The sequence below is a fragment of the Artemia franciscana genome, chromosome 14 (genome assembly GCF_032884065.1).
Source record: "Artemia franciscana chromosome 14, ASM3288406v1, whole genome shotgun sequence".
Lineage (NCBI taxonomy): Eukaryota > Metazoa > Arthropoda > Branchiopoda > Anostraca > Artemiidae > Artemia > Artemia franciscana.
In genome coordinates, this window is record NC_088876.1 from 2,232,121 (window position 1) to 2,304,209 (window position 72,089).

At 34.5% G+C, this 72,089-nt stretch overlaps 2 protein-coding genes across 2 annotated transcripts in view; both read left to right on the top strand.

Annotated features, from left to right (window-relative positions):
- Window positions 1–5,588: 5,588 nt before the first annotated feature.
- LOC136035175 (eukaryotic translation initiation factor 3 subunit G-like) lies at window positions 5,589–51,597 on the top strand. The gene is made up of 8 exons (XM_065716748.1): window positions 5,589–5,716; window positions 22,032–22,072; window positions 30,718–30,950; window positions 34,666–34,833; window positions 40,624–40,753; window positions 44,985–45,106; window positions 48,357–48,481; window positions 51,517–51,597. Exons 1-8 carry the CDS (start codon window positions 5,700–5,702, stop codon window positions 51,530–51,532), a joined length of 852 nt encoding a protein of 283 aa, XP_065572820.1. The 5' UTR covers window positions 5,589–5,699; the 3' UTR covers window positions 51,533–51,597.
- Window positions 51,598–61,644: 10,047 nt separating this feature from the next.
- Window positions 61,645–72,089, top strand: part of LOC136035865 (enhancer of mRNA-decapping protein 3-like) — a 36,885-nt gene continuing 26,440 nt past the window's right edge. The window contains exons 1-2 of the mRNA XM_065717823.1: window positions 61,645–61,685; window positions 66,098–66,246. Of these exons, the coding sequence (XP_065573895.1) occupies window positions 61,645–61,685; window positions 66,098–66,246 (190 nt within the window). The remainder of the gene's footprint in view (window positions 61,686–66,097; window positions 66,247–72,089) is intronic.

Below are 72,089 nucleotides of genomic sequence, written 5' to 3' on the forward strand. Positions count from 1 at the left end.
CTGTGAGAAAAACGCAGAATATGTGATATTTGAGTGTATATTACTTTCAGGGAATAGGAAACTAATCACTTCAAAATCAAAATCATCCGTTTTATTATAGATTTTAAAACTTAATTTATTATTATCACAAATATTAACATTTAAATCTAAGAAATGTTCTTCATGACCAGCGCCATGACTAGGTTCAAGAGTAAGCTCTGATGGATATATATTTTTAGAAATATCAATGAAATCCTTACAATTTAAGACCAAAATACCATCTAAATATCTTTTATTATTTGACAAAACATGTTTTAAATTATTTGGATTATTCTTATCCATCATACATTTATATTCTAGTTGACTTAAAAACAAGTCAGCTATAAATGGGCTGGCATTCCCCCCCATGGGAATTCCCGCGATTTGCTTGTACAAATCACCACCAAATCTTATATAAGTATTGTATAAAACAAATTCTATTAACTCAAAAATCATATCCAAGCTGTAACATCTCAAGTTAACTGTGGTATTAAAGCAATTTGTCCATATAGCTTTTTTATTACAAGCGTCTATTTTTAAGAACCTTTTACTAGATAAGAGGAAAGATTTCTTGATAACAGTTTTTAAATTATCTAACACTACATTAAGTGATAAATTGGTATACATTGTCGCGAAATCGAAAGACTCAATTCTTTTAGCTGAAACCATTGTTAAAGACTCTATCACCTGCAGTGAATTATTAACACTCCAATATGGATTAAAATTCGAAAACTTTTTAATACCAGAACAATAGGTTTTAAGTTTATTTACAATTTCCTTTAAAATTAAAGAGAGGTCAGTAGCAGCAATGCGGGTTGGACATTTAGCTGCTCCAGCAATAAACCGTGGTTTAGGGGGATTCTTATGAAATTTTACAGTCCAATATAGGAAAGTGAACTTTTTATCATTGTCATTTATTTTAACATTAAAATTTTTAAAAAGTATTTCTTCAGTCTTTTCAATTAAATTATCATCCTCTAAATTTACCTTTTTGTAAACATTAGTTGTGCATAACTCCCTTTTTAAGATATCACAATACAGCTTCTGACAAATTATGGCAAAATTATTATTAGCTTTATCCACTGGCACAATTACAAATTCATTCTGTAGATTAGCAATTGCTTGTTTAATCTTCGCATTATAAAATAATGATTTAGTGTTACTATTTTTTAAATTAGAATATATTTTATTTCTTATTCTACTAATAATTAAATTCTTCCAACTTTGAAAACTCTCTTTACTTTTATTCTCTTTCTTACACCACTTATCAATAAATAAATCAAAATCATCTTCCAAGCCATTAAGAAAACTCGATGGTTTCAGAATGATGAGAAAGACGGAAATTAGCCCCTTTATTCATTATAATTTGAAGATCATCTTGCTTTATTACTGACAAGTCCCCTGTTATAACACGTTTGTAAGTAGGATTTACAAATGGGCCAAGTTGCTTACAATTACAAACCGGTTTCCAATTTATATCACTATCTAATCTTTTAAGTATTAAATTTTAATTAAAAATAATTTGCCCAATAGTTTTTTAAAATTTATAAGTTAAAACTGGACTATCATTACAATTCAAATTACTAGGAAGGGCCTGTTTCACATGCCGCTGATTTAAGATTTCTGGTAAATCAATATCTTCAATCTGCTTACAAGTAAAATTAATAGGTAAATATAAACTGTTATCCTTATTACTAATCTTATCAAACTTTTTCTTTTTTGAAATAAATTTCGTTTTAGTTAGAATGCAAATTGTATCAAATATTACTTTAAAATTATATTCAAGAGCTGTATTATTCTTAACAATCCAGAAAAGTTTGATTAAATTCCTCTTGGATAAATCATTTAGACATTTTATTACAGAAATCATACCCCTAGATTCAAGTAGCTGGCGTAGATCTATAGAAAGCATATGTAAATCTAATTCATTTTTTCTATTATTTTTCCTATGTCCTCTCGATCGTTTTTTACGTTTAGTAGGACAAGTAAAAGAAGGATAGTACATAAAACCATCAATACATTTAACAACGACCTGAGACATGTCACCATATTTTGCTAAACGATCATTTAGCCCAAAAGGATAAGCTGTACCAAGAGTATGGATCCAGAAAGACTCCTGTTTACGTAGTCTATTATTCTTCTCTTCTTTATTTAAATTTTCTAACTCTAAATTTTCTAAAATTGTGACAGTTATATCTGATATGGAACATTTATCATTATTACAATGTTGAATTAGATAGTTATTGGTTTTTTCATTATTAACTGTTGTCTTGTGTCCAGAAAATCTTTTATATATATTGTTAGTTGTTTCCCCCACATATTGTAGGCAGCATTCATTACATTCTAATAGGTAAATTACATTGGTTGCTCTACAATTAACATTACCACGTAACTTGCATGCAAAATTTTTATTATACAATGTACTCTTAACAAAAGTCCGTGGGATAAAATGATCTTGGCAAAGAAAACAACGACTCTTACACTTACTAACTTTCAAAAAAACGTTCCGAGTTCCGAGGCTAATATTTGTGTTTTGTTGCATTAAAAGTTATTGAAAATAAATCCAAAACAAACCAACATCCAAATCAAAATCCAACAATCAAAGTCCAAAAAACATGCCAAGGTCAATAGGTCAATAGGTCAATAAATACATAAAAAAAAAAGAAAAAAAAAAAACATGAAAGAACATGAAATTTGCATAAGTGCCATCTCATCAATAATTAACAATATCAGGTTAAAAACCTGGAATTTGTCCTCATTAGCCTAAGTATTGATGAGATTATTTTTAATTATCCTTGTTTAACCCTCGCTAGCTTGGGTCTATAAGATCAACAAGTTGTGTTTTCTGGATGTGGTCGATCGAGAGTGTGCAGTTAACTAGCACCAGTTTGGTACGCATCTGTCAAGGGCGCTAGCCTCAGAAAAAGAGATCCCATAGCTAGGGCTGGGTTAGCGGGATTACCTGTAAGAAATAACGTGAGCACAAAATAATTGCTGCTCAGTAGAACAATTTTTCCGTTTCAGTTTTTTAGTACTGTCGAAGAGCGAAAAAGAATCGTCCACAAGTAACATAGCTTAGATTGATGAATAGACTTGATAAATAATAGAAAGAGCTATTTCACAGAAGCATATCTTCTGTCCAGTAAACGAATTTTATTAATCTTTTATTAGAAATATTTTAGTGATAACAGAAAAAAAATGAGAGAAAATCTTTTTTTCCCCCTTGTATTCAGCACAATCCTTTCATTAATTGTAAATATCTTATTTTAGCAGCTAATTCGACTTCATTTTAGGTGTTTTTTGTGTTATTTTACAGTATTCTACTTAGAATGCAAATTTGGCAATGTTTCTCTTTTAGCCTGTGATTTTCTTTTATTCCTCACCGTCTCTGTTTTTGTTTTCGTCATCAATCACGTAAAGTTCATTTTGATTCTTGTACTTAGACCTTTTTTCTTTTTCATTTCCGTTGAATTTTTTCTTGACCATTTTTATGCTTGATTGGTATTTCTTCTACTTTTGTTGTGCTGTAGTAGTTGTTTCTTTGTTTTGCTTCTACTTTTTGAAAATGTGAAGTGAATTTGGCTTCATTAGGGCTCGTGATAGCCTTTTTGAAAATAAATATTTTTATTTTATCTTATCAAATTTTAAGTCGTCTACAAACAAAAATGTTTACCTGCACGTGAAAAATGAAATGTGGCAAAGGTGTTCAAGTGGTAAAATATTCTTCTGGGATTAGGATATTGAGAGACGTGTACATCTCTTCCCAGTGCGGGAGTACTGTAACTGACACGATCAAATAATATTGAAATAAAGATAAAATAGTTTGATAATGTACTTTTGACATTTGCAGGAACAGAACATGCAGATCATGTAAAGAATACATAAAGCACTTTTGAAATAAGATATTGACGTAAAAGTTCAGAATTGCGGTTGCGAAGCAAAATATATAAACCACAAATAATAGCTAAATGGTGATTTGAGCATTTGCTCTTTTTAAGTTTACTTTTATTTGGTATTTTGGGACAGACCATATTGCATTGATTTTAAGTGTTACTTATTAATGTTTGTTGGTCCACAAATCATTGGTTGAGTCATATTCTTGTTTTATTCCGTAAGCAATTATATTTTAAAAAGAGATAACCCTGATTTATTTCGTCCAAGAATCGGCAGGAGCTTCGCTTCGATGCAACTACCGTAGTTTATCTTTCGCTAGTTCGTGTTTACGAAATCAGCAAGTTACGAGTTCATGATATGGTCGTTCGAGAGTTTGCAATTATCTACCACCAATTAGGTGCACATCCGTCCAGGGTCCTGGCTTCTGAGAGAGAGTTGTAGATAAAATTAGGTCAATGGGATCACCAGTAAAAATAACGTGGGAATGAACAACTTATAACAATTATGAATTTCTATGTTTTACAATTGGCGATTTGACAAAAAAATTTTATTAGGAGGTTTCACAAAACTTTTTATTCCACTAATAATTCGAAATCTTGTTTAAAGAACTTGTCTTAATTGTGGAATTCATCTAAAGTAAGTCAGTTGAATACTATACATCAAAGTGGTTTCAGGCCATTAAAATAGCATATCTTATTGAACGTGGAAATCAAGTAGATACTAGAAAATGACTTGACAATCCTTCCCCAATGTCTTTAGAGCTTCCTGAAGAAGTAAAAGTACACTAATTTTTTTTTCTTAAAAGTTTCAAACGAGTTCCAAGAAAAGACTGTAAAACTGAAGTAGAGAAAATAAAAATCATGATAAAAGACCTTGAAACCGAATAGAAAGAATTGGTCAGCCGTAAAGAAAGAATTTTAGAAATATGGGATTCAGGACTATTCTAATTTGTGGTAGAATTTCCACAGACGTCAAAATATCAAGGGTTAGTCAGTATTTTGTTTTTTACCCGAATGCCTAATTATTGTATTTGCACTGCCCTATACTTTAACTGGAAGAGAATGACAATTTTCTACGCTGAATATTATCGAACCAAAAAAAAACACCTTCGAGTGTTAAAACAGCTGCTTATCCTTTTTACCCCAAAAAGTAAATATTTTTAAGGAGTGTAGGAAATAAAAGCAGTTGATTTGGAATGAGCCTGTAGTGGAGAAAGAAAACAAGTTCTTAGTTGAAGATAATATATAAATCTTTAAAAATTGTTCAGCTTCAAGGATATTTTATTTCCTTGTAACGTTGAGTTTCACATGTCAATTGCTTCCAGTTAGTATTCTATAGTATTTAAATTTAATAGTATGTGTTACTTACTTCTTGGAAACAATCCATAGAAATCTATTTTACAAGAAAAAATAGAGTGACGATTATGCGCATTATTTATATTGTGCTTAAAGTTTCAATCATTATTAGAAGAAACAAAATTGATACTAGTAACCGAACTTTTGAGTGAAAAAAATACATTTACAAACAAAAAAACTTATTTTGCGTTACTAAGAGTTTTTCTAAATTATCTGAATGCCAAACCTTGCCTTTTTCGACAGATTCGCCCTTGATGTAGTAAGTCATTACACATACGTTTTTGGCAATCCATCTTTTCCGAATGTTTCCGAAATCAAACGGATGTTACATTTTTGCAATCGTTGCTTTCGAAACAGTGTTCAATTGAAGAAGTTCAAGATTTCCACATTTTGAAGCCTCCCGATTTGAATTTTCTCATCTATAAGCAGAAAATGCCTGTTCCTGAAGAGTAAGTACTGGTTTATCATAATATTTCATATCTTCAATTTAAAATTTATGTCTTAAAATGCTATAGTCATGTGAAGTTCTAGTTGAGCCAAGTTCCTGGCATAGGCTAGGCCTGGATGGCCTCACTTCACTCCTATTGTGATATAGGCCTAACCCATACCAATTGCAATTTTCAGGCTATTTTTGCTTATAAACCTAGAATTACTGCTATTCAGAATATATGTGTGACGAATTTTACTTTGAGTTTATTTTCTTAGTAGCCTAGCTGTTTGAAACATTAGACAGCACTTGATCTTCATTGTGTTTTCCTTGCTAGAGGATAGAACTAATAGGTTGGGTGCTTGTTTTTGCAACAAATAGATAATACCAGGAGCAAAAAGAATATTTGGGAGTTAAAACTATAGACAAACTGCAAATGCACTTTCAATTAGGCTATATTTTTCTTTGTTTGACATATTTTTACCACGTGTCACCCTTAGTCTCTTAACTGCTCTATTTGGGTAAGGTTTATATTAGCAGACTATTCAGGTAGAAAAGAAATAACCAACTCCATTGTTAGAATTGCAGGTCTATGTTCCTATTACCTGAACAATTGTGTAGGGTCATGAAACTATTGTTAATAAATGCATTTTGACTTTTTGAACATCTTTTCTTGCTTGAAAAATTACTGCAAACTCACCATTATGGAGTTATTATATATATGCACATTAGGTGGAGGGGGGGGGGGTTAAGCTTAGCATACATTAAATACAGCAATGGTTAATTACATATTTAATATATGCTATGCTTTATCCCCACCCCCTTGATATGCAAATATATAGCCCAAATTTGTCTCTAAACTATTAAAGATTTGCGATTTCAAATATCTGATCAACAAAAATGGAAATGATTGTAATTCTATATAGGCTATGTAAATACAGGATGTTTGGGCTGGAATAACTCCATAATGGTGAGCTTGTGGTAGTTTTGCAAGAGAGAAAAGATGTTCCAAAAGTCAAAATGTATCTATTAACAATAGTTTCATGACCCTAAACAATTGTTCAGGTAATAGGAACATTGACCAAATTGCATCCTGAATTCAAATTTAACATAGCTTACATTTGCATCAGAAGTGAATAGACATCCACCATATGGCATATAGGGGGTAAAGTTCATTTGTAATACAAATATTTAAATTCAGAATGTAATTCTGGGCACATATCTGCATGTTAGGGGTGTGGGGGTATAGGCCTATAGGCTGTGATCAGTAAGTGTAAGTTTATTGCTTAGCTACCTGAATAGTCTGTCAATATAAACCTTACTCTCTATTTATCAGTAGTGAACTTTTCAAGGAAGAGCAGTGGCATAAATTAGGGGATTGCAATTGCCCCTCATTCCATCCTATTTTGTATATTTTCATCAAAAACGTCTTTATTGATTTTTTCATTGAAAGAAAAACAAAGCATTCCCTCTAGTCTCTATAAGTTGATGCCATTGAGGAAGAAATGTGGTCTCTAGATCCAAAGTGTCTACTTTACAAGAATTATTAAAACAAATGAAGTCATACATTGAAGTGCTAATTGACTAGCAATTAAACAATACATAATTTAAGCATACAAAATTATCCATTTGGCTTTTGTGACTGATTTAGTGGAAAAACATCATAAGCAGGTGTAATCCATGGTAAGCTGATTCAGAGTAAAAATCTGAAAATAACAGAGTCCTCAGGCATGTTAGGGAACTCAACAATTACATGATGTACTTTTGTACACAGTAATGTAGTTTGAAGTCTCACCTTTCAATTTTGCCCAAACATTAACTATAGAATACTAATGCAACAAAATTGACTTGATCAGTTTATGTATTACTGATAAGGCAAGCTAATATAGGTTATGAAACTGAACAACATCATAATATATTTCAGAAATGTACACTGTTACAAACCAAAGTGATTGAACTGCATCTTTCATAAGACACATGACAATATAGTGAGTGTAGGAGAAACCAGACCCACTACTGAACCAGTTCGTTTGGTGTCAAATTGTAGTTTTAGTTAATTTTTGTAGTGATAATTGTTCAAAACATAGACAGCAATCAGTCTTCAGGATCTTTTCCTTGCTTGAGGATAGAATTAATATGACCAATTAAAATATTATCTGGTACAGAATATTAAACTAAACCTACTTGGAACACAGGTTGTAAATGACTACTTGCAAAGCTGCTACTAGGTTGTAAAGCTACTACTAGCTGAACAATTGAAAAGAAAAATTAGAACATATGCTATCTTTGTTGATATTAATCTAAAAATTTTTTTCCACAAAACAAGTTTTTCAAAGAAAAATTAAAGTTCCTTTAAGCCAAGAACAAGCAGAAATAAAGTCAAATAATCTTCCAAGCATAAAACTACCACAAATCACTATCAATAAGTAATTGAAACTCAAAACAAACAGAAATTACAATACATAGGTGAGTCAAACTCAATGTAAGCAAAAATTAATATGAGTAGGGCTGATAACCCCCATGCCTTCTCAAGACCAGAACATAAATTGTGCTCTACTGAAAAAAAAATTACCATGGATTGCCAGTTTAATTGGCATACAATGATATTTATTTCTTAAAGTTTTGATTTTTTTTTGAAAGTAAGAAAAGTGAAAACATTTAAAATGTAATTTGTTTTCAATAAAGCACATATTATGTTCTCATCTTGAGAAGGCATGGGGGTCATCGGCCCTACTCATGTTAATTTTTGCCTGTTTTGAGTTTGAATCAGCTATTTATTCTGTTTGTTTTTAGGTTCATTTATTTATTGATAGTGATAGTTTTATGCTTGGAAGATTAAAATTTTGTTTTTGCTCATTCTTGGCTTAATAGAGCTCTTTACATTTCTTTGAAAAACTTTTTTTATGGAAAAATGTTTTTAAATTAATTTCTTTTCATTTTTTATTGGCATAGTCTTTTTTGTGGAATAAATAATATTTTACATCTTTTCAGTTTTTTCTATAAGAATCCATAGTATGGGCTGCTATTTGTATGTTGGAGAAAATTTCTCAACAATTTTCAATCCAAGCACAAGTAGTGTTTTTTAATTTAATTTTAAAGCTCCAGAATTTGACCTGAAAAATAAAACTTAATATCATTCCCAGAAGATTCTATTTATGCTCTTTGACAACCTGGATCTACTTACACTCTTTTTTTTTTATTTAAATTGTAAGAGCAGAAATAGTAATTGTAGTTTCACAAAAGTTTCAACTTAATACCCTTAGTCATTCCCAATATATTGCTGAGGTGTCTTATTGGCAACCATAAAAACACTGCCTTTTGATTTATTTTAAAGCAGCATTTTTTTTTAAAGCATAACAGGCCAATTGATAATTATGAGGGATTGACATGCCTAATATCTCTAAAGACATAGTTGTTGGACTGTTCTTCTATGCTGAGGAAAATGGCTGTCTCAAAATGTTGACCTCTTTTTACTCTTAAAAAGGACACCAGAACTTTTAATTTTGAATTGAATTAGCTCCTTTAAAAGTTTCAATGATATTTCTAGCTATTATATAGAGGTTCTGTCTATGATATTGCTTATAAGCCCTTTTGAAAACCCACATACATACAGTTGTTTTGTTTAATTGAAACTCCTAAACATTCCCTATTAGTTTCATCTTAATACCCTTAGTATCATCAGTTACAGTAATTGAAGTGGTGTCATTAAAAGTTTACATATTGTGCCTTCTGGCTAGTTCAAAGTTCCCCAAAACTTAGCCTTAAAAAGTCTAAATTAATAATATAAATTTCTCTTCAGATATTACTTTGTTACCTTTTAGAAAGTCCAAATTCTCATAGTTTGTTTTGAGTTAGTTCAACATCCAACTAAATATTTCTTAAGCTTCACCTTAAACCCTTAGCTTGTGAAGTATTAATACTCATAGCAGCATTAGTAGGAGTATGCCCATAGCACCTTGGCTTCTTTAATATTTCCTTCAACTCATGCTGAATATTTCAGTGTAATACATACCATCAACTGTTTCAGAAGCATTTCTAATGTATCTTCTTGACAACCTGTGTGGGCATAGTATGCTTTGAGTTAATTTCATATGGTCTCTATAATTCCCTGATTTTTTTGCCTTAGTATTCTTAGTTTTAGTAGTAGTAGTAGTGGTAAAATTAATTATTGTAGCCTAAGCCTCAGTGGCAGTACTAGTAATAGAAGTTAATAATAGTGACAGTAGCAGTAATATGAGTAGAAGAAGTTGCATTAGGATGCAAATATTTTCTTTTGGTTAGTTCAACATACCTCACAACAAGCCCTTTTAGTTTCAACTTCACATACCAAATTGTTCCTAAAATGTTGCTGTTACACTCTTTTGACAACCTGCATACAGAGGGCATGCTCTGATTTGGTTCATCTTTCCCCTTGAAAATTTCACCTTCATACCCTTAGGCATTGTTGTAATAGTAGTCTTGGTAGTAGGATTGATATTACTAGCAATAGAATGGAATAGTGGTAGTACTACTAGCAGAAGTAGTATTAACCTATTGCCTTTTGGTCAGTAGAACATCCCTCTCATTAAGTCCTGGAAGTTTCAACTTATACAGTTAGCCATTGCTATCATATTGATAGATAGATAGATAGATAATTTTATTCACCCACTCGATACAAAACCACAAATGGCACGAATGGAGTACAAAGAAGAAAAGAAAAAAAAAACAAAAAAAAAAAAAAACAAACACTTAACTGCACAAACAAAAACAAACGTTACGATACACCGCCAATAAATAAAAACATTATTACAAAAACTCACTAAGGACGAATTGCAATTGCCAGACTACTAGGCCCAAGCGACCCCAAAAATTCAGAACGACGTTTCGTCACAGCAGCAATCGGATCTGTGATACCGAACCTTGCAGACATCTTGGAATTTTTAACCCACGGTGGGGTATTTAAAAGAAACTTTGCATATTTGTAAAAAAGTGATCGAAGGTTTCTTTTATCACTAACACTAAATATATGCCAAAACGGTGATAAAGCCAGAAAGTGTGGGATCACCAGTGCATTATATAGCCTAGCTCGAATTTGTCGATTATATTTCGCTTTAGTTGAAGATAGCGCCCCGTAAGCCTTACGTGCCTTTTCTGCGAAATTACTTATTTGGCGAGCACGTGTAGATGCCATGTTATGACCTATAGGCATTCCTAAGTACATTATGGAGTCAGACAGTGGAACCTCTTGAGCACCAAATTTGACAGCAAGATCTATACAATCTGCATTTCTCCTATTGAAAGCAACAATCTCGCTTTTACTTGCATTAAAAGATAGGCCTATCTCTCTATAAGCATCATCTAGAATCTGAAAATTTTCTTCAATACGAGACAAACATCTACTTAAATTAAAAATATCATCTGCGTAATTAAGTAATGTTACATCCAAACCTCGGAAAATGCAGCTCATTTGCACTAACTTTTGGGCCTCGAGAACACTATTATTATACAACCGGGGTGACGAAATTGCACCCTGCCTAATGCCCTTTCTAACCGGAATAGCATTTGGTAATACAATCGGCCCGTTAGGAGACGGGACTTTAACTTGGACTCGAAGCTTCTTATACATATCCCGAAAAGGCAAAATAACCGATCGGTCCACACCACGTTTATGAGCAGACACTAATAACTGGGGATGTATCCCAGAATCAAAAGCACGTCTAACATCGTGACTCGCTAGAATAAGGGATTCATTCAGTTCATCAGCTTCTATTAATATATTAGCAAGAATATAATGGACGTGCTCGCGACCAACACCTTTTTTAAATCCGAACTGATTATCGGGGGTAGAACATTGAAAAGCAATATGATCTATAACTAGCAATTCCATAAGCTTACATAAAACCGGCGAAACAGTTATAGGGCGGTAAGATACGCATTCAGACGGATTTTTCCCTTTTTTCAAAATAGGTGTAATTACTCCAGTACCAAAAACGTCGGGAACGAGACCAGAATTAAAGATAATTTGGAATAGAAGCTCTAAATGACTCAGGAGACCAGCAGTACCATGTACAAGATGCAACCCACACAACTTGTCGACACCTTTCGATTGTTTCTTTTTTAATTTTGAAATTGCACGAATCAGATTAGGAACAGTTACTATGTAGCCAACACCAGAACTAGGCAATTCCATGAACTTATCAAGTTCGACTTCATATTTATCTTCAAGATCTTGTTCGGGTGGAGAGAACTCAGAAGTAAAGTGGGACACCCAATCTTGCTCAGAGATCACAGGTTCAACACTATTCTGATCACCATTATTTATGTTCATATACTAGGTAGTAGGATTGATATTACTAGCAATAGAATGGAATAGTGGTAGTACTACTAGCAGAAGTAGTATTAACCTATTGCCTTTTGGTCAGTAGAACATCCCTCTCATTAAGTCCTGGAAGTTTCAACTTATACAGTTAGCCATTGCTATCATATTGCTGATATGTGCTTTTGATAACATTTATGTTCATATACTTATTAAAATTTTCATCCCAATGCTCTTGGCCTTGCAAGTAGTTGCAGTAGAAGTAGTAATAGTAGTAAATGTAGCAGTAGTGTGCACATATTGCCTTTTGGTGAGATGATCTTCCCCTTTAGGTATTCTCAGAAAGGTCCAATTTAATACCCAAATCAGTTCTTGAGATATGTTATTTTGACAATGTGCATGAATGTTGTGTCTTTGGATTTAGTTCAAATTTTCCCTTAATACTGTAAATGGAGTATTGTGGTAGTAGTAGTGGTGGCAGGTGTAATAGTATTGATAGAATACAAATATTGCCTTTTTGATAATCTCACTAATTGAGATTATTTCATGAATTTCCAAACTAATATACTCAGTTATTTCTCCATTGCACCCTCTTGACAATCCATATACACATAACATGTTTTGATTTAGTTTAACACTCCCCTCAACACTTTCTGAAAGTCCTGTCTAAATGCTCTTTGTCTTCTTGGAAAGTAAAGTTCAAACATGCATACCTTCTCAGTAACATATAGTAGGTTTAAACAATGAACAAATAGGTTAACTTACAGACCTTGTCCTGAGGACTATGGGGAAGTTGGCATTCCCAAAGACTTAATTACTAGACCTTTCAACAAGACAGAACAAAATTGCTTTTAAAATTTTTATCAGATATGTTTTGGGGAATGATCCACCCTTTGACCACTCTGAATCTTAAAAAAGGGCACTAGAACATCTGACTTCCAATCAAATGAGCCCATTCTGGAAGTTTTGCAATAAACCTTTCTTTAAATACCTTAAATGTCCCAGGTCATAACTTATAACCCTTGCCCTTAGGGCTGTGGGGTGATTGTCACCTTCAAAGACATAATTCCAGGCCTTTCAATTACATTGAACAAAATGGCTATCTAAAAATTTAGATTGGATGGGTTTGGGGAAACGGTGGGCATGGGAGGGGGGTTAGTTGCCCTCTAATCAATTTTGCATATTAAAAAGGGCATTAGCCCTTTAAATTTCTAATCAAATGAGCTCTTTTCGAAGTTTCCAAGACAACAAATGGCAGTCTCAAAATTTCTATCAGGTGCATTTTGGGAAATATAAAGTGTGTGGGGGGGGCTTTCACTCTGATCACTCTGAATCTTAAAAAGAGCACTAGAACTTTAAATTGCCAATCCAATGACCCCCCTCCCTCCAAGGATTATACAATCATCCTTTCTATACATACCTTATATGCCCCCAGGTATAACTTATAACCCTTGCCCTGAGGTCTGTAAGGGGGTTGTCATCTTCAAACACATAGTTTCTGGACCTTTCAACTACGTTGAACAAAATGGCTATCTCAAAATTTGATTGAATGTGTCTGAGGAAATGGTGTGTGTGGGAAGAGGGTTAGTTGCCCTGCAATCACTTTTGATTATTAAAAAAAGCTCTAGCCCTTTCAATTTCCAATCGATAGTGCTCTTTTAAAAGTTTCTATGACAACAAATGGCAATCTCAGAATCTCTATAAGATGCGTTTCAGGAAAATACTATTTGAAAATAAAAGGTTTGTGTGGGGGGAGGTATCTGCCCTTTGATCACTCTGAATCTTAAAGAGGGCACTAGAACATCTGATTTCCAATCAAATGAGTCCATTCTGGTGTTTTTGCAATAACCCTTTCTACATATGTACCTTAAATGCCCCATGGTATAACTTATATCCCTTGCCCTGAAGGCTGAGGGGAGGGGGGGTGTCATCCTCAAAGACATAATTTCTGGATCTTTCAATTACGTTGAACAAAATGGCTATCTCGAAATTTGATTGGATGTGTTTGAGGAAATGGTGTGCATGGGAGGAGGGTTAGTTGCCCTGCAATCACATTTGACTACTAAAAAGAGTACTAGCCCTTTCAATTTCCACTCGATTGATCTCTTTTTGAAGTTTCTAGGACAACAAATGGCAATCTCAAAATTTTTATAAGATGTATTTCAGGAAAATACGAGTTGAAAATAGTTGCTGAATAGAGTTAAGGGGGGGGGGGTATCCACCTTTTGATCACTCTGAATCTTAAAAAGTGCACTAGAACATCTGATTTCCAGTCAAATGAGCTCATTCTGGAGTTTTTGCGCCTCTTTCTATGTAGCCTATACTTTAAATGCCCAAGGATATAACTTATAACCCTTGCCCTGAGGGCTGTGGGGGGGGGTTGTCATCCTCAAAGACATAATTTTTAGACCTTTTAATTATGTTGAATAAAATGGCTATCTCAAAGTTTTGACTGGATGTTATTTGCCCCCAGGGCATAACTCACAACACTTGCCCTGAGGGAGGGGGGGGGGGGGAGATTGTGAAAATGTGACGTGCGTAGGGGAGGGTATCCACCCTGCGATCACTCTTAATCTCAAAAGGGCACTAAAACTTCTGATTAGCAATCCAATGAGTCCCCTCTGAAGTTTATATAATCAGCCTTTCTATATAAACGTTAAATGTCCCCAAAGCATAACTTACAACTCTTGCCGTGAGGGCTGTCGGGGGGGGGGCAGCCCTCATCCTCAAAGACATAATTTCTGGATTTTTCCACTACGTTGCATAAAATCTCTATATCGAAATTTTGGTTGAATGTGTTTGAGGAAATGGTGGGCATGGGAGGGGGTTAAGTTACTCTTCAATCACTTTCGATTATTAAAAAGGGCACTAGCCCTTTCAATTTCCAATCGAATGATCCCTTTTCGATGTTTCTACAACAGCTCCTTCAAAACGAAGTGCCCTGGTAAAAAAAAAAAAAATGATAAAAATAATACACTGTGCCCACATTGCTTTTTACTTATTTTGCTGCCTATGATCTCTGAATTGTCTTGTATTTTTGAGTTTAGACTGGATATCATCAAGTAAAAATTTCTGATAAACAATCTCAGCTTTACAAGAAATATTCCTTGGAGGGTCGAAGCATCAGTACTAAACCAGATGAGATAATTATTTCAAAAATTTCAGTGTCACAAAGTCTGAAGGCCCAAATTTGAATTTTTGGTACTTGTATGATAAATCCCCTACCTCTCAAGTTGTTCATTCATTGATGCATTTTAGAGCCATTTTTTGTTAGTTTCTTTCAGCTTTGTGCGAGACAAGACAAAGAAAAGTGACAGAATAGATGAAAAATATGTAACTTGGGATATATATTTGCACACAAGGGGGGGGGGTAAAGTATTTGGACTGTATGAAGTTAGAAAACAATTCTTACTACATAATTTGCAGAATGATTGTTCCTAACACATTAGGCATGCAGACCCGCTATATTTAACCCCCCTCCTCCCCAAATATGCAAATATATACCCCAAGTTTGTTTGTAAAGTTAAAAAATTTGATTTGTTTGTAAAGTTAAAAAAATAAAATTAGGATTAAGTGTCAGAGAAACATATTAGAAGAATATTTGGTAGGGGTATATCATACAAGTACCAAATCTTACATTAAAAATATAGAAAACACACAACTGGCAAATAGTGCCAAAACAAAATGAGAAAAATCAGAATGAATAACCATTCTTCAGTCAATGATTAACCTGGGAATTGTCAATTAAAGAGATAAAAACTGGTGAAAAAAAATTAAAAAATATAAAAAAGTTTAAAGGGACAAACTTCAGAACCAACAATAGCAGAGAAATACAGAAACCTGGGCAGCACCACTATCCAATAAAAAAAGAAAAACTAGTTGTATATTTTGTTTTATTTTCTCTGTAATGAAAAGGACAAAGGTTTTTATATCTGAACCAGCTAATGGAGGACAAGATAGGAATTGATCAGAAACAAATAAAGGTAGCCAGAATGTGGATATTAAGGTACATTTTGGGAAAATGCTTTCTGTGCTTTCCATTCTAGTTCTAGTCAATTGAATAATGAACAATTCTGCTTTTTTTTTCTCCTGAAACAGCTCATTGTGCGTCAATCTTTTTTTTGCATTTAAATTTGCTTTAAAGTGCTTTAATTTCATGTTAATAATGGCAAAATTTGCTGCGAATAAAGTAGATTCTAGAAGTTTTTTTCCTTTTTCTATTGGAATTGAGGAATTCGATAACCCTCTAAACATAGCCCTTTTCTAAGCCTTCACAAGAGACTCACTGCTGAATTTTCAGTTTCTCTATTGGGAATACAGAGACTAATTTGACATGTTTATCCTAATAAGAGCCTATTCACCTTACATTTAAGAAGGACCCCTTTCCCCTCCGAAAAAATTCTGCGCATATGCTTGAGAAGCATGTCTGAATAGCAAAATTGTGTTTGTTGGCTATACTTCAGTTTTTTGTTGCATTTGTTGCAAAATGGAGGCACAACAAAGCTCCCCTATACTCAACTGTTTCCAACCTAGCTCTTTTTAGAAACAGAGAGTATTAAATATTACCTTCTTTGAAAACTATTCACAGGGCCCTTTTTTGGATATATTCTATTGTTTTTTCTGATACTTTGAGGGAGACTCCAGACTGGACAAGCATATTCAACATGCAGGCAGACAAAGGAAGTATAGATCCTTAAGAAATGGGAATTGTGGACACTAAGCTGATTTAGGATCTTAACAAGGAAGATAGATACATTAGCTCTATAGATGATATCTTAGAGATGGATATCTCCCTTTAGATTATAGGAAATTGTGAAACCAAGTAATTCAAAGGATGACACAAGAACTTCTAAATATAATTGTTGAACCGCTTTAACTTGTGTATAAAAATTGTAACTGTCATTAAGGATTGGAAGTTGTACATTTAGATGGTCATTACCAATTTATTCGGAATTAACAGTAACAACAGAGTTAATCAATGATATGCTCTGTGTGCACGTTATCCACAACAGACTTGCATCCAACTCTACTGGGAGGCAATTCTGAGTGAAAAGGGTTCGAGTACTATTTGAATTAAGATGCATATCAATGCCCATATCACCAGCAATGATTCAACCAAAATTCTTAGGATTGAGTTTTTTAAGAGTGATCTAATTCTACAGTAAATGCAGTGAATGATACAATGTAATTTGCAATCTTTTGGTTGAAGGGTGACAAGGTTAATGAATATAAGATGGCTTGGGAGTGAATTCCCTACCCAAAATTCGTCTAGGGTATTACACAACAAGAAATAATTGTGTTTTAAAGTATACTTTTTCATGTTCTTGACCTCCCTCAAAAATTTGCTTATCCTTTTTTCCCCTCTCCCTCCAAGTGGGTCTGGTCTTTTGACAAATATGTGCCAATATGATTGCAATTTTTTGTAGTTCATTGATAGAAAAAACAACACTTTTTGTGTTGCATGTGTTTCTGAAGAGCCTATTTACTATTTTACATACATATATATATATATATATATATATATATATATATATATATATATATATATATATATATATATATATATATATATATATATATATATATATATATATATATATAAGTTGTCTGTGTGTGTGTGGGTCTGTCGGGTGACGTCATGTTTGTGTGTTGACTGACGCCATGAAGTCAGTTGTCGTCATTTTTGTTATGACGGTGACGTCATTAAAGGTATTTAAGACATGCGTTCACGGAGAAATCTATTAATGTTTAACTGTAAAATGACTGATGAACTTACAATGGCAACAGCCGAGTAAGATGCTCAAAGAGTCTATGCCAAAAAACTTGCTGCTGATAGAGAAAGTAAGAAAAGAAAGCGTGACGAGGAATAAAAAAAAAACAGCAAGAAAACAGGCTTGAGGCTGATAGAGAAAGAAAGAACAGAAAGCGTGCCGAGGAACTACCAGAGCAACGCGAAACCAGACTTGCTGCTTTAAGAGAAAGTAAAAAAAGAAGGCGTGCCGAGGAACTACCAGAGCAACATGAAACCAGACTTGCTGATAAAAGAGAAAGTGAAAAAAGAAGGCATGCCGAGGAACTACCAGAGCAACATGAAACCAGACTTGCTGCTAAAAGAGAAAGTGAAAAAAGAAGGCGTGCCGAGGAATCACAAGAACAGCAAGAAATCAGGCTCGCTGCTGATAGAGAAAGTAAGAAAAGAAAGCGTGCCGAGGAATCAGAGCAACCTGAAAGTTATCGCCTGGCATTCAGGTACAGCCCAGTCGATGATTATAGCTTCAGTAGATGTGTTCAAATCGGAACTATGTCTAAAATGTGTCCCTATTGCAAGGCCTTGAAATTCAATGGTGAAACAATGGGAATATGTTGCGCCTCAGGAAAAGTTAAACTTCCTCTATTGGCTGCACCACCAGAGCCATTGAAGACTTTCCTTACTGGAACTACGTCAGAATCTAAGTGTTTTTTATCACAAATCAGAAAATATAACTCATGTTTCCAAATGACGTCGTCTCGAGCCCAAATCGAAAATCCAGATCAATTTATGTCTACTTTCAAAGTAAAAGGGCAAATTTATCATAGAGCAGGGTCCCTTCTACCATTCTCAGGCGAGAATCATAAATTTTTACAATTGTACTTCATCAGTAATAGAAATTCTGAATTGAATGCTCGTTGCGAAATTTCTCCCAACGTTGAAAGGACAATCGTTTCCCAATTGCAACATCTTTTCGACGAAAATAATAATTTAGTGCGTCTGTTCAAAACAGCCATCGATTTGATGCCTACTGATACGCATAAAATTGTTATTTTCGCTGACAAAACGCCTCCTGGCCAACATATGCGTAGATACAATGCTCCAACTATCGACGAAGTGATAATCGTTATGGTCGGTGATCAGTTTTTACCTCGAGATATTATTCTTCATAAGCGAAACGCTCAGTTGTTAAGAATTGCTGAAACTCATCGATGCTACGATGCCCTGCAATATCCTATCATTTTTTGGGATGGAGCCGACGGCTATCACTTTAATATTAAATTGATGAATCCAGCCACTAACAAAGAAATGAATAAGAAATGCAATGCAATGCATTATTATTCCTATAGACTAATGATTCGGCAGGATGAAGAAAATTATATTTTAAAATGCCGTTAATTGTTTCACCATTACGTCGTTGATATGTATGCTAAAATTGAATCAGAACGTTTGCTATATATCCGCCTGAATCAGAACAAGCTCCGCTCTGAACAATACATTCATTTGCGAGATGCAGTTGTAAATGATGGTAATACCACAAACGTTGGAAGATTAACAATTTTACCTTCGTCATAAGCTGGCAGTCCCCGCCATATGCATGAATATGCTCAAGGTGCTATTGCGTATGTTCGTCTCTGTGGTCGTCCAGATGTATTTATTACATTTACATGTAATCAATCTTGGGACGATATACAGCAGCTTTTACTTCAAGGACAATTGGCGGTTCATAGACATGACATTACGGCCCGTGTCTTCCGTCAAAAGTTGAAATCACTGATAAACTACATAGTAAAACTTGAAGTGTTTGGGTCAATGCGATGCTGGATGTACTCAGCAGAATGGCAAAAACGAGGTTTGCCACACGCACATATACTAATCTGGCTACATAAAAAAATTACTTCGAACGAAATTGATGATGTGATTTCCGCTGAAATACCTGATGAAAATGTCGATAAGGGGTTACATGATATTATTGTAAAAGATATGATACATGGACCTTGCAATGCACTGAACGAAAATTCACCATGCATGGCCAAAGGAAGGTGCACAAAGCAATATCCTCGACTTTTAGTATCCAACACAATTACTGGCAATGATGGTTACCCCCAATATAGAAGAAGATCTACTGAAGATGGCGGTAAAACAGCAATAATAAAGAAGCGTAACGGTACCACCATCGAAGTAGATAACCATTGGGTTGTTCCATATTCCCCATTATTATCTAAAACATTTAATGCACACATAAACGTTGAATACTGTAACTCCGCAAAGGCAATCAAATATATATGTAAATACGTCAACAAAGGCAGTGACATGGCAGTTTTTGGCTTGCAGCCTGAAATCAAAGATATCGACGAAATCGTACAATATCAGGCTGGAAGATACATAAGCAGTAATGAAGCTGTTTGGCGAATTCTTTCATTTCCTATACATGAACGTAGTCCAGCTGTTGTTCACTTAGCGGTACATTTACAGAATGGTCGACGTGTTTCTTTCTCGGAAACCAACGTGCAACAAAGAGCCCTGAATCCACCGGATACAAAGTTAACAGCTTTCTTTTCGTTTTGCAAAAATGATTCTTTTGCAAAAAAACTGCTGTATACTGAAGTGCCTTCGTATTACACGTGGAATACTAAAAATGAAGTATTTGAACGTCGAAAACAGGGTAAGTTAGTCGACGGCCAACCTACCATCTTCAAAGATACCACGATAGGAAGACTCTACACCGTTCACCCTAATCAACATGAATGCTTCTTTCTACGCCTGCTTTTGGTGAATGTACCCGGTCCGACATCCTTTGAGTATTTGAGAACTGTAAACTGTACGTACTATACATGACACTTACCGTAGTGCATGCCAAGCTCTGAATTTATTGGAGAATGACCAACACTGGGATAACTGCATCAATGACGCGTGCGAAACGTAAACTCCAAGTCAAATTCGTACATTGTTTGGCATCATTTTAACAACTTGCTCTCCATCAACTCCTACAGAGTTATGGGAAAAATATAAGTAAAAAATGTCCGAAGATATACTCCATCGAAAACGGTTAGAGACGTCAGATATGACTTTTGATTTTACATCAGAAATTTATAACTACACTTTAGTTATTATACCTGCTGATTTCTGTAATTTAGTGACGTCCAAAAATGAATTGATTGAAAAAGTATTTCCGAATCTTCTAAACAATTATAAAAATAATAAATGGCTAAGTGAAAGAGCGATTCTTGCACCCAAAAATATAGACGTCCACGAAATCAACAATATTGTTTTGACCAAGATTCGAGACCAGGCAGTCCTTTACAAGTCAGTCGACACAGTTTTGGAACCAAATGAAGCGGTTAATTATCCATCTGAATTTTTAAATTCCATAGATCTTTCAGGGTTTCCACCACACGTGCTACAACTAAAAATAGGCGTACCAATAATTCTTTTAAGAAATATCAACCCACCAAAGCTTTGCAATGGCACGCGACTTGCCGTAAAAAAACAATGGAAAACCTAATAGAGGTCACAATCTTGACAGGGCCTTTCGAGGGTGAGGCTGTTCTTATTCCTCGCATTCCCATGATTCCAACGGATCTGCCTTTTCAATTTAAAAGATTGGAATTCCCAATTCGATTAGCATTTGCAATCACCATTAACAAAGCTCAAGGTCAATCATTAGAAAAATGTTGTATAGATCTTAATACTGAATGTTTTTCCCATGGACAATTGTACGTTGCATGTTCGAGGGTTGGTAAACCTGACAACCTATTTATATGCAGCGACAATTGGACAGCGAAGAATGTTGTATATTCGCAAGTTTTACGCAGTTAATTTGTAATCTATCTATCTATCTATATAAAAACGAGTTGTGTGTATGCATGTTTGTTTGTAAAAAGAGCGTTTGCATATGACGTCATTATTAGTACATAAGGCTTTGTATATGCACAGACAATGGGAAAGCCAAGAATGTTGTATATTCGCAAGTTTTATGTAGTTCAAAACACATATATAAATCTATCTATATTCATAGGTGGTACACAGGGACACAACTACAATGGCGCGTAACGACTTACGTGCGCGGGGGGGCTTGGGGGGGTTGCGAAGCGCCTCCACCAACTAGGGTGGGGTGGGTAGGGTAGGGTGGGCTGTTGGGGTGGCGCTTCGCGCCACCCCAACAGCTAGTATATATATATATATATATATATATATATATATATATATAATGAATGCATAGCCTTGCAAGTGCTCTGTGTTGCTGAATTTTAAATGTTTCGTATTATTTTCTAAACTGTCTTTTTTCTTCAGAGTCACTCCAAGCTGGGCAGAAGATATTGAGCAAGAAGAAGGTATGGTGAATTTATTACTAGAAAAGAAGCGGGATTTATTTTCAGTGTTTATTTATGTTTCAGTGTTATTTTCGGGATTTATTCTCTATGCATTCTTTAAAGCTTTATTGAAAGTATGATCAACATCATTTATCTTTACTCTGTTAAATCTTTTGTGTAAAGGACAGGGTGCTTAAATTATGGCAGTCTGTGGCATATATTCTGTGGCATATATATATATATATATATATATATATATATATATATATATATATATATATATATATATATATAAGATTAGTCTGTATCATATCATCTATATAAGTCTATATCTATATCAGTCTATATCTATATATATATATATATATATATATATATATATATATATATATATATATGTATATATATATATATATATATCAGTCATCAGTCTGTGCCATATATGTGCCATTATATTCAGGTGTATGAAGCATAGCCTAGTTTATGTTTATTTTAAGTTTGTGTATCAGCCTTAAATTTCATTAGAAAAAAAACTTGCTTTTTAAGATTTAATGTCTGTCCATTTTAATATTATATTCATCAATATCCTAACATATGAGGGGGGTTCTTTGCTTCCTCAGCCTTTTGATCTTTCTCCTGGAGTTTCACTTTGGCCTAACAATGCTTTAAAAAAGTAAAATCAATAGAAAAACAAATTGTACTGAACTATTTTCTTTTATGAGGGGTCTCAAATGCTAAATGTTATTAGATCACAGCATAGCCCCCCGCCCCCATGACGCTAAATACATTTAGGCATGCTGAATTTGAGCCCGATTTGTCAATGTGCTTAGGAATATATAGCATAAAAACAAGATTCTTGATAGTGTAGATATAGTACCTACAGTTATGTTTGACAGTCTTTTGATCCCTAATATTCGGTGTTTATCATGTTCCCTCTTCTGTTATTTAAAATAAATGATGTCCATAAACAGGTGTGGAAAAAGTTTCAAAGTTAACAGTATAAGAATTTCGAAGGCTGTCGACTTTTTAGCCGCACAACTTCTGTTTTGACTGCTTTTTTTGAGCAAAAAGCATTTTTAAATGTAAAATCCAGGTAAGATGTAAGATCCAGGTGACTGGATCTTAGTGAAATTTGATATTTAGAAGTAACTCATGTTTCGAGCTCTTATTTCAAATCCCGGCCAGATTTGTTGACATTGGGGGGAGTTGGAGGGCGAAACCGGAAATCGTGGAAAACGCTCAGAGTGGAAAGATTGGGATGAAACTTGGTGGATAGAATAAGCAAATATCGTAGATACGTTATTGATGTAACCGTACTGGATCCGTTCTCTTCGGGGGAGTTAGGGGGTGGGCATCAGTGCTCTGGCGAGTGTGGTGCTTCTAGACGTGCTAGGGCGATGAAAATTTGACACACGTGTCAGGGAGCTGCACAAATTGACCTGATAAAGTCGTTTTCCCCGATTTGACCAACTGGGGGGGGGGGTGAAGGGAGAGGAAAAAGGTTAAGTGATTAAAAGATTAAGGGAGTGATGCACTGTTGATAATATCATATATTTTCGACAAGAGAATAATATTAGTGGTGGAAGGGTCTTATTATGTCACCTTTATCGCATAGATTCCCTACTGAGCATTCCTTAAGTCACGAGAATAATTCCTGGTGTCAGGATACATAAGCAAAGACGATATAACAAACAATAACTTTATTCTGCTCATGTATATATTCTGTGGTTATGCTTTGTTTGACCTCCCTCTAAGTAAGGATATCACGACTTCGCAATATCACGACTTTTTCATCTTAATAAGATGTCCTCCTCTTACAGAATTGACAAGAAACATATTCAATTTATGCACTTAACATTTGCCTTCAGTCACAACTTTGTTCTTTTCATCTTGAAAAGATGTTGTTTTCGTATTGAGTGTATTTGAATTTATGGTAATCACGACTGACGTCACAAAAAGTTGGTCGATTCCAAAAGGCTAGTTTTTTATCATACTTGTTGGCTAATGTATTGAATACTTCAAGAAAGAATGTATTTTAACTATTTCGAAAGTGGGTTTCAAAAATAACAATTTTAAAAACCTGTATGGATTTTAGTGAGAATTATAGGGCTGTATGTCACATATCCTCCTTCCCGTCGTATAATGGTCTCCTCGTTCAGACTAATCTCCCATTTTTATAATAGTTTACTTTGAAATTCATTTTTGAAAGTCCGTATTCAACTTATTCAAAAATACTCAAGCATAATGTTCAGATTAAAGTTACATTAACAATTAAAACCATTTGTCAGTTTTATAATATTATGCAAATCACTACCGGCAGATTCTTGTTATAATTCATCACTAATTGGTATATACAAGAGACGACCTCTTAATTCTCTTGAACTGGAATATCCTCCAAGTTTTTATGGCTTAGATATCATTGGGAGCGGTGGTGTTAAATTGATGCATCACTTCTGCGTCAATCATCTCATGTTTGAGTTTAGTTCTTCACAGGTTTAAGAGCTTCTCATAGTTCAGCGTTAGCATTATTCTTATTGTTATTGAAATTAGAAATATCAGAAATATTTTTATTATAATATTGTACCAGGAATGTGGTGAAAATAATCCACACTGACTTTGATAAAAAGTCACTTTTGATAAAAAGGGTGTATAAAAAACTCACGTGATCGGCACTCTTTTATTTTCCCTATACTCTTTGGGTGTCAAAATAAGAGGAATGGTTAGTAATTTTAAAGATCTAAACCATGAAAATCAAATCACACGTGAGATTGCATCCTTACAATTGGCAATTCTAAGTATTGGATGTGCTGAGGGTTATCAAGATGAATACTTAAATAATTGTAGAAATGCAAGAAGAAAGCTGAAGCATGTAAAGGATCTTATTACAGAATTCAAAGAGTTATTTCCTGATGAAGAAATGATTGCTTCCTCGTTCCATGACTTATATATTTGTTCTCAAAATGCGTACAGAAAAGCTTGTAGAGTGGCTTTGGATCAAATGGATGTAAATGCCAGAGTTTCCCTTCTGAAGCCCGTTTCAGTGTCGACTGGTGCAAGGCGAAATAAGGACCATGATGACATGTTAGCAGAATCATCGCGAGCCTTTGAGCAGTTTCAGCATAGAATGTCAGAAATAATTCGTCAAAGAAGATGCACAAATGAAAGACTAGCTCAGTCTTCAGAAGTGGTAGTCAAAACCCATGACGAGCTTCGATCGTTGCGACATTATGTAGACGTTTCCAGGAAACTGCTAACTAAATACGATCGACGTGAGACCATGGATACATTTATTTTCTTCTTAGCATTCGCATTCTTTTTGACCTGTTGTTTTTATGTTATTATGAAAAGATGTTTCTGGTAAAAAATATAATAGTATTACGGGGCGGGGGTTTATTTTGTGGATGATTATATTACGGGATGCTTATTGTGGAAGGTGATTATTGCAGGGAATTAGTGAGTGAAAGATTAAGGTAGTGATGCACTGTTGATAATATCCAATATTTTCGACAAGAGAATCATATTAGAGGTTGATGTGTCTTATGATGTTTCCTATATCGCATATATTCCCTACTAATCGTTTCTAGAAGTTAGGAGAATACTACCTGGTATCTGGATATATACATAAGCAAAGACTATAACAAACAATACCTTTATTTTGGTACTTACATGCAATTTGTCTGATAAATACACTTAAAGAGATTGAGTATTCAGACAAGCGTAAACTCAGGTTTAGAGATAAATCTACTGCTTCAAAATCCCCTCAAAGCTATAACTTAACTGTGTACAAAAGCTTTCTGTCCTTATCTATATATTTTGTGGTTACGCGTTGTTTGGTCTCCCTCTAAATAAGGATATCACGGACCTTAATTTCGTCTTCATAAGATGTTGTCCTCTTATGGAATTGAAACGACATATTGTGAAATATATTCAAATTTATGCAATTAGCATTTGCTTGAAGTCACGACTTTGTTCTTTTCATCTTGATAAGATGTTGTTTTCTTATGGAGTGTATTCGATATGCAAGTCCCGACTGAAGTCAAAAAAAGCTAGTCAATTTAAAAGGCTAGTTTTTTGTTATACTTGTTGGCTGATGTATTTAATACTTCAAGAAAGAATGTTTTCTCACTTTTTCGAAATCTGTTTGCAAAAATAACTATTTTCAAAACCTTTATGGATTTTAGGGGGAATTATAGCGTTGTATGTCACAAATGACGTCATAATCTAGGTAGATTATCATTATAATAGAGTTTTTTAATGGCTCATTTACCTTACCTTAGTTACTCCAGTGCCTCTAGAGGTGCACAGGGCGAAGGTGAGAAAACCACTAACCTTCCCTCATGTGAGCTGCTACGTTTATGTGTTCCCACTCTGGAATGTAGACACGTCTGGAGCGCTCTTCTGTCACGTTCATATATCCCATGGAGTGTGTTCTTTGGTCTTCCTCGGCGACGGGTGCTTTCCAGTTGCCAGTGGTGGAGTATTTTCGGAAGTCTGTGATCTTTCATGCGGAGGATTTGTCCAAGGTATCGCCATCTACGTTGTCGTACAACAGTTGCGATATTTGGGTGGCCTGTGCAGGTACGAATCTCCTACTTGCTGACACGGTCTCTCCAGTTAATGGCTCATTTTAAAGGAAATTGCTGCATTTAAAAATCCGGGTTGCAGCACTAGCTAGCAACTTTGTAAGAGATGATGACTTACAATTCCAAGAAATTTAATAATCCATTACTCCTATAAATAAAGTCAGATCAAAACAAGAAGTACAGTATCAGAGCTGCCTTGTCCAAAACCCCAGAAGACGGTAAGGAAACTTACCGTCCTTTGGCTTGAGCAACAAGGGATTATATATTGGTTAGAAAATCAAGAAACGTGGCTACAACCGCGGTATTCTGATATTCACCAAGTTCCACGGAATCTTGTTTTCGTTTTTTTCCTCAGCTAGCTGGGCACTGGAAAATAATAGAGAACTGTATAATGGCTCATTTTAAAGGGATTTGCTACATCTAGTGCTTTCTGTAATTAAAAATACAATAGTTTATGAAATGGAATCAATTTTGACAAAAAACTGCATTTCCTTGTACAAGCTTGATGAATGATGTTATAATCGTATAGGTTATAACCAAATTTGACGTAATACGTGAATACAATATTTATACACGCTTATCTTTCGACAAGATAGTAATACAAGAAATACATAATTACAAGAATCATTTTTTCCCAAAAAAAACTGCCTTTTTCTATAAAACTGTTTTATCAAGTGTTATTTTAACATCATATAAAACTTGTAGATATGGGTATTAAAATGCAGTAGTTCTTTTTGGGGTTTTAACAAAAAGTTTGATTTGTGAATTGAAACTAGAGTAATTCCTGTAAAATTAAATAATTTTATATCATCTCTCATTTTAAATTTACTATTGCCTCTTGCAACCAAACTTTTTTTTGGCTTAACCCGTAAATTATGTATCTGTATAGCCACGATCACGTCCCATAGTAAGGAGCAAAACAATCCATAACTTCCAAAAACAGCGGTAGATAAAAGAAATACACTATTATAACTGCCTTGTCTGAAACCCCGATGAAGAAAACTTATAGCCTTTAACTTGGACAACAAGGAGAATTCATTGACTTGAAAAACAAGAAAATTAGCTGCAACCACGATATTTTGCACCGTCGGTAGTTTTCTTCTTTTTCGTTTCCTTATCTTCTCTTCTTTTCCGTAATTATAACCAAGCAAATTTCTTAATGAAATTTGATATCTAGAAGGATTTTGTGCTTTAGAACTCCCATTCTAAATCTCGACCAGATCCGGTGACATTGAAGGGAGGTGAAGGGGGAAACAGGAATTCTTGGAAAATATGGAAATCGAGGTATCTTACGAATGAGTGATCGGATCTTAATGAAACTTGATATATAGAAGAATCTTATGTCTCAGATGCTCCATTTTCAATTCGAATCGGATCCGGGGACTTAGAGGGCTGGAGGGGGAAACAGAAATCTTGGAAACCGGAAATCTTTGAAAACCCTCAGAGTGGAGAGATCGGGATGTAACTTGATGGGAAGAATAAGTACAAGTTATAGATACGATATTGACATATTTGGTACAAATCCGTTCTCTTTGAGGGAGCTGGGTTTGTTTAATTTGGAAAAATCAGAAAAATTGAAGTATTTTTAACTTAAGAACGGGTGACCGGATCTTAATGAAATTTGATATTTAGAAGGAACTCATGTCTCAGAGCTCTTATTTCAAATCCTGACCAGATCTTTTGACATTGAGGATAGTTGGAGGGGGAAAGCGGAAATCTTGGAAAACGCTTATAAATGTCATAGATACGTGATTGACGTAACCGGACTGGATCCGCTCTCTTTGGTGGGGTTCAGTGCTTTTGGAGGTGCTAGGACGATGAAAATTGGTAGGCGTGTCAGGGAGCTGTACAAATTGACTTGATAAAGTCGTTCTCCCCGATTCGACCATCTGGGGGCTGAAGGAAGAGGAAAAATTAAAAAAATTGAGGTATTTTTAACTTACGAGTGGGTGATCGGATCTTAATGAATTTTAATATTTAGAAGGACCTCGTGACTCAGAGCTCTTATTTTAAATCCAGACTGGTATTACACCTCTGATTTTCCTTTTAAAGCAATCTATTGATTCTTAGAATTTTGCTAGAGCTCATACCATATGAGCTCTTGGCTCTTCCGACCTCGTCACAAGTGCCATATGAGCTCTTAGCTCTTGTTATAATGAAGGAAGAACGAATTTACTCTTGTGTATACTAACTTGTATAGGTAACTTAACTATATTACATGCTTGTAAAGTTATGTTAATGATCAATGCATCAAAAGTTTTCTCCAACGGGGAATTGAGCCCCATTTAGCCGCGTGACAATCGGGTATGCTTACCATTGCTACCATCGAAGACTTGTGAAAAATAAGTTACACATAAGATATTTTAATAAATGTAATGAAGAACGAACTTAGTAATTAAAGCAATAAATAGTAATAAAAGCTCATAGTAATTGAAATATTCATTAATAGTTGGAGCCTTATCTTTAGTGGCAGTATTATCACTGGTAAGCTTTCCAAGGCTATGGTGCATTATTTGACTTACTTAGCTGCTTTATTCCCTGAAATTTGACTCATACTATTCACACTAATTATATTTAAGGACGACCTCAAGCCCATGTTAACTGAAATAATATATTGACAAGATAATCGTGGTTGCAGCCATAGCTAGCAACTTAGTCAGAGACGATCACATTCAATACTTAAAAAAATATAAAAACCCAAAACTCCATATAGAGTCAGATCAAAACGAGAATGAAAAAAATATAATAAACCATTCCATATATTTTTAATTCCATAAAAAATTAAATAAAACCCATTTATTTAATTTTTTAATAAAAAATTTAAATAAAACCCATAATTAAAATTAAAACCCATTCCATATATTGAACTTAGTTAGCTGCCTGCTTATATTAAAGAACGAATTATTGCCCAAAGTAGATGATAATTTTTTCCGAGTTACAGCAGTAGCTAGTTTTTGGTAAAGAACAAACTCTAACCCATAGTGATTAATTTAATTCTGAAAAGATAGAATTACGGCATAAACCTACACGGTAGAATAAGTAAGCAACAAGTTATAAAAAGTTTCCACCGAAATTTAAACTCGTATCGCAGGATTCAAAGTCCTCAGGGCCAACCATTACCACATGAATTGTTTACATGGAAAATAATTCTAATAGTAGGTGATATACGTATTTAATATCCCTGAGGCCCGAAATTATTATCCCTGAGGCCCGAGAACTTCAATTTAGATTTAGTGGGAAACAGATCCGAGTAGTAAAGTAAGGGACGATCACGCCTTATAGTAAAAAAAAAAAAATAAAATAGCCCATAACTACTAAAGCTACAATCAGATCAATTTACATAAAAGATTTATGCAGTTCATCATAAATGGTTTTTGTCAAGTAGTTATTAAATAGCAGTTTTGTTCAGACTTTACTTTGACAAATGTGTAAAAAATTTCTGTGACAGGAATTGAACCTGAGACCTTCGAACCAGAATACCAACTCGCTATCCACTGCGCCAAACAGGTTTTCAACTAGACAATCTTAAAATAATTTTATAATAAAGAACGAACTCTTGCCTATACTAACATGTATAGGCAACTTAACTATAGTTAATAACTAGGAACGAATCCTAGCCCATAGTAAAATAAGTTATCATATATTATATATTTTATGCTCGAACTCACAACCTTACAATTATGAGACCTACTCTCTACCGACAGAGCCACCAAGGCTTTTATATTTGATTACTGTAAACAATGAACTTCCTCCCATAGTAACTACAATAAGATTATAATTTAAGATTCAAATAAGCAGTTTGTTTACTTTGGAATAAGAAATTAGGCTGCGGTGGGAATCGAACCCGGCATCTGAAGAGACTGGTGGCTAACACCAGTGACTTCGATCACTCGGCCATACTGCCTTCAATTACTAAGTGAATATTGTATATAGTGCCAAAAATTACCTGTATAAAATCGCGGTTTTGACGTACAGATAGACCTAGAAACCTTCCAGTTGGTGACTTCTTATTTATATTGGTACTTCAAATCCCTAACCAATAAAATAAGACAAAAGTCTAATGAAAACGTTCTCTTTTTTTAGGACTGCCACCTTCAACCGAAGAAATTCGTGATGGTCTCAAGATAGTCACTGAATATATGCGCAATGAAGATGACGCAAAAGTTAAAGTGACTCGCACATACAAAATTGAGAAGCGACAAGTGCCGAAATCAATAGCGCGAAGGAAGTGTTTGCCAAAATTTGGACAGTCTAAAGGAGACAAGACTGGTCCAAATCCAGCGACAACTATTGTTGCAGAAGAAGTTTTCATGCAGGTAAGTCACCAACACAGCTTAGATATACATTACAGGTATGAAAACTCCTATCTTGCCCATGAGAAGCTTTGGTACAGAGCTCTGAACTTGGTGCCTCCTAGATCATACTACAACACCATAGGCGGGAACGCAATTTTGTTTTGTTTGTCCAATTGCTCCGATCTTTTAGATTCAGACTTCCTGTTTCCTGTCTCCAGCCGCTAGCATCGCTATCGCGCACTGTGTCCCAAAAATAAATCGAGTTTTCATAACTGTATTGTATATCTAAGCTGTGGCCACCAAGGACTTGTTTTGTTGCATCTTTACCATTCAAAATGTTTTTGTTGAGTGTATTTTGGTCAGCTATCGACTGACAACCCTGACAGGATAAATCACGCTGAACAATTCTAAAATCTATTTTTGTGTATGCACTGTTATACTGTTCACCAATTAAAGCAACAAATCTTTTTCTATATATGATTAGATATAAAAACAATCTTAGAAGGGTAGGGAAGGAAGTTCTTTGTGTTTTATGACAGTTAGGGATTCTAAGATATTTACCTCTGATTCAGAGACCAGGAGCTGGGGGGTTGACCTGATCAAAATTCAAAATTTTCTCGTATTTCTGGGCATTTTTTATTCAAACTAGCACCAACACGCTTATCTTATGCTCCTCTTCTCCCAGTTTGGAGGTGAGGATGGAGACTCTTCCCCTGGTTCAACTTTGCTCAGTTTCACCTATCTTATCTTGCCTCCCTCCAATAATGATGGAAAGTGTGGGCCCTCGACTGTTTTGATGTGTAAGGGTGGTTATATAGTAATAGTTCTGAACTAAACAAAAAGTACCAAAGAGATAGTTGAAAATTTCGAATGTTCCAGATTAAGTGTGACAAATTTATGAGAGTTGGGTTAAAATCTACGGGAATTTCCTGTGAGATAGTCAAAGTCAATACTCGATAAGTCACGCTGAAATAATTCTAAAATCACGATTGTGGGGCATCTTTGCCGTTCATCAAGTAATGTAATTATTAATCTTACTGCTCTAAATCTATTTTTATTAGAGGTTTTCATTTTTGGCAATTTGCTGTTGTACTGTTCTGCTATTAAAAAGCAATTTATATATATATATATATATATATATATATATATATATATATATATATATATATATATATATATATATATATATATATATATATATATATATATATATATATATATATATATATATATATATATATATATATACCCTAAAGATGTAGGGAAAGTGAATCATTTGTCTGTATGACAGTTTGATATCTTAGGAGTATTTACTCCTGATTCAGGAACCTGCATAGGAGGGGGTGGGGCCTGGGCTTAGTCAAAATCCTGAATTTCCTCAAGTTTCTGGGCACTTCTTATTTAAATTATAAAAAAAAAACTTATCAAATCCCCCTTTCTAAAAAAAAATTCCGTGTACGTACCTGCTCTGAGTTTTGATATCCCTTAGTAAGGAAAGTCTCGAGGTTTTAGTGTTGGAGGTAAGTAGGGGGATACTCTTCCCCTGTTTTAACTTTACTTGGTTTCACCTACCTGAATCCTACCGCCCTCCAATTTTGGGCAAATTTTGTGGAAGACTGTCAGTTAAAGCTTAAATTGGTTCAATCGGAATGTCTAGCGGACAAATGCTGCACCTTTTTATGTCCTTAATTTCTGTCTCCACGTCCAAGGGTGAAATGGCATATATATTGAAAGAGTTCAAATTAGAAGGGGTATTTAAAAAGAGGAGACTATTTTGACTGTTTACCTTGGACTATTTTGGATGTGTAAGGGTGGCTGTATAACAATAGTTCCAATTTAACCAAATGATGGCATAGAATAGTAGGAAATTTCGAATGATCCTAATTAAGCCTAACAAGTTTATTAGAGATGGGTTAAAGTCCACAGGAATTTCCTCTGAGGTAGCCAAAGTAAAGGGAAAATATGCAGGATAATGCGGACGAAGGGAGTAGGCTATTGTATTTAGTCTCTTGCCATGTAGGGCTATAACAGATTTGGGCATTAGCAGTAAAGCACAGGTAAATACTTTCACTTCATTTTTGGTATTATCGTAGTTAGCAGCTTGTGTATTCTACAAGCTTTAACAAGCTTATGCTCGTTTTACATGATTTACAAGTTCAAGTTTGAGTTGTTTGACGGGTTTAGGATCTGAATCATTCATTCATAAAACAACATCCATACTCATGGCTGTAGCTAGACCAAATATTTTTTTTACTAGTACAGTAACAATTTTTTGAGAATAGTGACAATAAAGATCACAAAAAAATAATATGACGGCCCCGTTCTGCATTCAGTCCTGGCAGTTTGGGCTAATGACAATAAAAAGTAGAAAAGAATTTGTATAAAAGCTTCTTGTGCATTTGGGTAGCACCAATTGGTTTTGTGGGCCCTGGTCAATTAACGCTTCACTTACTTTAGCCGTGTAATAGAAATCGGCCAAAGTTCCTCACAAATTTTCGAACTTTGAATGCTGTCTCGTGGCTTCTTATAGTCCAAATAGCTGCGTTTTCATGACGATAGATGGTTTAATTAATTTAAGTCATCTAAGTGGGATTTCTTCAGCTAAACTCTCATATTAGGGCACTAACGAAAACTAGGCCATCCAATTTTAAGTTACTTAAATCGTCACAGCCGGCAAGCAGAGCTAAGTTACGAATAAATCCAAATATGGATGGGGCTTTGGCAGCTATTGTAGTGCCAGCAACGCTGTCCTGATTCCAACAAAAGAGAACCGTGACAAGGTTTAGGCATAAAAAAAAAACAAAGAAAAAAATATGAGAAAAAAATTGTAAAAATGATGAAGAAACCGAAACATGGGTGATTTTCAGCTGGTGAAAAAGAAGCAGTGAAAAATCAAACAGATATTTTGGCAAGGATATCTGCCTAGCAGTCCTCAGCGGTCAAAAAAAAGTGGTAAATATAAAACAAAACTAGCCTTTCTGGAATAAAGAAAAAGCGGATATTTTGCCAAGGACCTCTGCCAAGCCGTCCTAAAAAAATGTGGAAAGAAAAAAGTTAAAAATGAAAAAATAAAAATCGGTTAGAAAAGCGATAAAAAAAAGCTGGAAAAGTAGGAAGAAAAAGTTAAGTGTAAACAATAACTAGCCTATTGAAGTGAACTGAATTAATACTGACACATGAATGAAACAAATACTGAGCCAAAACAAATGAAATATCATTCAAAATTGAGATTGAACAAGAATTCTTTCCCTAGGGACTAATCCACCCTGTGTAGTGACCTGATTTGCGTTAATATAGTCAATCAATATTGACTTAAAATGAGAAAGAATACTCTCAACCTCGGCGTTGTGGTTTCGTGGCCAATGTTTGGTTATTTAGAATTTATTTGGTTTTTGGTGAAAGCAGAATTTTTGGATAAAAAAATTATATTAGAGTATTTTGTGCATGCTAATGGATAAAGGGTTTGACTAAAGGGATGGGGATTTTCTCTCATGAAATTGAGTATTTCTAACGTTGCAAAACTTGACATATTTTGTCGCATTGTCTGGGGGTCAGATTGAAACTTGATGAATATTTGGTGGTCGGTTGCAAGGTGACTTCAAAATTTGATTTGAGGTGAGGGGCTGGTGGCCATTTCTATTCTTTGCTGATAAAAGAGTATACGCTATGATTTTGTTTTTCTGTCTATCATTGGGATTTCTTTTGGCTAATAATGATAATAATATCTACCTTTCAGTTTATCACAAACAAAGAAGAAGCAGAAAAATCATCAGATGATGTTTTTGAGAAGTTGAAATCTGCCCAAATGAAAGGCATAGTCAAATGCCGCTACTGCAAAGAAGATCATTGGACCACTCAGTGCCCATACAAGGATACACTCGGCCCCCTGCAGGAAAAGCAAGCGGTATGTTTTCTCAGTTAATCGACTTAATTTTTAAAATGTGGAAAATAAATGTTTTGGACCAAGGGACAATCAAGATATAGCAAACGCAAGGAAACGTAGGAAGCCTTCTGTATTCCACCTTATTCGTTCTTTTATATTCTACCTGATTTGTTCTCCTGTATTCCACCTTATTCTTTCTCCTTTATTCAACCTTGTTGGTGCTCCAGTATTCGACTTTGTTGGTTTTCCCCTATTCCACCCTATTGGTCATCCTGTATTCCACCTTATTGTTTCTCCTGTATTCCACCTTATTGGTTCTTCTGAATGGAATTTTAAGGTTGCAGGATTGAAAAACAGTTTCTAAGTCGTAAGATTTTGCACCCCTAAACTCTCTGTGCTCTTTCTTTCTGAAATAGTTTTGTAACTAGACAAAAAAAAGTAACACCATTTTCCTATTAACCCTTATTTTATTGTTGATCTTTGTTTTGAGTGTTCAGGATACCAGAATAGGTTTGAAAGTAATTCTTAACAAGAGTAAATCGTTTAGAATAGGAATACAAAAAGGTTAAGAGGTTATGTTGGGTAACGAGAAGATTTATCAAGTGGATAACTTCACCTATTTGGGTAGTATTATTAGTAAATATAGTGGATGTAATGAAGATGGAATCAGTAAAACATCCAAGACCCAAAGGGTTTTTTCACAGTTGAAGAGAGTTCGTGAGAATTGGAAGGTATTTATATGAACCAAGATTAGAATATGGGAAACTGCAGTGATAACAGACGTCTCAAGTATGAATCTGAAATGGGGGGCACTTTGGAAGACGGAGGAGAATTTGTTAAATATTTTCCAGAGGAACTCTCTTTTGACAGTTTTGGATACCCCTTTGACTCATTGTATTTCAAACAATAACCTGTAGGCTTCCTCACATGGGTCTGTCTCACTTTTTAGGGCTATAATGAGAGAAAGATTAAGATGGTTAGGAATCGTTTTGTGGATGACAGATTGTCAAAGATCGTCCTTTATGACCGTCTATCTTAGGCCAAACGAAAAGCAGGTTGTTTCTAGAAGGGGTGGAAAGGATTGTAAGAAAGGATTAAATGGAAACTGTTACTTCTTGGGACGGTGTAAAGAGCGAAACTTCGAATAGATTGGGATCTAGGAGGACTGTGTGCAGATGTGTTGACCTCTGGTGGCATGATGCTGAATTGATGAATGGTGTATTTGATGAACCGTGTAATAGATAACGGTGATTTCATGAACGGTGTAAAGAGCGAAACTTCGAATAGATTGGGATCTAGGAGGACTGTGTGCAGATGTGTTGACCTCTGGTGGCATGATGCTGAATTGATGAATGGTGTATTTGATGAACCGTGTAATAGATAACGGTGATTTCATGAACGGTGTAAAGAGCGAAACTTCGAATAGATTGGGATCTAGGAGGACTGTGTGCAGATGTGTTGACCTCAGGGGGCATGATTCTGAATTGATGAATGGTGTATTTGATGAACCGTGTAATAGATAATGGTGAATTGGTGAACGGTGTAAAGAGGGGAACTTTGAATAGATTGGGATCTAGGAGGACTCTGTGCAGATGTGTTGACATCAGGGGGCATTATTCTGAATTGATGAATGGTGTATTTGATGAACCGTGTAATAGATAACGGTGATTTCATGAACGGTGTAAAGAGGGGAACTTTGAATAGATTGGGATCTAGGAGGACTCTGTGCAGATGTGTTGACCTCTGGTGGCATGATGCTGAATTGATGAATGGTGTATTTGATGAACCGTGTAATAGATAACGGTGATTTCATGAACGGTGTAAAGAGCGAAACTTCGAATAGATTGGGATCTAGGAGGACTGTGTGCAGATGTGTTGACCTCTGGTGGCATGATGCTGAATTGATGAATGGTGTATTTGATGAACCGTGTAATAGATAACGGTGATTTCATGAACGGTGTAAAGAGCGAAACTTCGAATAGATTGGGATCTAGGAGGACAGTGTGCAGATGTGTTGACCTCAGGGGGCATGATTCTGAATTGATGAATGGTGTATTTGATGAACCGTGTAATAGATAATGGTGAATTGGTGAACGGTGTAAAGAGGGGAACTTTGAATAGATTGGGATCTAGGAGGACTCTGTGCAGATGTGTTGACCTCAGGGGGCATTATTCTGAATTGATGAATGGTGTATTTGATGAACCGTGTAATAGATAACGGTGATTTCATGAACGGTGTAAAGAGGGGAACTTTGAATAGATTGGGATCTAGGAGGACTCTGTGCAGATGTGTTGACCTCTGGTGGCATGATGCTGAATTGATGAATGGTGTATTTGATGAACCGTGTAATAGATAACGGTGATTTCATGAACGGTGTAAAGAGCGAAACTTCGAATAGATTGGGATCTAGGAGGACTGTGTGCAGATGTGTTGACCTCTGGTGGCATGATGCTGAATTGATGAATGGTGTATTTGATGAACCGTGTAATAGATAACGGTGATTTCATGAACGGTGTAAAGAGCGAAACTTCGAATAGATTGGGATCTAGGAGGACTGTGTGCAGATGTGTTGACCTCAGGGGGCATGATTCTGAATTGATGAATGGTGTATTTGATGAACCGTGTAATAGATAATGGTGAATTGGTGAACGGTGTAAAGAGGGGAACTTTGAATAGATTGGGATCTAGGAGGACTCTGTGCAGATGTGTTGACCTCTGGTGGCATGATGCTGAATTGATGAATGGTGTATTTGATGAACCGTGTAATAGATAACGGTGATTTCATGAACGGTGTAAAGAGCGAAACTTCGAATAGATTGGGATCTAGGAGGACTGTGTGCAGATGTGTTGACCTCTGGTGGCATGATGCTGAATTGATGAATGGTGTATTTGATGAACCGTGTAATAGATAACGGTGATTTCATGAACGGTGTAAAGAGCGAAACTTCGAATAGATTGGGATCTAGGAGGACTGTGTGCAGATGTGTTGACCTCAGGGGGCATGATTCTGAATTGATGAATGGTGTATTTGATGAACCGTGTAATAGATAATGGTGAATTGGTGAACGGTGTAAAGAGGGGAACTTTGAATAGATTGGGATCTAGGAGGACTCTGTGCAGATGTGTTGACCTCAGGGGGCATTATTCTGAATTGATGAATGGTGTATTTGATGAACCGTGTAATAGATAACGGTGAATTGATGAACGGTGTAAAGAGGGGAACTTTGAATAGATTGGGATCTAGGAGGATTCTGTGCAGATGTGTTGACCTCAGGGGGCATTATTCTGAATTGATGAATGGTGTATTTGATGAACCGTATAATAGATAACGGTGAATTGATGAACGGTGTAAAGAGGGGAACTTTAAATAGATTAGGATCCAGGAGGACTCTGTGCAGATGTGTTGACCTCAGGGGGCATTATTCTGAATTGATGAATGGTGTATTTGATGAACCGTGTAATAGATAACGGTGAATTGATGAACGGTGTAAAGAGGGAAACTTTGAATAGATTGGGATCTAAGAAGACTCTGTGCAGATGTGTTGACCTCTGGGGGCATGATGCTGAATTTATGAATGGTGTATTTGATGAACCCTGTAATAGATAACGATGAATTGATGAATGGTGTAAAGAGGGAAACTTTGAATAGATTGGGATCTAGGAGGGCTATGTGCAGATGTGTTGACCTCAGGGGTATGATGCTGAATTGAATTGCTAGTAGTTATAATTGGAGTGATTTATTTAAATTGAAAGACCTTTCAGTTTCTCCTCTGTTCCTATGTAGGGTGTTTTCATTATGTAATATAAGGGAGTGTGTTTTAGCACCGCAAGGGTTGTGTACCCGACCAGAAAGGTAATCTGCCATTGAAAGAATAGCTGACTTTATAAGAAAAACATCTTGAAACGGAGTTTATTTAGAAAAATCATTTGACTAAAAAAAACTTTTCGTTAATTTTTTGGGTTCGAAATTCATTTAGTAGAACCAAACAGGTTTGAAAAGACAGGTTTCTGATCTTTCTTTTCTGGCATATGCTTAGGGAATAATTTAATTCGCTTATAATATCTGTTTTTTTCCTCAATTTTATGTTAAAGTGTTTTGACTAGCTAGGAATAACATTGCAGGGCCAAGCGTTTTCAAAATGTTAATGTTTTTAGTCTAACATAGTTGCCAGTCAATAGCTGCGTGATATCGTATTAAATACTGAAAACTCATGTAGAAACTTGTCATCGGTGGAAGTTAGACCCCTCGGTGCTGTGCTAAATGCTCATTGGCTAATTTGCTAACCCCTGACTCTTCCCCTGCCACTTTCTAACTCCTCTTGACGGTTCATAATAATGCAAATCATAAGATAAAAATGTTTTCATATAGTTTTGTTTTTGACTAAGGATTCTTTATCTTCTAAAATGTATTTTTGTTGATTGTTTTTGCTGATCACGCCATTTTGGAAAAAAAATGTATGAGGCCATTAACCATTTCGTATAGTAGGAAGCACTGGTGCCTTGTGAATGTTGGTCAGTTTATTGGCCTGCTATCATGCAGCTTATACCTACTTATTTGCCAAGACTAGCAACAGATAATGTGGTTCGTCGCAAATGTGCCTTTTTTTTGGGGGGGGGGTCATAAATCTAGGGCTTGCCGATTAAGTTTAAATGGACATTTTTTCTTTCTTAATTGTTTTTTTCAGCGTCTGATTCATCACAAGCTGTTCAATTAACTACTTTCTTCGAAGTTATTTCCTGACCACAAATTAATTCCAAGACATAATATTGCCGTCAAATGTTAATTTTCATCAATAAACCAAGGTGGTTCATTGGCGCACCACAAAAGGACTATTCACAAGCTTTGCATTGTTTATCCTTCAGAAAGCCCCCTCTTCAATAACAGTTCAAATTCCCATTTAACAAAGTGGCATCCTCCTGAGGCACCAAAACTCCATGTACTCGTATAAACCCTGTTGTATCACTAGCTGAGTCTATCTGTAACATCTATATCTGGATATCGGCCTTTCAGGTAGAAAGTGTCTGCAGAATCCTATTGGAACATGTCTTGGGAGACAAGATTTCTGCTTGGTGTGTTGCAAGTATTGTGTTGCGAGAGCAACACTTTGGTTATGCAAGTTGGCATTCCAAAAGCAAACTAAAGTATAAAAATGAAAACAAGCTGTATTTATACTGAACAAAATAATAACTTCCGGGTCATATCAAGATTCCGGTCCATTGACTTGGAGGGTTCATTAACTGTCTTGACCTCCTTAATATTTCGTTGAATAAAGGCGGTACAATCTTCTTTTCTGCTAATTAAAAATGAAATCTTGCTGAATTTGTCTTCTATTCTTCTAATTGCAAATGAAAGGCATGGTGTGTTGCAAGTATTGTGTTGCGAGAGCAACACTTTGGTTATGCAAAGTGGCATTCCAAAACTTGGTGTGTTGCAAGTATTGTGACTAAATCACGTCAATGAATCTTGTCAATTATTATTCTTGGAAGATATTTAAATGAGGATGGCTTTCTTCCGAGATTTATTCAAGGTCAAGGTCTTACAAGGGGGAGAAAAGTGAGCTGAAACTTTGATATTTGTAAAGCAGAAAAACTAAGATACTCAAAAATTGTCCAAATACCTCAAAATAAATCCTTACAGAAAACTACCTTTCGTGCGCTAAATATGGCAGAATGACCCTTTTCAACTCATTAATTTCCTAAAAAGAGTTGGATAGAGTTGAATGGTTCAACTTGTCTTTGGGTTCAGTTGTGAACTTGAATGCTTTAATATGGTGACTGATGGATTATTGCTAATCTTTTTCTATTTGTAGGAGGAGAGAAAACCTTCTGCAGCTGCAGCTCTTGGAGGGAGAGAAGGGGCGACCAATGAGTATATTCCACCGAATAGAAGAGAAGGTGCCACTGTTAGGAAGGGAGAAAGCATGCCGTCGGGTAGAAGAGGTATGTATGATGTTTATTTTAAAGCTTCATTTAACTAAACTAATTTGATTCATATTTGGATTTTATTACTATGAATGTTATGGTAAATATATGGATTATGGTAGATATATCCGTATTATGGATTCATATTATAGTGGTGGATTAGTTTATAGGCGGAGGGGGAGGGGGCAGAAGCCTCAGCAGGTTTATTTTAATGCCAAAACACGGAAACGTTCAATTTAGCCTTTATATAAATATAGAATTAGTTCTAGGGAAGAGGGAAGGTAGATTTGGTATCTAATCCCTCTTGATTTCGGTGAATATTTCTGGTGTATGGTTTTGTTTTGATAGTCAAGAGTAATACTAAATCCTAAAACGAGGAGAATTTATCCTGTATAGGAAGGGAGATGTCCCATCCTCAGCCCCCGTCGTTTTGTCGTAGAAACTTTGGAGGATGCTCATTTGATTGGAAATTGAGAGCTCTAGTACCTTTTAACTAAAGTTAAAAGCAGCTGGAGAGCAGTCAGCCCCTGTCCTTGAACTTTTCTTAATGTTTGGTCCTTTTCTAACGTCTTAGGACATCGAATCGATATTTCGAGAGTCCCATTTTGTTCAGAATATTTGAAAATATCAATAAATTTACATCCAACGATGATATAATCTCCACAACTCCTGGAGTAAGAGCCTTAAAATATGTCAAGTGTCAGTCCTTACAGATATTAAATAAAAAAAAACAAGTTTTTTAAATGAAAGTAAGGAGCGACATTAAAACTTAAAACGAAAAGAAATTACTCCGTATATGAAAGGGGCTTTTCCTCCTCGACACCCCGCTCCTTACGCTAAAGTTTTTTATAGTTTTAAAAAGTAGAGTTGCGAGAAAGAATCAAACTTTAGCGCAAGGAGCGGGGCGTCAAGGAGGAAAAGCCCCTTTCATATACGGAGTAATTTCTGTTCGTTTTAAGTTTTAATGTCGCTCCTTACTTTCATTTAAAAAAACTTGTTTTTTTTATTTAATTTCTGAAAGTTTTTTAATTAATGCATGACTGATTTTGGCTCTCCGTACATAAATTATTAAAATGAAATTTGCATATTAATTCTTTTTTTGCCTAAATGGCTTTATCTTAGTTTTGATCAGACGATTTTGAGAAATAAGGGGTGGGGAAGGAGGTCTTGTTGCCCTCAAATTTTTCGGTTACTTAAAAAGGCAACTAGATCTTTTATTTTTAACGAACGTTTTTATTAGTAAAAAAAAATACGTAACTTAAGAATTAACTTACGTAACAAACTTTTATATTCTTATATTTTTGATTATATATATGAGGGGGTTGGTCCCCTCGTTAATACCTCGCTCTTCACACTAAATCTTGTTTTATCCCAATTCTTTAAGAATGACCCCTGAATCAGAAAGGCCGTAGAATAAATAGTTGAAATTATTTAAAAAATTTTTAGCATAAACAGTGAAGTGTTTATCTCCTCCTAAATACCTCGCTCTTTATGCTAAAGTATTTTTAGAACCCCTCATATGCGTAATAATCTCTGTTCCTTTTTAAGTTTTAGTGCTTCTCCTTACTTTCAATTGAAAAAACTTTTTCATGTTTATATTTTCATTGTTTTATTTTATAGTAATGCTAGAAAGTCCTGCGCCCTTTTCATTGAATTTCTCTTCCCCCATGAAATATTCCTCCAATGAAAGATCCTCCCAAATAGCCCCCTCCCCTGAACCCCACACCCAAACCAAAAAAATCCCCCTGATAACGTCGGTACACTTCCCAGTAACCATTACTGTATGTAAACATTGGTCAAAGTTTGTAACTTGCAGCCCCTCCCCCAGGGACTGTGGGAGTCATCCCCAAAGACATAGTTATTATGGTTTTCGACTATGCGGAACAAAATGGCTATCTCAAAATTTTGATCCGTTGACTTTGGGAAAAAAATGAGCGTGGGAGGGGGCCTAGGTGCCCTCCAATTTTTTTGGTCACTTAAAAAGGCACTAGAACTTTTCATTTCCGTTAGAATGAGCCCTCTTGCAACACTCTAGGACCACTTGGTCGATACGATGACCCCTGGGGGAAAAAAAACAAACAAAAAACAAATAAACACGCACCCGTGATTTGTCTTCTGGCAAAAAATACGAAATTCCACATTTTTGTAGATAGGACCTTGAAATTTTTTCTATAGGGTTCTCTGATACGCTGAATGCGATGGTGTAGTCATAGATGAAGATCCTATGACTTTTAGGGGGTGTTACCCCCTATTTTCCAAAAGAAGGCAAATTTTCTCAGGCTCGTAACTTTTGATGACAATAATTAAACTTGATGAAACTTATATATTTGAAATCAGCATAAAAATCCGATTCTTTTGATATAGCTTTTAGCATCGAAATTCCGTATTTTAGAGTTTCGTTTACTATTGAGCCGGGTCGCTCCTTACTACAGTTCGTTACCACGAACTGTTTGATATATATATATATATATATATATATATATATATATATATATATATATATATATATATATATATATATATATATATATATATATATATATATATATATATATAGTGAAAAAGGGGAGGAGGGTATGTTCGATCTTGGGAGTCTACTGTCATAAAATTTTTAAGGGTTATCTTCTTGGTCAAAAAGATCATCAGCATTTTTCTGTTCGTAGGGGGACGGGTTAGGGGTTCAGTAATGAGCCAGAAAAATACTTTTATCTTTTCTATATACCATTTTGCTGAACACTTTCCTTGCAACTTTCCTAGTATCGTATAGAAGAGTTTTTTTTTTATTTTTAATACCAAATAGGGTAAGTTTTCAAGCTTGTCGCACTCATATCGTAGAGCATTGCAGAGTTCCAGGAATATAAACAAGGGCTTATTCGTCTTTTTATAGTTTCATTTATTGCCTCTGGATTTTATGTTGTTTGTTTTTATTTTCGTTATTTTGTTTATTTTCTTTTTTCTTCACACTATCCACAATTTTTTTTTAATTTTCATCCAATTTCTATGGATTCTTCGTCTTTACCTCATTTTTTCTTAAATGTTCTTTCAGTCTTTTTTCCTTTCTTTTTTTTTGCCTTATATGGAAGGTTGGGTTGAATTTTAAAACCTACACACAGATTTCGCTATGTATTTTTAGAAAAAAAATGAAATAAGAAAATGTAAGTTTACCAACATTTAATTTCACATTCAAAATATTGCTTCAAATAGAATTTACACCCCAGGCGTTTAATTAGCGACAGACTCAGTTTTAGCTATTTATTTTACTAGGAAAACTTGTTTGGAGCCCAGAACACAATATAAGGTCCGACATGCCGATTAAAATAATTCTTTATACATAAATATTATTATTATATAATAATATTTACTATTATATTATTATATAGAATATAATATTATATAATGTATAATATTATGTAATATATTATATAGAATATAATGTTATAATATATATTATTATATTCTTTATATATAAATATAAAGAATATAAGGATTATATATGAATTTAGAATAATAAAAATTACATATTTTTATTATATTTATATATGGTATAGCCCATGTACTTTACATTTTGTATTTTTGATGGTAAAAAAAAAGGCATATAGACATGTACACCAGACACCACTTTTATGACTAAAATTAGCCTCATCGAGCGAAGCATGGTCTCCTACTACTAAAGATATGATAAATAAATACATTAATATAACAAATTTATAAGAAAATTTACAAAGTATAATTAATAACCATTTTTCTTTTCGGCTAATTTTTCCACAAGCGAGCAATTTGTAACGAACCAAATTATCAAATTTTAAGAACAATGACTACATTTTTAGGAAACTTTTTTTTAATCTCCTTGAGAGATTCCTGTCCCAAAGCGATTTCAGCTTTTTCTTCTAAGTTTTTGGTTATTTTTGTCACGATAGAGCTATTTGTAATATGACTCATTCAGCACATTCAAGCAAAGTGTCCAATCTGGATAGTATAAGTTCCAATAGATACTAGGGTGTTTTTTTTTTTTTTTTTTTTTTTTTTTTTTTTTTTTTTTTTTTTGCTGTCTAAGCGAAATTGAGAAACTGATTAGAATAAAAGTGGATTTTGCTTCCATATGATTTTTGCCCCAAAAAAGGTCCCAAATTCCAGCTGATGAAAATACAGATTCTGTCAATCATGGCATGTGACAGATTCATTTTGATTAAATAATTTAATCTGTTTTATCACGGATTGGGAAGTAAAACTCTTGTTTTATTCTTTTCAGAAAATGACAATCCCAATACATTGAAGGTCACTAGTCTATCTGAAAATGCCACCGACTCAGACGTGCAGGAACTATTTGGTAGATTTGGAGATATTAGTAGACTATTTTTAGTGAAAGAGAAGGTGAGTATTTGTCACAGTTGCTCTTTACTAGGTTGCAGGCATCATTGCAAGGATGATGATACTAATTGGCCTTCGAAATTTCTATCGAATCAGCAGCTGTTACTCAAATTACTGTTACTCTTGCTACAACAATAATTCAACCTAAGCCAGTTTAGTCAAATAAAGGGAAAAGAGAGAAGGTTAAAATCTTCTCAGTTTCGACAAACTAAATACAATATAATACTCGTTGATCCTTTCTTTTGTTTTCCTAACGGAAGGCGAAATTACACGATACAGTAAAAGGTTTAGGCCAAAGTGCCGAAAACGAAACTATCTTAAAACTTCCCGCTGACTGCAAGTATCCACGTTGTATTAAGATAGGAGAAATTTATGAATTAAAATAAATATCAGTGTACAGCTGGGGCTATTGAGAAGTAAACACTATAAAGTTCTGAAAACAACTTTCAAAAATCTTAAAATACTTATATCATTTCTAAAAGAACTTTGATTTACCTTCCCACCAACCTTTATTTTTGAGCCCCCCCCCCCCCTCCCTCGAGATTTTGTTCCAACTTATAAAAAAGTAAAAAAAAATGCATATATTATATTTCTGAATCGTTTGTTATAGCCCCCCCCCCGAGTAAAAAACCTGAAAACTCCCGTGGTTGGCTTTTATTATTTTTTGATGAATCGTTTGTTATAGCCCCCCCCCCCCGAATGAAAACCTGGAAACGCCCCTGGTTGGCTTTTGTTAATTTTTTGATGAAATGTTTGTTATAGCCCGACCCCCGAATGAAAAACCTGGAAACGCCCCTGGTTGGCTTTTGTTAATTTTTTGATGAATCGTTTGTTATAGCCCCCCCCCCCCCACGAATAAAAAAACCTGGAAACGCCCCTGGTTGGCTTTTGTTATTTTTGATGAATCGTTTGTTATAGCCCCCCCCCCCCCCCGAATGAAAAACATGGAAACGCCCCTGGTTGGTTTTGTTAATTTTTTGATTGACTATGCCAGCTATTACGAAGCTGGCTTAGTTTTAAACTGCAGCTGCTATTCTGATATAATTTGTGGAGATTTGTTTTGGGCTTTCTGGGTTGTCTAAAGGGCGTATCTCAGGAATAACTTAGAGTATTATGTCGGAACTATTAGGGAATGATGAGGGTATTATAAATTGACCAAAAGGCAATATGTGCATGCTACTGCTTTTACTACTTCTACTACTACCATTACCCTTTCCTTTGTGGTCTGATTATGTTTGGGTAGAATATAAAGAGTAATAGAGAATAAAATATGAACCTGCTTTTAAAGAGCTTTAATGTATAATATGTATTGAGTAAAATTTAAAATTAAGCTTACAGTGAAAATATACTATCAAATTGAAAATAGCGTCGAAAATGGACAAGTTTAGCTTAGATTCGGTGTTTGAATAGTTAACTTTCTTTTAAGTATCACATCCAAATAATCTAATGTAAATGTTCATTTCAATTGGATACGCCTTTCAAATCAAATGCACATGAAATGGTATATTATAAAAACATACACTTTCATAGGCGTGGGCCTTTTAAATGTGGTTTCTTTTGGTCAAAAATAAAAGATACTATAATAATCGAAATATGGTCAAAACAAGGAAAACTGCCAACGAGCAGGAAAACTAACACAACGCCCAAGCCACAAACTATTAAAAACGTGAATAATTGCAAAATCAGCGTTTCCTTTAATAAAAAACAAACAGAAACTATAATATTTAGTTTGTGGTCAACACAAGAAAAGTTTGTCAACGAGAAATAATGTTATTAAAACGTACGAACTACGAATTATTAAAATCACGAACAAAACTTCACAAATAACGCATTGACATGGAGTCAATGACTTGACTCGTATCGATGGACTCAATGACTCTATTGATTTGACTCGTATCAAAATACTACTACTGCTACTAATAACTCACTGCAGCACCATGCCGCCTGAGGCCAACACAGCTACGCACGCTCCTCCTTCAGCCTAATCTATTCAAGACCTCCCTCTTTACACCCTCTCAGGAAGTTCCCATTTCCTTTATATCTTTATTTATGACATCCTCCCAGCTCAGACATGGACGACTTGCTTTACGTGTAGCCCCAGGCGGTTGGCCAAAAAGGACAATTTTCGGCAATCTGTCATCCTTCATCCGCAGAACGTGGCCTAGCCATCTTAACCTTTCTTTCATTATAGTCCTAGAAAGCGGGATTGAACCACATTTTTCGTACAACCTACTGTTTGAAATACGGTCAGTCAGCCGGGTACCCAGAACAATCCGTAGGCAATTTCTCTGGAAAACATCTAGTAAATTATCATATGCTTTTCGGAGTGCCCATGCTTCAGAGCCATATTTGACCACTGTCATCACTGTAGCTTCCAATATTCTAGTCTTGGTTTGCAGACTTATATTTCTTTTCTTCCACACCTTTTTAACTGTGAAAAAAAACTCCCTGAGCCTTAGCTATTCTACTTTTAACATCTTCACTGCTCCCACCATCTTTACTAATAATACTACCAAGGTAACTGAAGCTCCCAACCTGATCAATTTTTTCATTACCTAATGTCACCTGTTCATCTTCACATATTCTTATCTTTAGTGACTTAGTCTTCTTAACATTAATTTCAAGCCTATTTTAGCATCCTGAACTTGCAAAACCTCTAAAAATTCATTCATTTTACTCACACTTTCATCTAATATACTTAAATCATCAGTATAATCTACGTACAGGAGCGTTTTTCCTCCCTATTTGATTCCGTAGTCTCCAAATGCCTTACCTGTGCTCCTTAAGACAAAGTCCATCAAAATGATCCATATAAAGGGGGATAGAACACAGCCCTGTTTAACTCCTGATTTAATACAAAACCAGTTGCTAACCTCATTTCCTACCTCAACCGTAGCAGTATTATTCTCGTACATAGCACAAATCATTCTAATATATTTTTCCTGTATACCATATAAGGATAAGACCTTTGCTAACGTATCAAAATGTGGTATTATTACGTTCTTATGAGTAAGACAAACATTTCGGGAGGGGGGGGGGGGGGGGGCAAACTTCCTAACCACTCCCCTGAACACGACCTTGATTGTAAGCTGTTCAATATTTTCAATACAAATTTTTCCTTAACTCGTTAAGTCTTCTCCTTAGCTCTCTTGTTACATGTAGTGCATGGGCTAAAGTGAAATAAATGGTTGAAAGCTAGTAGGTTGCTAGTGCATATTATAATTCAGTATACTTAAATGTAATTTTTTTGCAGTCCACTGGCAAATCTCGTGGTTTGGCTTTCGTGAGCTACAAGAAAAAAGAGGATGCAGAACGTGCTCTGAGAGCTCTAAATGGTTTTGGATATGATCATCTTATCTTACAGGTGGAATGGTCATTGTAAGTTATCTTTTTTGTTATTTTTCCAGTGGGAATTCTGTGTCAAAAATTAGGGGCTAACTAAGGATACGACCCAAAACGCCCTCAAAAAGCCTTTAAACTGAAAGAAAGAAATGCTACTATCTACGCACCTTGCACAATTTTATCGAAACAACGGCAACGTGTCGAAGTAATTCATTAGTGTACATCATTGCAAAAAAATTAGACCTAAGAAGTTAGAAAGCAGTATTTTGTGACTGATCTTGGTATTGGTTGTATGTTTAACAAATTTGAAAGCAGTTTACTTTGAATAAAAGATTCCGAAATGTTTTATTAGTAAGAAATTTTAGAGCTGGTGGAAACATCGTTTCAAGATTTTGGTGTAACCCAAGGATAAGCACCAATTCGCCTTCAGTTTACCCTTGAACTGAAAAGAAGATATACAATTGCATGTAGAATCTTTCAGTTACGACAAATATTTCGAAATAACTCATTATCATGCAAAATTAGATATGTCGCTTTTTTTTTTTGCACGAAATAGGCCTAGAATTCGTTGAAAAAGTTTGTTAGATCATAGAGTCTATTCTTCATCAAGCCAATAGGTCTACTGGTGACAGAATCCTCATAAGCTAGAAAAGAGGAAAAAAAGCCAAACATTAGATGCCTTGGAGGATTTTTCTTTTTCAACACCAGCGCCAGTTTCCATTCTTATAAAATCCACAGCTTGCACTATATTCCAGTTTTCTTTTTCTTTGGATCTGCCACATAATTTTAGCTGAATGGCAATTCTGTTTATAGCCAGACCTGATTATCGTATTTAGTTATTATAGTTTATCATTATAATTTATTAATTCTAACAATCCTTCATAAATATATAGATTATCAAGCTTACTAACATTAAAAAGATAGTTGAGTTGAGACAATAAAAAAAAAGAAGAAAAAACGAGACGGGCATGTAACAAAAAGAGGATTTGAAAAATATAAAGAAAAACAAGAAAGGTTATGAAATAAGAGACAAAAAATACACCCATTAATTAATAGAATGAATGTATCGATCTTTGGTGAAGCGTTAAGCTAATTTACATCATATGTTTTAATCAAGCAGATTTCTATTGTTAAAAACTCTTAGACAATAAAAAGACAACACTGGCTGTATGTGTAGAATATTTTTGTTTGTTTGTTTTTCTTTCGCTTTTTACACTAAGGGCGGTGGAAGGCGTTGACAAATTTTGTTTTTCTTATTTTCACTAGCTCAAAAACTTCACATCTGACCCGTTAGGAAAGGAGAGGGAAATCCCTTTTTAATCGGAAGGGGGAATTTATATCCTTTTAAAAGTACTGTACAAAATATTTTTTTTCCTGCCCAGTGTCATTTCTTCCTTCTGGGGTAGATAATAATTAACTTATGTCATGGTACCATGATTTTAAATGTTATTTCGTTTGGGTACTAAATCTAAAAAGCGTTTTTTAAACTGAAAGTAAGGAGCAACATTAAAACTTAAAGCGAGCGGAAATTATTATGTATATGAGGGGAGTTGCCCCCTCCTCAATACCTCGCTCTTTACGCTAAAGCTAAACTTTCCGTTTCAATTATTTGATTATGAATCCTGAAACACAAGGGCTGCTTAGTTAGAATAGTAAGCTTTTTTAAAGCTCTGAAAAAAAAGTTTAGCATAAAGAGCGAGGTATTGAGGGGACAACCCCCCCCCCCTCCTCCGTATGCGTAATAATTTCTGTTCGTTTAAATTTAATGTTGCTCCTTAATTTCCGTTAGAAAAAACTGGTTTTATCTAATTTCTGATGAATTTTTAAATAACACCAGGAAATCCGATTCCATGGAAATTCCATCCCCATCAAAACCTCTACAAAAGGGTGCTCTAACGTGTTGAATCTGATGAGAGTGATTTTCATTAAGATACTTAATGTTTTGAGGGTTTTGGCTCGTAACTTTTGATAGGTAACATTAAACTTGATGAATTTTATATATTTTGAATAAACATCAAATTTCAATTCTTTTGGTGTATCTATTGTTATCAAGTCCCTGTTTCTTAGTTTCGATTGCTATTGAGTCGTATCGCTCCTGACAGCTTGTTACCAAGAACTGTTTGGTCGTTGTGATAATATATTGGTGATTTTTAAATATTGTATTCTCCGTTAATTTTTATACATAAATTTATGGTTATGATTTAATTATCTAATTAATTAACGATTTAAGTTACATAAGCTTGTATTACGCCAATATAGTCAATATAGTAGCAACAAATAAATTTTGGAAATAAATTCATGAAATATTCCTAGAAAATTTTATTTTTATCGTCTTTTAAGTATTTCTGCAATTTCGCTGAGTATGCCTTTTGGTCATATAAGCCTCACATTTCCGATCCTGATTTTTCATGATTACACAAAAATAAAACAAATAACGATTAGACTTTTTAGCCTCTTATTTTAATTAGAATACTCAAAACAGACCTTTTTCCTAATGTTAACCTTTAGACACGTTAAGGTAGCCTTTATCATAAGGTGGCAATACCGTAACTATTAATGGTGGAACACTTGTGGTTACTTTTTTTAGTTTTGGAATAAAATGTTATGCTAAGAAAGTATATATAGATTCCGCTATGTTTAATAAAAAGGATCTGTAAAAAACAAAAATAAATTGCAGACAAGCCTGAAAAATTTACTGAGGAATAAAAAAAAATTATGTTAGTAGGCCTATAACAACTTGGACAAAACATTTTTGTATCTAGATGTATTTAGGTTATGATTAGGTTGATTTACAAGCGTGTTGAATAAAAAATCAAAATAATACGAGATAAGCTTGATTATATAAAGTAATGAAGATGCCGTATAATATTTCATATGAAAAACCTGAATTAATCACTTTTGTAAAAAAAAAAAAATCCGGGTGATGAGACGAAAAAAGAATATCAGATCCCACTTTTGAAATCAGTCGAAAATTGCGTTGAATTTTACGCTTTTTACTTCTTTTTCATTTTTTTTACTTTTTTTTAACTTATTCTTGTTGTTATATATGTTAATTCGTTTCAATCTTTTAGGCCCAAGGAGACGTGAAGCAAGCTTTCTATTTTCCATGTCTGTTTTACGGTACAATTGGTTCAATAAAGAGTTGCTCACCATTTTCACTTTGTTTATTATCTTAGGGTATTGTTATTGTCGGACAGCTGTTGAGCCAAAACTGGAAGCCCAGAAAAACAGCCCACTCATATTTAAAAATTGTTACGAGAGCCAAAAAAAAGCACCATACTGATTGCACAGGGAACATAAACCCTAAAAAACAAAACCCAACTACAACATCATATACCCTGCTACCACTAGCTATATCAACTCTTGTCTGACTTCAAAGGTATAAAAAATGACGCAATGACAAGTTTAAGATAGTGTAAGACGAAAATCGTTGTCTGGACAAACCGTCTGAGATCAATCAAATATCAGTTCTCAAGTATCAAATATCAAGTATCAGTTCAAATATCAGTTTCGAATCAGTACGAAAGCTCTTACAGTCTTAGTGGGCAAGATCTACTACTTTCTATCAAACATTAAAAGTGCCAAAGAAAAACGCAAATAATATCAGATTATTCTGTGTTAGGTGGAAACGCTTAACCAATTTAACATTTAAGTTTCAAACTTATGAAAACTTAAGGTATTAGATTTTGAACTCAGGGAATCTTAAGGAAACGCTTATGTTTCCACTTACAATTACACAACTGTTTCGTCTGTATTGTCAAAGGCTGTTTACTAAGTTTTTCTCAGGGGAGGATCAGCTAGGCAACGAATGTTTAATCCCCTGTCGATCATTTTGATCTAAATTATCTTTTTGATTCTTCCTTTGAAAAAACCTTACCAAATGGTTTTTAGTGTTTATTTTGAATTGTGAAATACTAGCTATAATATTACGATATTTTTTTTAATAGAAAAATTAAAGTGTGCATTCTTTGTGGAAAAGCCCTCCTTATATATATATATATATATATATATATATATATATATATATATATATATATATATATATATATATATATATATATATATATATATATATATATATATATATATATATATATATATATATATATATATATATATATATATATATATATATATATATATATATATATATATATATATATATATATATATATATATATATATATATATATATATATATATATATATATATATATATATATATATATATATATATATATATATATATATATATATATATATATATATATATATATATATATATATATATATATATATATATATATATATATATATATATATATTTATATTTATATTTATATATATATATATATATTTATATTTATATATATATATATATATATATATATATATATATATATATATATATATATATATATATATATATATTATATATATATATATATATATGTATATATATATATATATATATATATATATATATATATATATATATATATATATATATATATACATATATATATATATATATATATATATATATATATATATATATATATAAAGAGAAGCTTTGGTTAAAAATCAGCCAAAAAAATTGTTGAAAACATGGCACCACACAATCTGAAGAATTTATAAAGTTTTAGTTTTGATTTTGTATATTTTAGGCAATGTGGTGCAATTTTAGCAAAAATTAAACCGTTGATTTAATATATGAAAACCCTAGAATAGAGTTTTAGCTCTCGTAGCTAAATTTGTCATTATTCCTGGGAAGGAAAATAACAGAAAGAGGTTTATTGTTTTTTCCTAGAGCAATCGTGTTGAACTAGTGATTTTAGATATTTGCCGAAATTGCATCGAAACAAGGCAGTTTTTAGCCACAAAACAACAGTTTTGTCCCAAATAGGGTTGAATACTTGGAGTCGAAATCAATTATCCTCTTGTTTTCTGCCGATATGATGCATGGACGCAATCCATTTCTATAGTAAAATGTAGTACATATAAAATGAATGCTTTCTGCAGATAATTTTAAAATACTAAGGACGGTAAAAAGATATTTTTGCCCCTGGGTAGGTCGGAGTTCTGATTTATGCCTGGTTACCGTGATTGTAGAAAATCTGTCTTTGTATTGTTCCAAAAGTGTGAAGCTTTTAGGGTAGTACCACTTTTCTGTAAATTTTGTGATTTTAAAACCGTGAAAATAGATAAGCAAAACTATTTAGTCGACTTTGATACCGCTTTACGTCCGTGAAAACTCCAAATTTTAACCCCTTGTTGACTCCCAAAGCCATCTACCCTTCCATGGTAAGTTATACCTTTCTTAAACTATGTCATATATTTTTAGCTCATGTTTGCCAATGTAATGATAGGAGTTTTTCTCAATGGGCGTGAAAATAGATAAGCAAAACTATTTAGTCGACTTTGATACCGCTTTACGTCCGTAAAAAAGCCAAATTTTAGCCAGTTGTTGATTCCCAAAGCCATCTACCCTTCCATGGTAAGTTATACCTTTCTTAAACTTTTCTATGTCATATATTTTAAGCTCATGTTTGCTAATGTAATGAAAGGGGTTTTTCTCAATGGGCGAGTAAGGCTATAGAAATAAAAAAAAAAAAAATGTTTGCTAATCTTTCAATAAATAGAGACACTGGGAATTTGAATATTGACCCAGTTTATGATATTCTTTTGAAAAAAGAACTAATAGTCAATAAGAGAATCAAAATTTTATACAATCACCAGGGGACAAGATTACCTACTCGACAAAAAAGAGTTGCTTCAATATTAGCTAACAAGAGGATTACTTCGCAACAGAATAGTTGGCTTAGTTTCAATTTTCATAATTTTTCCTCAGTTGCTTTGATGTTCTCATTGAAATAACTCTAATAGCTTCTTTTCCCTAAGTGGATCAGTAGCGGCACTTTAATAACATGGAAAATCAATTTTTTACTTGGTTAGTAATGTTTCGTCTTTTTCCTCTGCTGCTAGTGGGGCTCTGGAACATCTTAGAGAAGTATTTAAGTAAGTAAAGTAAATATGACGGCGCTAGACATAGCAGCTCCAACCCCCGTCTCATCTTTAGTTCATTCGTCCACACTAGTAACAGCCGGAATCTATCTGATAATTCGTTTGTCTCCTTTGTTTGAAGAGAGAGGGTCTTTTTTACTTGTTATCATAGGGGCCTTAACTTCCTTTTTCTCAGGTCTGGCTGCGTTCGGAGAAAACGATTTAAAACGAGTAATTGCATTATCTACACTAAGCCAGCTAGGAGTCATAATATTTTCTCTAGGTTTAGGGCTTACGCTATTTTGTTACTTTCATCTTTTTGCCCATGCACTTTTTAAGGCCCTTCTTTTTACATGCTCGGGGGTCCTAATTCATTACGACCAAGGTCCTAAACCGACGGTACTGACCTCCGTTTCGTAGCCTTTCAGCCGGGAAGTGCAATGGGGGTTGCCATATTATGATTTTACACACCCTTCTTGTTTACCTTTCCCAGATTCTTCCAGGTACCCATTTACAGCTGGGCCATTTAAAACTGTTTAAGGGCTCATTGAAAGGAAATTGCTATATCTCAGTGCCTTTTGCAAGTACCAAAAACATAATACTTAAATGGAATTGGATTCAATTCGTTTAGGATAACAACAGGATTATACAATTGGACAAAAACAATAACTGTAAGTTTTTGTTCTAGGTGGAATCTGTAACACAATGTAATTTAATAATTTCTTCTGAAGTGCTAAGGATTTTTCCAACATATCTGCCAATACTGGATATGTATTTGACGAAGAAGCTGAAGAATGTCAGAAAAGTTCCTTGGATGTCATTTAAGCATAGAACTAAAAACAAACAAGGCCAACCTACAGGGAAAACTATTTAGTATATCTCCTGATAATTTAAGCTTTCAGTTGAAGAATGTTGTTGAAAATGGAAGAAGATCTGAACACTCAACCATTACAGTTTGGTAGGGTTCTGTTTGATTAAAATTTTAGTAGCTAGCCTATTGTTTGAGTTTCAGCTTCTGTAGGTAAATCCTGGGATAATATGCACCTCGGTAAAATTGTAGATTAGCTACTTTTCACTATCTTTGAAAGGAGTTAGGCTAGAAAAATGAAACTTTCAGTTATGAATCCTGGGCAAAAATTATACTCTGGGAAGGTAGCCTATTGCCAAGCTTCTATGTTAGCCCTTTCTGATTTCCAAGTCTTAAAAACTTGCCTACCAAACAGGCCCACTACTAATATTCAACTAATCTTCTAATCAACTAATCTTCAACTAGGCTAATATTATTTATGTTGTAAATATTGACGAGGTCACCAAAAATCACAAGCTATGTCTCTCCATGGTGACCCAGTGTGTTTTACTTGTGATATATATTATATTAATAAATTGAATGGTAAAATTCTAGTTAAGTGACTTGTTGCTATCTTGGAAAGGGCTTAGGTTAGGAAAATGAAACTTTCAGGGATGGGTCTACATGCTAAAGTAGCCTATGTCCCTGGAAAGTATTTTGAAGTAGCTACCTCCACTCCCTCTCCCTCTAGAGGGCCCTGACCTTTGATGACCTTTAAAAATATGTGTGTTATAAAAGTGAAACCTTGCAAAATAGATCTCCCGCTTAATTAAAGTACAACAAAATTGTTTTCAGTTTTATAACTTTGCTCAATCCCATTTTATAAGGTTTTAAAGAAATGCAAATACATTTCCTAAATTTTGAAAAAAAAACATTGATATGGCTCAAATTTCTACTCAAATAACAGGAATTGCATTTTCAGAACTATAGGCAGAGAAAAAGCAACTAGTAACTGAAAATGAAGGTAAAATGTTGTTTTGTCAAAATTTCAATAGGTATGAACCTGTCATGTAGGCAAATTTCAGGGCCCTCTAGAGGGAGAAGGAGTGGAGATGGGTACTTTAAAATACCTTCCACGGATATATTTTAGCCTGTAGACCTATCCCTGAAAGTTTCATTTTCCTAACCTAATCCCTTTCCAAGATAGCAAGAAGTCAATTAACTAGAATTTTACCAATTGAACTACAACTACTGTACTACTACTAGGCTACTACTAATTCCCTATTGAAATTTGACAAAACAACAGTTTAGGTCCTACCTTAATTTTTGATTATTTTGATTATGTTGATTATATTTTGATTATGTTTATTTTCTCTGGCTTTACTTTTGAAAATGCAATTACTGTTATTTGAATAGAATTTTAAGTCATATTAATTTTTTTTTCAAAACTTAGGAAATGTATTTGGATATCTTTAAAACCTTATAAATTGGAATTGAGTAAAGTTGTGAAGCTGAAAAGAATTTTGTTGTAGGCTTCTCATTTAAGCAGAAGATTGATTTTGCAAGGTTTCACTTTTAAAACACACATATTTTTGGAGGGTCAGGACACTCTAGAGGGAGAAGGAATAGAGGTAGATACTTCAAAATACCTTCTCAGGACATACTTTAGCCTGTAGACCCATCCCTGAAATTTTCATTTTCCTAATCTAACCTCTTTGCAAGAAAGTACAAAAGTGGTTAAACTAGAATTTTAGCCTATATCCAAATTTTACCAATGTCTCTTTTGAAACACCAGGACAAAATAGAAGATAGCCATAGAAATTGATAACATGCCTTCTTGCATTCTATAGACTAAATTTATCATTGTTGAGTTTTGTAGGCCTACCCACAATCATAGGGACATCACTGATAGAGGAACAATGTGGACTCACTTCTTGATTTTTTTTGTACTTCCCAGGATTAGGGGCTATTGAGAAGGAAATAGGCATTAATGTGTTAAGGCAACAGTTTGGTAAATATTTTGCTATTCATATTATTGACTTACAAATAAAGTAAACATACCACAAGATGCTATTTCCGAACATAATAATTGCTTTCTGTGCAAGTTCAGTTTTAAGGCCTTTTAGGACCCTAGAAAATAATATTATTCTATAATTTTTGGAGGTAAAAATGGGTTACAACATTTGTTTCAAACTTATTATTTCATTGTCAATCCATTGGTTATGAATTATATCATTGATTTGTCAAGATCAAGTTGAATAGGAAAAAAAAAGATCTGCCATGTTTTCTTCTTATTCTGTTAGGCTGCTTAAAAACTGCTGTTTCACCTATATGTCAAAAAATATCAAAGCTGACAGAAGAAACTTGGTGGATAAAAATAATGGAGAAACTATTTTGAATGTTTTATCTAACTTACTTGTGATAAATCAATGCTTATGGGTTATTTTAACTTTAAAAGGAGGATTATAATCAAATTATAAGTTTGAAACCAATGTTTTAAGCCTTTTTAATACCCAAAAACTAAAATTTTTTTGATGATTTTCAAGTGTTAAAGAAAGGGCTTAAATTTGAATTTGCAAGAAAAGTAATAATTATATTCAGAAAGAGCATAATAAAATAAAAAAGGAGAATATTATATTCAGATCATAAGACACAGATTTATTACCTGTCAAAACTATACAAAATACAATGGGCAGTAGTGTATAGGGAAATATAAACAAAGATGAACAACAGAATATGTTTCAACTCATGGCCTATATAACATTTTTTTTGAATGCATATGCTAAACAAAACAATGATGAGTATTAATGTACAATTTTAGCTCTTGTGGAGGAATGAAGGTAAGAAAGCAAATCTTAACTTCAGAATTTGCCAAACAATCTTAGTTAACACATTTTGAAGCTGCTTCCATTAGACATTACACCCAACCCCCCTAATGTACAAATATATAGCCTAAATTAAATGTTTCATATGTGTTTTTCAGTCTCTTGATTTTAAAAGTATTGTTTCAATATTCTACTCAGGTTGTACAAGAGTAATGCATGATATAATTCATAAGAAACATATAATTTGGGTTTGCCCATTATCTACATTTGGCATTCATCATTGGGTAAAATGGAAATATAAGACCTTGACTGTGCCCAAAAAAGCTATAGATGTTAAGATGAAATTTTGGGGAATGTTGGAGGTTAAATTGAGCTAAGTCAAAACACTATATACATCCAAGTTATTGATATGGCATATCTGCAATATCTTGGGAATGACTAAAGATATTAACTTGAACCTTTCTGGGAAACTAGGGGAGAGGTGGGTACAGTGGCGCACTTTCAGGTCAAAGCATTGTAACTTTGGCAAATATTAACATTTTTGGACGATTTTAAACTGTTGTGCAGGCAGTTTATTATTCTACACTGGTGATTTATTTCACACTTCTTCTTTGAACCAGTTTTTGATGGAGTCATGTTTTCTGACAGCCACTTTTTGCGTCATTGTTGCCAACTAGGCGGGAACTATGGCGCACCCCATCTGGAACAGTGGTGCACCCATCTGGAACAGTGGCGCAATCAAACTGCTAAGATGAATACTTTGTTTAATGAGTAAGGAAGTACAAAATAATGAACTGAAAATACCTAAAAGATGAATACTTTGTATAATGAGTAAGGAAATAAAAAATAATGAACTGAAAATAAAAGAAGAAGGCACACTAGTTAATATTGTAAGCAGTCAGGTCAATGGGGAAGACCAGTTGCTCCGCCTGTCTTTCTGTGCCACCAGAAATATTCAGAGCAGGTAGCTTCATTTCGACACTCAACTTGCTGAAAGTGTAATTTTCACTGGTCCTGATGAACTTGTAGAAAGGAACCATTCTCTTAATATACATGAGCTCAATGTCAAAGCTGGACTCAGAGAGGACTTTGCCCACAGAGTAAATTTTGTTTTTTTTTATCTCCCCCTCGCAAACAAGAACATAATCTCCAACACAGACTTCATCATCACACAAAAATCGTTTTGGTCTTCAAGGCCACAGTGGAGGCTTTCATCACTATCACAGCTACTATTGCCTTTTGTGGCAGAGTCACCAAAGTCATCATCAGACAAAGAATCAGAAAACAGGGTCTTTACATGACTGTTTCTCTCGAAATTGCAGTCAAATTTAGCAAAGTATCCAACAGCACTGCCCTTTTTCTTAGGTTGGACATCCTGTTTCTTTGGCACTGGCTTTTGGACAATGGCTTTCTTTGTCTTGGGGTTAATCTTAGAAGTCTTGGCCTTTTTCTTTGCCTCCCTTTCCATGAATTCTTTCTCTAAAGCATCTTTCACTGGGGTATCCGTGGTAATGATGGTTTTCTTCCTCTTCCGAGCTCCTTCTGGCAGCTTCCTGGGGGGCGCTCTTGGGTAGGGCCTTACAGCTTCAGGTGTAATGGTGGTAGGGGAGGCAGCGCTTGGGGAGGCAGAGCTTGGACCCGCTTCGTTATGACTATTCAATTCTTGCTTGACTTCTTCAGCCTCTGGAGCTGCGCTGGGATTAGGGTCTGGTCTGTTGGTCACAGCTGATGCGAGAAAATCGTCGTCTGTGAAAAGTAGGTGGTTGAAGGGGAAAATCCCAGTAGCAGCAAAGCCACTGACTATGTTTTTCTGTGTGAAGGAGAGTTGGAGGGCCTTTCCAACAAGTTGAGCAATGATAGAGATGCCAATCGTCTGTCCAGGGTTGCTGACCATCCAGTCATTGCAGGCGATGTTGTAGTAGTTTTTGAATGATTTGTAGACTGTTCTGTCCAGTGGCTGTAGCTTTCCGCTGGCGTGGGGTGGCAAAGTCAGAACCACTATCCCGTTATCTTTGCAGTACTGAATGGCCTGGATTGACACATGAGAAGAGTGGTTGTCTTCTATCAGCAATATGGGTCTCTCTTTTGTACAGCGGGCATGTTTCACAACATGTTTGAGGACAAGCAGGAAGATGTCAGATGTCATCCATCCTTTGGCAGAACCGCCACTGCCTGGTGGTGCACCATTCATCAACTGGGAGCCAAATCTTTTCCTTGGGAAGACGAAGTAAGGTGGCAAGAAATTACCTTGAGCATTGATGGTGCAGCAGACTGTAGTCAGTTCGCCTTGCTCAGCAGAAATCACTTGGCCCACCTGTTTGTGCCCCTTGGGTGCTATCACATTTGGTGGTCTCTGCACTGTTGTTGCCCCCGTCTCATCTAAGTTATAAATATCACTAGGCTGAAACTTAAACTTATTCATAACAGTCTCCAAGTTGTCATAGAACTTGTTTACAGTTGTTCTGTTGAATGCCGTGGCTCTGGCCAAGCTTGTTCTCTCTGCTTTGCGGATAGACAGGTCTGGGAAGCGTTTCATGTAACTGTAATACCAGTCTTTCCCCGTCATCTTTTTCTCATGCCATGTTGATGGCACCTTCAATTGGTTCATCTTTGCAATTTCGAAAGCGAATTGGCGGACGTTGAGCCGTGTCAAATCATGGTGCATTTTGCATGCCTTTATCAATAATCGTGAAGTTGCTGTTCAAGTTCATCAGTTAACACTTGACGGACTTGGTAATTCGGCTCAAATTTTAAAGTCAGCTTTTTATCGTTCGACGCGTTGCGAGCCTTATTTACATATCGATGGAGTGTTGTCTCTGGGATCTCGTATTTTTTGGCAGCAGCCCATTGTTAAAGCTTCAATTCCAGTACCGCATGCAGGGCAAGCTTCATACGCTCTGCTTCATTAGGCATTCTGCAAAAGACCAATATTTAATGTTTGGGGGATGTAGCCTTTGTTACTGAACTTCTAGAACTTGTAGCCTAACCTGAACCAAGCTTAACCTAGAACCCCAGCCTAACCTGGGCAATCGAATTCCTAGATTAGTTCTACTTAGTGGTCTGAAGGGGGGGGGGGGACAGGATGTCCCACGTTAGACTGGGACGAGATCATAAGAAATTACCCAAAATCTTTAGGGGCAGAAGCCTTAAACAGGGTGGTATGGAGGAGAAGTGTTTGCCAGTGTGTTGGTCTCAGGTGGCTTAAGGCTGCGACGAGTTTGTAGTAGTAGTAGTAGAAAACAAAACTATCATATAGGCTACCTACCGCGTGAAGTTTATGAATTTAAAAAAATTCGGGGTGCGCCACTATACCCTCCACCAAAATGCGCTGTAGCCGAAATGCCCTCTTTTATCCATTTTGTGAACCAAAATTTGAAATAATGACCGAGAGACAAACAGATGGCTGCACTATGTTTAGAAATGTTGGAGCTTCCAGATGAACTAATATTCGCCAGAATTCGACACTATTTGTAGCCCACAAACCTTAGCAAAGTCAAAAAATATTTTCCATTTGTCCAAGATTCTATTTTTCAAAGCACTTAATCACATACCTCAAAAACTGCAATCGCCCCAAAAAATTGAAAATGGCTGACGATCATAGACCATGTGACTGCCCTCCTAGTGTGTATTTTTTTAGAATTTAATCTAATTACAGGTGGCAGTGGGATCAAGTGCGCCACTGTAGCAGACTGCGCCACTGTACCCACCTCTCCCCTACTGCTGCAACCGCTTGTGACTATGACCACTTTGAATTGCAATTAAATAAAAAAAAAGGTTTCAACTGAAAGTAAGGAGCAACATTAAAACTCAAAACAAACATAAATTATTCTTTATATGAAAGGGTTACTCCCTCCCCCCTTAGTACTTTGCTCTTCATGCTTAAGTTTTCAGCACTTTTAAAATATTCATATTTTAATTAAATGGCCTTTGTGTTCAAAATTGTTTGTAGTATTTTATATATTTGTTCAAATGCTCTACTAACTATGCTGCCCTAGATACCCCCCCCTCTCTGTCTTAAAAGCAAGAGTTGTAAATTATACAATTTGCTCAAATCAAAATACACTATATGTATCCAGACTGGGAATTTGTAATATCTTGGGAAGTGCTAAGGATATTAAATTGAAGCCTTCAGTGTCACTACTACTGCTACAGTGGCTGCACCTGTTACAACTCTGCAATTATGACTGCAACAGCTTGCAACTGTTACTAAACATACTTATTACTAATATCAAAGAGTATTGAGGGAGATGATGTTCAAAGTTAAACACATTGTGCATGCTGATTGTCAAAAGGACACATTAGCAATATCTCAGGAAACACCGATGGCATTAAATTGAAACTTTCAGGGGATGAAGATGTAGCTGTATTGATCTCAGAAATGGCTATGGTTCTTAAATTGTAACCTTCATTGAATACTGAGGGGGATGTAAAAAAAAAATATTAAAAGACACAATGAGCATCCAGTTTGTCAAAACAGCAAAAGTGCAACATCTCAATAACAAAAGGGGCTATTAACTTTGGAACTTTTGGAGAATGTTGAAGGCAATATTGGACTTAATTAAATATACAATTATGTGCATCCTTGTCGTCAAAGGGGTACAGGCACAGTATATCAGGATTGGCTAACAGTATTTAGTTAAAATTTTCAGGGAATTTTTAACTATATCAAAGAATACTATAATATTTATAGCTATAAAATAATGTATGCAAGAAGTGAAATATCTCAGGAACAGTTATGTGTATTAAGTTGGATCTTTACAAGAATTTTTGAGGTGAATTTTATACTTAATTAAAGACAATACATGTATCCAGACATTAAAAAGGTATATCTTCAGTATCTCAGGAATCGCTAATGGCTTTTAGTTAAAACTTTCAGGGAATGATGTGAGACATGTTGAAATAAATTAAAAGTCACTAATTAGAAATAATAACTTAGAATTGAATATTTGATTGCTAAAGCCAAAGACATGCAAACTTGAAACACATTTATTATATTTACCAGTGACAAACTTTGGCAATCAAAAACCAAATGAAATTAATTTGAAAAAAAAACTTAGGACTAGCAGAAATCAAGCCCTAATAATTCAAACCCTGAACAACCAGAAATAACAGTTAAAGAACAAATAAAATGCAAAACAAACAGAAATTTAATGTAAATGATGATATCAAAAATAAAGATAATAGATACTGATGTAGATATATAAATAAATCTTAAAACTAATAAAAATTAGATTGTTCTTGCCAAACATAAAACAACAAAAATTACTTCAAGGTGTTTAATTACCACCCCCTTCCCTCTCCACTAACTGCAAAAGTTCTGAAGCCTATTGCATCATTTGTGCTTTACTGAAAATAGTTTTACTGTACACATTTCTTTTTTAATATTTATAATTTTGAAATAAAAGAAAAAAAAAAATCCTAAATTGCTGAGATTCTGGGGGTTAATATCAATATATTAAACATTTAGTTTATTTTCATTAGTTCTTTCAAGTCCTATCAATGAGTAAACTGGTTTATTTTTTATTTGTTGTTGATGCTTTGAAAAACAAAGCATACTGTTGCAAAATTCAAAGAGTTTTCTATCAAATGCAAATGAAACACAATAGGCTTTAAAATTTTTACTGTTAGAGGAGAGAGAAGGGGTAGTAACTAAACTCCTGCTTGAAGTAATTTTCGTTCATTTTAATTTTGACTAGAATATTGAACTTAATTTTTGCTTGTTTTAAGGTGTATTTATTCATCTAAGTCTGTATTTGCTTACTTTATGTTTTATTTGATCATTTTTTTAATTTATGTTCATTTTGGGTTTTATTTATTCTTAAATTGGAGATTTTGGTTGTTTTGAGTTTGAATTATTATTAGACTTTATTTTTGCTGCTCTTAAGATTGATCTTGCTCTTTAATTTTGTTGAAAAACTTCTTGTTTTGTTTTTTTCATTTTAAATTAATTTTAAACAAACACCTGAATCCAGATTGGCTCTCTTGATTTTATTATACTATCATGTTGTTGTTACAGCCTTGGACAACATATCTTTTGCTTCTTTTGGTAGCCACTAAATTGGTTGTATTATTTTAATTGTTATATATACATTTATCAAACAGTTTTAAACAAGGGCCATTTAATTAGAATACAAAGTTTTTAAAAGTGCTAAAAATTTTAGCATGAAGAGCAAGGTAACAAGGGGTTGGAGTAACCCCTTCATATAAAAAATAATTTATGTTTGTTTTGAGTTTTAATGTTGCTCCTTACTCTCAGTTTAACACTTTTTTTATTTAATTGCAGTTGAAACTCTAAAAAACAGATTTGATATCAATGAATATATTGAAAAAATCAGTTTATTGTGCTGATTCCAAATACATAAGATTCATTAAGCTTAGTGTTACCCATAAAAGGCTAAGGGCCTGGGAAAATTTGTCTGATTTTGGAAAAGGGGAAAAATACTCTCTATAAATCAAATTATGCCAACGAAAATCACCCTATGAGGCTTAGCATATCAGAGAACTGTACTGGAGTGGTTTCAAGCTCCTATCTGTAAAATGTGGAATTTTGTATATATGCCAGAAGAGAGATCACAGATGGATGTTTATTTGTTTTTTCCAAGAGTGATTGTACTGAACCAACAATCCTAGAAAATCGGAAGAGGGGCTCAGCCCTTTCTAAGTGACTAAAAAGATTAGAGGGCAACTGGCCCCCCTCCCATACCCCTTTTACCCCAAAAACCGTCCAATCAAAATTTTGAGATAGCAGTTTGCTCACATAGTTTGAAATTCCCAAAACTATGCCTATGGAGGTAACATGACTCCCCTCAGTCCCTGGAGATAGTCTTTAGTTACAAACTTTCCCATTGTTTATGCATAGTATTTATGATTAAGAAGTATACAGACTTTTTTCTTGGGTAGATGTGTTGCTTGGGGTGCATTTCCATGGGGATAATTTTCCTTGTGAATGGAAATTTCCAGGGTGAACTGCCCCCATGTGTGCTATGCTTACCTGCTTGCAAGATGTCCATTATGATTCCAAATTCTACAGTAGGGGAGGTGCATATTTTACATAGAAGGAACTTTCTACAGAGGTGTGTCCTGTTAGGGAATTTTTTTTTGGAGGATGAGCCAGATTTACTAGCATTATTTGATAAACAATCAGAAATTAAATAAAAAAGTAAACAAGTTTTTTTTCAACTGAAAGCAAGCAGCAACGTTAAAACTCGAAACAAACAGAAATTGTTCTGTAAATGAAGGGGTTGCCCCCCTCCTCAATACCTGGCTCTTTATGCTTAAGTTTGGCTGTTTGTCCCTATTTTCTAACAACGGCTCCTGAAATACAAGGGTCGTTTAACTAGAATAGGAAACAAATAATTGAAGGAAAAACGGTTTTAATTTTTTTTATAATAAAGCAGTGACAACAAAATAAAATAAAAACTACACTTTAACTAACAAAAAATAAAAATACTCCGAATATTTCGGCCCCACCTCCGGGAGCCTTTCTCAACGGGGAAAAAAAAACAAAAAAGGAGAAAATTACAACAATTTTTTGTTTTGTTTTTTGTTTTTTTTTTGTTTTTGTTTGTTTTTTTGTTTTTTTTCCCCGTTGAGAAAGGCTTCCGGAGGTGGGGCCGAAATATTCGGAGTATTTTTATTTTTTGTTAGTTAAAGTGTAGTTTTTATTTTATTTTGTTGTCACTGCTTTATTATAAAAAAAATTAAACCCGTTTTTTCTTCAATTATTTGTTTCGTAAATGGAAAAGCAGTGTGGTCTAAGAAATTATTTAGAATAGGAAGCTTTTTTAAAAGTACCAAAAACTTTAGTCTGAAGAATAAGGTATTGAGGAGGGGACAACCCCTTCACAGACGGAATAATTTCTGCTCATTTTGAGTTTAATGTTGCTCCTTACTTTCATTTGAACAAAAACTTGTCTTTTCATTTAATGTAAAATCAAATGACAGTCTGTTTATTTGTTTATATGCCATTCCAGTGATTTGCAGCTAGAATATCCAAGCTAAAAATGTGTAATTTCTCAAAAATATTTTTTTTTACAGTGCCTCTGATGTTGCTAATTTGGAGATTATACGGGGCCCATCTCCTGCTAAAGAAACAAAAACTGACAATGATCTCCTTTTAACTCCCATTAAAGATGCACCACGTTTTCAAAGAAATGGATATGATGGAAGAAATAAAGCCGAACCCGGTATTATTACTAATCTTTTTACTGTGTTTAAATTATTTACTAGTGATAATGTAATGGATTAGCAAAAATTCCTCCCAATTTTTATTTCCCAGTTAATAGAGGTAAATTTTGTAATTTTTTGTGATTTGTCAACCTATTTGTTGCTATTTTTCTGTGACATTGCTGCAATCTGTTCTCTTATAATTTCCCTTTTGGCTTTTATTATATAAATTTTCTTTTGTATTATTTTAGACTTTTCTTTTTACTTTTATGTATTTGTTTTAGACTCTGTCTCGAGTTTTGTCTTGGTTGCGTAATTTTGTTTCTCCCAGTCATTTCACATGTACTCCCTTTTCCCATTAACCTGCTATTTTCTATTGGTACAGTCCCATCTGTACTTAAGAAAAGTGGTGTGACACCATTTTGAATGTAGACATGTTCCTGGTGAATTTTCCTGGGAAATAGGGTATTTAGATTTCCAGGAAATAATTTCCATGGACGGGGAGATTTCTGGAGTGATTAGGAAAACGATTAGAACTTGAAGTCTTTTTCAAATGAAAGTATGCTACGCGGAATTTCGTGAAGGGGGAATTTTTAGCAAGGATGGATTTCCCTGGAAGGAATTTTGCAATGGGATGTTCTCTTATAATTTCTCTTTTTGGTTTTATTACATCAATTTTCTTTTGTATTGTTTCAGACTTTCCTTTTTACTTTTATGTATTTTTAAAGGCTTTGTCTCATGTTTTGTTTTGATTGCGTAATTTTGTGTCTCCCAGTCATTTCACATGTACTCTTTTTCCTCATTAACCTGCCATTTTCTATTGGTATAGTCCCTTCTGCACTTAAGAAAAGTGGCGTGACACCGTTATTACAACTCTGGGAGAGAAAACAACTCTGAATAACTATAGACCAATTTTTATTCTCCCAATGTTCTCCAAAATTTTTGCTCTCAAAAAGGATTATTGCGTTGTGATCAGTATGGTTTAGGAAAAGTCATTCAACTGAGGGTGCCATAACCCATCTGGTTGTTAAAATAAAGAAGTTCTTAGATGAATATCTTCAGAAGTGCTGTTTTTATGGATATTCTAAGGTTTTCAATGCAGTTTGCCATTAAATGTATCACATCAAAGATTGGATCAAGATGGGAGGTCACAGATTGTCTGTCCTAAATTGGTTATCTCTCAAGAATGTAAAATAACTTGGGAAGACCCTCAGGGATCAATTCTTGGGTTGCCTCTTTTCTTATTTATGTCTGATGCTACGGATTTATTATCTAGTTTGTGATACAGTTCTTCTTTTTTGTGCAGCTTCTTTAGACAGACTTTAGAATTTGATGGATAGTACTCTTTATAGACTCAACCTCTATCTGGAACATAACCGTCTTCCTTGCAGTATTTCTAAAGCAAAGTGCATGCTTTTTATTAGCTTAAATTCTTTCCTAGGAAATATTTTAGAAATAATAATATTGAAGTTACAAAATATTTTGCGAAAGTTGAGGTGAAAACTAGTAATGAAGGTAGTATGAAAGATAAACAAAAGTACAACAGTCACTAAATTTTGAACTTAGAACCTTAAATTTGGCTTAGAATCTGTCAAGATATTATTACTTAATTTGTGTGTCTACATAATCTCAGGGATGGTCTTTTATAACTATTCAATCTTTACTAGGTTGTAGCTATTGATACAACCGTTATTTGTGTCTAAACTACTGCAGAAGAACAAAAAATGGAGTAACATAAATAAAAAGAAAAAATATGAAGCATGTCAAAAATGTAACATATGAAATCAAAGAAGGTAAAGATAGCCTATGATTTATCATCTAATATCCACCAACCAGAAATTGGCTTACGTAACTATATATAAATTAGTGGAGTAGGCCTATAAACGACTGTTAAAATGCTAGTACTCTTTAATTTTGTTCCTGCATATAAGCTCAGGGATTATCTATTGTTAAATTTTAAAAGATTCCGAAGAAATTTTTCAAAGGATAGTAAAGAAACATTATAAATTTACCAAAAGCACAAAATAAAGTCTTAAAATAATTATAACTTAAAATGACCAAATTACTGTCCAAGAATAATTTAAACCAAAAAGGAATAGAAATTAAAACAAATTAATTAGAAACTAATAATCAAAGAATATTAAATAATCACAATTAATATTAAATAATAATAGAAATTAGAATAATAATAATAATAATTATATAGATAATTATATAATAATAATAATTATATAATAATAATAATAGTAATTAATAGATAATAATAATAGATAATAACAATAATAATTAGAAATAATAATAGGAATATAAATTAAATAATCACAGCAAACATGAGAGGAACAGGCATTGCTACAAACAAATCATAACATCCTAAAATGAGCAGAAAATTAAAACGAATTCTGATGTCAGACTTCAAATGGATTGCTACCAACAGGAGTTTGACTACTTCCCCCCCAACTTACCCGTCAACCTTTTAAGGTCTTTTGTGTTATTTGGTTTTTATTGAAAACTATATGCATTTTTAACTGCGTGGTCTAATTTTAACACATTAAAAAAAAAAATGAAATCAGTATGACATCAAGATGACTTGGAAGAAATAAATGAAAATTATTAAATGTTATATATATATATACATATATATATATATCTATATATATAAAAATAAGTTGTCTGTCTGTGTGTCTGTCTGTGGATCAGGTGACGTCATGTTTCTGTGTCGGCTGACATCATGAAGTTAGTTGTCATTTTTGCTATGACGGTGACGTCATTAAAGATATTTAAGACATATATGTTCACGTAGAAATCTATTAATGTTTAAGTTTAAAATGACTGATGAACTTACAATGGCAAAAGCCGATGAAGATGCTCAAAGAGTCTATGCCAAAAAACTTGCTGCTGATAGAGAAAGTCAGAAAAGAAAGCGTACCGAGGAATCAAAAGAACAGCAAGGAAACAGGCTTGAGGCTAAAGAACGCAAAACCGCGCAGTTAGATGAAGATCCACCTGGACAGCGAGAGTCAAAACATATCAAAACTGAAAATGATAGCGATGATGATTGGGTTTGGGATTTTGACTCGGATAAGGTCATCAATGCCTACCAGATTTTAGTTAAAAAAACAAAGGTTCGGCGATATGTATCCAGATCCACAAATTTCGGAACATAGTGAAGCTGAAAAATAAAGAAGAAAACTGAAAAAAGAAAAAATGTAAAAAACTAAAAAATACTAAAAAGAAAAAACACTCAAAGAGATATTACAGACCGGGACACAAATGACGACCGGGACAGAGGGAATATAAATAACGACCGGGACACTCAAAGAGAAATTACAGACTGGGATACCGGGACACAAATGACGACCGGGACACAGGGAATATAAATGACGACCAAGACACAGGTATTTAAGAATATCGTTCAAAGACAAATTTTTAATTGTAAGAAGACCGTTGAAAGAGAAATTTCTAATTGCAAGATGACTGAAGAACCTACAATGGCAACGGTACCACCATCGAAGTAGATAACCAGTGGGTTGTTCCATATTCCCCATTAGTGCGAAACGTCAACCCCAAGCCAAATTCGTGCATTGTTTGGCATCATTTTAACAACTTGCTCTCCATCAGCTCCTACAGAGTTATGGGAAAAATATAAGTCAAAAATGTCCGAAGATATACTCCATCGAAAACAGTTAGAGACGTCAGATATGACTTTTGATTTTACATCAGAAATTTATAACTACACTTTAGTTATTATAGAAGATTTGTGCGTACGTATGGCAAACAAACCTCTTCAGGATTTGGGAATGCCTTCACCTAACCGTATCGCTGCTGTTTCGACATGTGTAGAATTGGATCGTGAAAAAAGTTACAGTACGAATGATTTATTGTCGTATGTACAAAATAACATTTCCAAGTTAACGTCGGAACAAAAAGACATTTATGATACGATAGACTCAATTTCAGGACGTATACAACTAACTGCTGATTTCTGTAATTTAGTGACGTCCAAAAATTAATTGATTGAAAAAGTATTTCCGAATATTCTAAAAAATTATAAAAATAATAAATGGCTTAGTGAAAGAGCGATTCTCGCACCCAAAAATATAGACGTCCACGAAATCAACAATATTGTTTTGACCAAGATTCAAGACCAGGCAGTCCTTTACAAGTCAGTCGACACAGTTTTGGAACCAAATGAAGCGGTTAATTATCCATCTGAATTTTTAAATTCCATAGATCTTTCAGGGTTTCCACCACACGTGCTACAACTAAAAATAGGCGTACCAATAATACTTTCAAGAAATATCAACCCACCAAAGCTTTGCAATGGCACGCGACTTGCCGTAAAAAAAAAACAATGGAAAACCTAATAGAGGCCACAATCTTGACAGGGCCTTTTGAGGGTGAGGCTGTTCTTATTCCTCGCATTCCCATGATTCCAACGGATCTGCCTTTTCAATTTAAAAGATTGCAATTCCCAATTCGATTAGCATTTGCAATCACCATTAACAAAGCTCAAGGTCAATCATTAGAAAAATGTGGTATAGATCTTAATACTGATTGTTTTTCCCATGGACAATTGTGCGTTGCATGTTCGAGGGTCGGTAAACCTGACAATCTATTTATATGCAGCGACAATTGGACAGCGAAAAATGTTGTATATTCGCAAGTTTTACGCAGTTAATTTGTATTGTATCTACCTATCTATCTATCTATATAAAAACGAGTTGTGTGTATGCATGTTTGTTTGTTTGTAAAAAGAGCGTTTGCATATGACGTCATTATTAGTACATACGGCTTTGTATATGCACAGACAATGGGAAAGCCAAGAATGTTGTATATTCGCAATTTTTACGTAGTTTAACTCCTGCAGACGAAATGAATGCTTGCCTGAAAAATTCTAATTTATGGGCACACGTAAAAATATTAAAATTAACTACAAATATGCGTGTCCGATTGCAAAACGATGACTCTGGTCAAACATTTTCAGATCAATTGCTGGCAATTGGAAACGGAAAGCTCCCAGTAGTGGGAAAGCCAAAAATGTTGTATATTCGCAATTTTTACGTAGTTTGAAACACATATATAAATCTATCTATATTCACAGGTGGGACACAGGGACACAACTACAATGGCGCGTAACTAATATGGCGCGTAACGACTTACGCGCGCGGGGGGGCTTGGGGGGGCGCGAAGCACCCCACCAACTAGGTGTTGGGGTGGCGCGAAGCGCCACCCCAACAGCTAGTATATATATATATATATATATATATATATATATATATATATATATATATATGTATATATATATATACTAGCTGTTGGGGTGGCGCTTTGCGCCACCCCAACACCTAGTTGGTGGGGGCGCTTCGCGCCACCCCAACAGCTAGTATATATATATATATATATATATATATATATATATATATATATATATATATATATATATATATATATATATATATATATATATATATATATATATATATGGACACTCCGAAAAGCAGATGAAAATTTACTAGATGTTTTCCAGAGAAATTGCCTACGGATTGTTCTGGGTACCCGGCTGACTGACCGTATTTCAAACAGTAGGTTGTACGAAAAGTGTGGTTCAATCCCGCTTTCTGGGGCTATAATGAAAGAAAGGTTGAGATGGCTAGGCCACGTTCTACGGATGAAGGATGACAGATTACCGAAGATTGTCCTTTTTGGCCAACCGTCTGGGGCTACGCGGAAAGCAGGTCGTCCTTGTCTGGGTTGGGAGGATGTCATAAATAAGGATTTAAAGGAAATGGGAACTTCCTGGGAGGGTGTAAAGAGGGAGGCTTTAAATAGATTAGGTTGGAGGAGGAGCGTGCGTAGCTGTGTT

Excerpts from the sequence above, each read along its gene's own strand:
- LOC136035175 (XM_065716748.1), top strand. Across the intron at positions 22,073-30,717 it reads AGATATTGAGCAAGAAGAAG|GACTGCCACCTTCAACCGAA; the intron begins GTATGGTGAATT and ends CTCTTTTTTTAG. Across the intron at positions 30,951-34,665 it reads CAGAAGAAGTTTTCATGCAG|TTTATCACAAACAAAGAAGA; the intron begins GTAAGTCACCAA and ends TCTACCTTTCAG.